Here is a 72,089-nt window from a genome sequence, read left to right on the forward strand (position 1 = left end):
ATCTCCTTGAAGGAAAAGAAAAAGCGAAGCGTATCCCCCCGGGGACGGCTTTGAAGCGATCGAAAGACCATAGGAAACGAAAGATTCTGTAGTGTGGTCACAAAGAACTAATCCATTGACACAAATAGTTCATGGTAGAAAATTGAGTTATCTGGGCCCTGGAGGATTGACAGGGCGAACTGCCAGTTTTCGGATACGAGATATCCATCCTAGTCACTATGGACGCATTTGCCCTATTGACACGTCTGAAGGAATCAATGTTGGACTTATTGGCTCCTTAGCAATTCATGCGAGGTGTGGTCATTGGGGGTCCATTAATAAAAAAAATAATCTTCCATTTTTTTTTTCATTTACCAACTTATCAAAATATTAATATATACCAAATGGAGCAGTTTTTTAAAAATATGATATTTTCACTTTTTTATTGATTGTATTCATAAATATATAGATTTTTATTATTATAATATTATATAATCGATTGGAAGAGTATGAAATTTTTATTTGTTACATATGTATCCAAAAATATATAAAATCCATCATTATAAAATAATAATAACAATAATAATAAATATAACTAAATTATATTATAAGAATTTAATATAGGAAAACTAATTATTTGTAAGAAATCAAATAATACATTTGAATTTAAATTTGAATTTCATTGATGGAAAAATAAATAGGTAAACATTTTTTAAATTGAATTCCATAAATAAGTTATAATAATAATAATAATAATATAAATTATATTTTCAGGATTAAATATAAGAAAATTATTTACTTGTAAGGAATTAAATAATAAATTTGAATTCTGTAGATGAAAAATATTATATAAATATATTTGAATTTGAATAAATTAATAAATACATTTTGAATTTAACTTTCATAGATGAAAAAAATAAATAGATAAATATTTTTTAATTTGAATTCCATAAATAAGTAATAATAATAACAATAATAATTAAGTTATAATAATCATAATAATAATAATAACAACAATAATAATAAATATAATTAAATTATATTATAAGATTTAATATATAGAAATTAGTTATTTGCAAGTAATCAAATAATACATTTGAACTTGTCTTTGAATTATATAGATAAAAAATATTATATAAATATATTTGAATTTAAATTTAAATTTTATAGATAGAAAAAAATAAATAGGTAAACAATCTTAATTTGAATTCCATAACAATAATAATAATAATAATAATAATAATAATACTAATAATAATAAAGTTTTAATAATCATAATAATAATAATAACAATAACAATAATAACAAATATTATTAAATTATATTATAATGATTTAATATAGGGAAATTAATTATTTGAAAAGAATCAAATAATAAATATAAATTTAAATTTGAATTCCATAAATGGAAGATATTATATAAATATATTATAATTTGAATAAGTTATATTAATACATTTAAATTTGAATTTGAATTCCATTGATGAAAAAAAATAGATAAATATATTTTAATTTAAATTCCATAAATAAGTTACAATAATAATAATAATAAAGTTATAATAATAATGATGACAATATTAATATTAATACATACATATATATATATATATTTATATAATTAAATTATATTATAACGATGTAATAAAGGAAAATTACTTATTTTCAAGGAATCAAATAATACATTTGAATTTGAATGTGAATTTCATAAATGAAAAATATTATATAAATACATTTTAATTTGAATTTAAATTCCATGCATGAAAAAAATAAATAGGCAAATATTTTTTTGATTTGAATTCCATAAATAAGTTATAATAATAATAACAATAAACAATAATACTAAATATGATTAAATTATATTATAAGTATCTAATATTGGAAAACTAATTATTTGCCATGGATCAAATAATACATTTGAATTTGAATTTAAATTCCATAGATGGAAAAAACTAAATAGGTAAATATTTTTTAACTTGAATTTCATAAAAAAAATTATCTTATAAGGTAAAAAATTGTTTATATGATAAATAATAATAATATAATAATAAATATAATTAAATTATATGATAAAGATTTAATATAGGAAAATTAATTATTTGCAAGGAATCAAATAATACATTTGAATTTAAATTTGAATTCTGTAAATGAAAAACATTAAACAGAAATGAAAATGGAATGTGTGTAAGAAAAATTAGATAGGTAAACACATTTAAATTTGAATTCCGTAATTGAATAATATTATACACAGAGGTCAAACTTTTAGTTATCGACAAATTTTTCTATATAGATTGAAAAAAATTAAGATCCAAATATACGTACTAATAATAAAAATTTTTAAATAAGCAAATATGATAAGACAAGTTGATTTTATAAATTAGATCAATGCTAACAAGACGCTTTGAATGTTCAAAGTTCGAGTTCTAAGATTTTAAAATGTCTCAAATTTTAATGATAAATTAGATATTAGTAGTGTTGAAATAGTTTTAATGAATGAATAAATTTTTTTTTAGTATATCTAATTTCTATTTATTTTTAATTTACTATTTTAGATTATTTTTTATAATAAATAATATATATAATATAATTTAAAGTTTTGTATCCATGCATGTAATATATAATAACATCAAAACTTAAATATTAATATTTAATTATTAGTTATGATACTATATATATTAGTTACATTATATATAAAAGTAAGATAGTTAGTAAAACATGTCATCATTATATTTTAATATAATTAATTATTATAAATTATTTTTGAAATCATATATTACATATCATGTATCGCACGGAAATTAATGCTAGTATAATAAATAAGTATTAAGTATGCGTTTAATATATAAGTATCATTGTAGAATATCTGTAAGAGACTAATTATGTATGTGATACAAAATTGATTTTCTAGGAAATATGGTGATAGGGATATTAAAATGGAACTCATATGCTAATGCTTGCCATGAGAGTATGTAGATCTTATTTTTAGTATCCACCCTATCATATCTTTTTTTTGATAATAATAATAATCAAAAAAAGGTTTTTTTGGTAGTGTCATATACATGTCAGACTAAAAATCCTGCAATATGTGGTATATATTTAGTAAGAAACCATTTAAGATAATAACAGAACATATCAAGATTTGAACTATAACTTTTAAATTCATAGATGTCATGATTTAATTGGTTTTCATCTGCTGAACTATGATATTAGCGATTCCACCCTATTATATTTTTTAAGATAAGTTAAGAATTTTCTCCCAATTTTATATGTCAGATCTTGAGGCCTATACTAGCATGCATACATGCATTTAAAAAAGAAAAAACAAAAAAAAAAAGGACCTTGAAATTAAGTTGAAACAGATAATAAGGTTTGAAGTTTGACCTTGAAATTAAGTTGAAAAAGATAATAAGGTTTGAAGTATGGCAAAGAAAACTTAAGTTCACATTTATTTTTCTCTAATATATATATATATATGTGAATCTGTGAAATAATGCTTCTTTTTAGACATATCCACAACCTAATACGCGGAGTAATTATAATTAGCACTAATGTTGGCAAACCCTTGTTGTTACTGTAATTTTTATTTAGCCTTTTTAGTGTCCAAAAGATATTGGTCGATATCGGCTGTTCGCCCACGTTAGAAGAAATATAGATTCAATAATTTTGATGGTTTAAAATGGCATTTAAATTTCAGGTAAGTTTTAATTAAGCTAGTGAGGAGGAAGGTTGGAAATTTCAACAACTGAGGAGGGAATAGTATTAATAAGCTATATAATTCTTTGCTAATTAAAGGGTGGTTGCAAGGTCGTAATCTTTACAACTCATTGGAAAAGCAAGACAGATTTTCATGACTGCATGTGTTTAAAGGCTTACTGTTTTGTGGTCATTAAAAAGACTTTGTATATATAGAATCTTACCTTTGTCAAAATATTCTTTAATTTTATATTATTTTTTTTTACAGTACTCCTGCCTCCCTATATATATATATATATATATATATATTTTATTATTTTATTTTATTTTATTTTACAGTGCTCTTGCTAACATATATGTTTGATAAGTTGAAAGAAAAATAGAACAAATGAACCTGTTACATCTGTCAATTATTTCTCTTGATTACTTTCTCCCCCCCCCCCCCCCCCAAGGAGGCTGTATATATTAGGGATAAATATCTAAGAAAGTATCTGCAACTTCCACTCCAATTAATCTCTTTTAAACTCCTGATTAGTCGTCCCCCTGGAGATAAGTGACTTTTATGTTTCTTTTGGTTAAATATGTTCATTCTTCATTTTTTTTTTTTTTTTGGGTGCAAGACTAATCCTTATATATACATATTAAAAAAATTAACTAAACATATACATATATATTAAAAAAAAAAAATTGGAAGTGAAAGTACTAGAAATAATTAGATTGTGTGCCCAGAATAATTATATTTGCCTCTGATGAAAATTTAACACTTGAATAGATTGGATGAAAAGCATTTGATGCACTTCCTTTCCTTTTTTTATTTTTTTATTTTTTTATTTTTTTTTTATTTTTAAGTGCATTTGATGCAATTCCTTAAGACGAATAATACACTTAACATTATTCTTACCATCAAATAATTGAAAGGTTTTTTTTATTATTTTTTATTTTTAAATATTGTGGATATGGGATTTCTGGCTCCATAAATCAAAAGTTAACATGGATTTTTTTTATTTTTTTTTTATATTTAAATGGAAATGAGAAGAACTTCTTTTTTTTTTTTTTTTTTAAACAGAAAAGAAAAATAAAACAGTATAAACAAATATGAAAAAAAAAAAAAACAAACAAACAGAGGATCCTAATGCATCTTTGGCAGCAATAAATCAATAGAAATTATTAACTTTACCGCTATTATACCATCCTTAATTCATAGATATACGTATGTATATGTAATATATATAAATTATGCTTCTAATTCAATTCGTAAAGCAAAGATTCGAAGTTAGTTAATTACAAATATTGATACACGTTTTTCAAACTAAAATTTTTGCACCTAACATCCATGTTTTATTAACAGTAGTGCCATTACTCGAACAATTGGAGATAACGATGGTTTAATAGTTCTGGTGGCTGCCTGACCTCAATCATACACATATACATAAAACAAAATAAAAGATCTCATGGCCCTAACATTTACTTTTATATCAATTTGCTATTACGTTTTTGTCTTTATTTCAATGGAAAAACTTATAACACCAGCTGGTTTGCTCTAGACTATACTCTCATTTTCTCTTTGAAATTATCATTACCCTCTATTTTTATCCAAACTCTTACACATTCTACGTACTGTTATTTATTTATTTTTTCTCGATAAGGTTCTTAACCACAGTACTTCAGCATACTATAAAATGAAGTATAAATCTTCCATTTTTATTTTTTCAAGTTAACATCTTAATTAATTTCTTATTCTAATTTCTAAATTCTAAGCTTACATATATAGTTTAACTTCCAAGAAAAAAAGAATAGATAAATAAATCATCTAGTAATTGATTATATAACCTAAACCATTTGAAAATTTTATACTACAATACTTCTTTTTTGTTATTTTTTTAATATAATTTTCTCTTTATCAAACAATTTGGTAACTATCCATCTAGTAATTTATTATATAACCTAAGCCATTCGAAAATTTTATACAACAATACTTCTTTTTTGTTATTTTTTTTAATATAATTTTCTCTTTATCAAACAATTTGGTAACTATCATGTGTGGATTGAAACAAAGCATTCAATATATAACTCTTAAAGCAAAGCACTGAACTCCGGCATTATGTATAATTATCCCAACTTAATCTTATATATGCTGTTTTTCTATCACAAAAGAAAAAGGAAACTAATATGATTTGATATAAAATTCCACGTGTTCTCAGGAAGAATTTTTGTAAGTAAATAAATTAATAAAAAAAAAAAAATTTGTCAAAGGAACAGAAGATGAAAATGCGTGTCGTTAGAAGGTTGACTCCAGCAGTCCCTGCCGTCGACTCGTGAAAGTTGAAACTCATTTTCAAATGGCCCCACACCCACCTCCCCCCCACCTTTCCATTGCCCAAACCCGACTGGACGACCCAACCCATAAAACCAACGGACACTTATATATATATATGTATATATATACACACACAAATAATAGAAATACAGCATCCATTTCCAAATTTAGCCCGCGAGCCTTCTCTTTTATTGTGTCTCTCTCAGAAATCAAGAAGCAGAGAGGCAAACCATAACTTTTATTTTATTTTTGCTGTTATGAGGTACGGTTATGCTGATCATAAAAATACCAACTCCCAAACAATTTATGTTAGAATCGGGTCGGGTGCTGTAAAATTGGTCCCCCTGATTTGAATTGGGTCCATTTCATTTTGTTTTTTTTGTTTTTTTGGTTCTCCTTTTAAAATCTGAGCTTGTAAGAGAGCTAGGCACTTAGGCAGCCATAGGTTTGTTTTTGTCCCATGCTGATCGCTTTCTTTTATATAATTGCTGCGCCAACGCGTTCATGTCTTTTCTCTTTTAGATTCCAAAACAACCGCGTGATAGAAGAAGAGGACGATTCCATTGCTCTCTTTTAAATTATTTATGCCTTTTAATTCTCACTCACTCACAGAACCCCCTTCTCTCTCTCTCTCTCTCTCTCTCTCTCTCTCTCTCTATCTCTTTCTCTCTCCGTTTCTTTATTATCAAATAATTTCTACCAAAACTTGGTCGTTTTGAAGATTCTTCTCCTTTCTTTTTTTCTAGCTTATTCTATCAATGAGGGATACTCATCATCCCAAGCACGAACGCCGATGGGCTTCCGATTCCGTTCCCGATCGGCCGGCGATGAGTGCCGGAACTTCTCCAGGAAGTAATACGGAGTCCAATTCAGCCGAGGAGTTTGTGGAGGTCACTCTCGATTTGCAAGACGACGATACGATTGTGCTTCGGAGTGTTGAGCCGGCAACGGTGATCAATATCGATGACGGAGCAGGCGTTGCGTCCACCGGAACCGAGACTCCGACGTCGGCATCAAGGTCGCCGACGATCAGGCGGAGTTCGTCGAACAAGTTGCGGCAGTTTTCGCAGGAGCTTAAGGCGGAGGCGGTGGCGAAGGCGAGGCAGTTCTCGCAGGAGCTGAAAGCGGAGTTGAGAAGGTTCTCGTGGAGTCACGGACAAGCTTCTCGCGTGCTCTCAGCTTCGGCTTTGGCGGTTGGTCAAAATGGCAGTAGTGGTGGTGGTGGAGTCGACTCGGCTTTGGCGGCTCGCGCTTTGAGAAGGCAGCGAGCTCAGCTGGATCGGACTCGGTCCGGCGCGCAAAAAGCTCTCCGTGGATTGAGATTCATCAGCAGCAACAAAACCAATGGCGTCGATGCATGGAATGAAGTTCTGACAAATTTCGATAAGCTCGCCAAAGATGGATTTATCTATCGCGCCGATTTTGCTCAATGCATAGGTTTTCAATTTTCTCTCTCTCTCTCTCTTTTTTTTTTTTTTTTTTTTTTTTTTTTTCTGTAATTAGTTGGTTAGGTGAATGTGTTTTACATGTTTTCTTTTCTTAAAAACAGAAAAAAAAAAAAAGCCCACTTCCAACAACACTCACTGACCAGTTCATTCTTTGGCAGCAAAATAATTATTTTCTAAATCATATTATTTATTTTATTTTTGTTGTTGTTGTTAAAAGGCATGAGAGATTCAAAGGAATTTGCTTTAGAATTATTGGATGCTCTTGGTCGTAGACGAAGATTGAAGGTTGACAAAATCAGCAAAGAAGAGTTGTATGAGTTCTGGTCCCAAATTACCGATCAAAGTTTTGATTCGAGGCTCCAGATCTTCTTTGATATGTACGTACTAATTATTATTATTAATTAATTTATAATATTTATATAATATATATAACATAATTAATGTGTTACCTTGTTATAAAAAAATAAAAATACTTAATTAATGTGTACCTCCTCTAAACAACATAGGGACAAAATTGTCTTTTTGTCCAGAAACTCCAAACTTTTGTAATTCCTCAGTTTTTTATATTATTATTAATTTATTGACAAAAGTATCTGTTTAACATCCAAATATGTGTATACAGGGTGGACAAGAATGAAGATGGAAGAATCACTGAAGAAGAAGTGAAAGAGGTAAACAAAGAAATTAAAAAAAAATAAAAAAAGTATTCAAAGTTCAATTCCATTTTTTCAATTTCTTTTTTTTTTCTTTTCTAAATTTTAAATTTTGAGCTACGATAATCAGCCACATTAAATTAGCCAACTCTCTGAATCCAGGTTGCAATTTTTTTTTTTAATATATAAAAAAGTGTTGCACTGGCCCCGCCACTTGCTAATGGTGATCAAAATGACTTTTATCGTTTTGAATAAGCTTCTTGAAATTAAATCTTGAATTATATGGCCTTCCAAACGTGTTTTAGATTTTCGGATATAATAATAAGCGGTAGGCGGGATTTGGTGACCTTAATCCATAAATTTGTAAAACTAACAACTCCAATATTATAAAAGTAATTCAAATGCTTTTGCTTGGTTTCTGTTGTTTCCCATATTCTTAAGCATCTTTCATGATATATATTTTTCGATTTCTTAGAAAAAAATATATATATATATATATATATATTTATATATATAGAATATATATTTATATTTGTGTTAGTGAAGCAGGACTTTGTTCTAACTAGTTGACATCTTTTAATTTTCTAATTTTTACCAAATTCTTGAGGAATAATAATAATGACGTTTTTGAGTGGGGTTGGTGAGGGCATTTTCGTCTTTTCAACATTAATATTAATAAATTTAATATTTTGACTTTCTTTTTTTTTTTTTTTTTTTTCTTCTGCAATAATAATATATAAAATGGATTGAGTTTGTTTAGAATTTATTTATTTATTATTTTTTTAAATGGGTAGATCATCATGCTAAGTGCCTCTGCAAACAAGCTATCAAGATTGAAGGAACAGGCAGAGGAATATGCAGCACTGATCATGGAAGAGTTAGACCCTGAAAGACTTGGCTACATTGAGGTGGGTCCCAAAAGAAAATTTTAATATGTGCTATTCAATTCAAGGGTATCAAACTGTGATATATAAAAATTTTCCTCTACTCAAAATATATTTAGAGAACCCCAAAAAAAAAAAAAAAAAATTATGCATATTGTTCTATTTTCAGTGTGATATCATTTTCCATTTAGTTCCCAAATTTTAGTTAATTAAATTTATATATACGATAAGGGAAACCTTGACTATTGGCTCACACAATTTAAGTTGGACTTTTCTTGCATGTCAATTGTTAGGGGAAAATTAATCAACAAATTTCAAACCCGGGGTTGTAGTTGTTGTTCAACGGTGTGTGAATAGATAGAGACCAAACAACTACGAATAGCATTCTACAGGAGAAGAAAAACTTTAAGTTATACAATGCCTTGGAAAATAAAACTAGCTTTTTCTTCCATCACTTAAGAAGAATAAAAGTGGTAGTTGAACAAATATTTTGCTATTTTAATTCGTTGGTATATATTTATTTTTTATTAGTCCAAATGAGGAAAATTAAGCTAAATCCAAAATAATTTCTGTAGGAATTTAATTTATTATTATTTTTAAATACCATTTTGGACATAACATAGACAATGTCGTAGCTTTCTGGAAGATTTATATAAATTGTGCAAGTTAATCATAAAAGGAAATTTTTTTTTTACAACTAATTTAGGCTCCATGATTGATAGTTGGACAAGTGGCTATGTAATTCTCTGACTACAAAGTTGGTTCCCCATGTGGGATTTTTCTAGATGTACGCTTAAGTTTCACTCATACACGTATAGATAGGCGTGTAAAGCATTTTTGCTCATTTGAGTCTTGATCTAATAATTAGTAGACATTATGATGAAAATCATTGACAATTTCTAATGATTTTTGTTTTTGTGGTATTTACTATTATTATTATTACTATGAAATTTAGCTATGGCAATTGGAGACCCTGTTGCTACAAAAGGATACGTACCTAAACTACAGCCAAGCTCTAAGCTACACAAGCCAAGCTCTAAGCCAAAATCTCCAAGGATTAAGAAAGAAAGGCCCAATTCGTAGACTCAGTTCCAATTTCATCTACTATTTGCAAGAGAATTGGAAGAGAATTTGGGTTATTGCGTTGTGGATCTCCATCATGATTGGTCTTTTCGCTTGGAAATTCTTTCAGTATAGACAGAAAGCTGCATTCAAAATAATGGGTTATTGTCTCCTCACGGCTAAAGGAGCTGCCGAGACCTTGAAGTTCAACATGGCTCTTATACTATTGCCTGTGTGTAGGAATACTATCACTTGGTTGAGGTCCACATGGTTGGGTTACTTTGTACCTTTTGATGACAACATCAACTTCCATAAGGTACGAGTACATATACATATATATATCTCCCACCCTTTTTTTTTTTATGAATTATGTGTTCCCCACCTAGATACCCTTATCTTTGCTTGGTTTATACTTCAATATTTGTTGGGTCGTCCTATCTAAAAGAGACTTTATTATAAAGCTTAGCGTGATGGTTGGTCTCACCCATTATTTATATAGCACTATAGAACATATAGTGAAGTCTTTGAACCAAAAAATAAAAATAAAAATAAAAATGAAAACACTTAGAATAGTGGAGAGTGTCCTATGGCTATACGCGTCTGCCAGGAGGCCGTGCACGCAGCTAAAGTTGACAACTAAACAGATTCACACGAATTCTTTTGGGGTAAATGAAATTTGGACAGTGGGTACTGTGAGACATTGACTAATTAGTTGGAACACTACACAAACAACTTTTTTAGTACATGGAAATGAAAAAAATCCAGAGAATTTTTTTTTTATTTGTTGAATAAATCCAAATAAGTATGTGTGAGAATTACTTTTCTTCTGTAATGTTTTTTTGAATTAACCCTACGAAAAAATTGTGAGTATTATATTTAATTATTAGTAAAACTCTCTAGAAAAAGTGGCCTTTTTAGGTGTACATAACGCGGTTTGCACAATGTATGTTTCCCGATAGAGTTGTTTCTTCAATAATTCTGAAACTTTTCTATAATTCTGAAACTTTTCTTAGGCAAGCTAAATTCAATTAATTGTATTTACCAAAAAAAAAAAACAAAAAAGAAAAGAAAGAAAGAAAGAAAGAAAGAAAGAAAAAAGATTCAGAAAAATTATTTTATAGAAAACTAAATAAGGACAAAATAAACCCCAAAGAAGACATCAAGCTTGCTTTTGAATAGCAGCCAGATCATGTGGTCTGTGCGACCGAACTGTAGATTCTGAGCCCCAAACATATACGACAGTCCTGCTTCAACGTGGACCACGGCGGCTTTACTCGTTATTCAAACTAGGAAATCGTTACCTTATTACACTAACGCTATCAGCTATATTGCTACCTAATTTTGTTTTTGAAAATAGTAACATTGCAAGTCATATTGATTTTAACCTTATTCCATAATAATTAAAGAAATATTAATTTTAGGGAATGTAACAAATTGATGATCATGACCCCGTGGCCGATGGATCAGACTCTGACATAACAATAATTCTCTTAATTGAAACGGAAAATAAAAAAATAAAAAAAATAAAAGGCAATCTAAAGTTATGAACTAAGTAACATATATATTTATAATTATCCAATAACCACCTGAATTTGGGGTTGACTGTGAGCTATCAATTTCTTAGTCGTTGATGATTAGTTAGAGTTGCAGTGTACTTAATTATATTCTTTGTCACAAAATTTTGCTGTAACTTGGATATATCCCTTTTATGTTCAAAGGTTCTTGCTAAGAGTCTAGAAGTACCATGCATGGTACAATCAAAGTGAGACTTTTGTTTTAACTGCAAGAATTCTCAGATTCATTAGAGGTCCTGAATTCAAGCTTTTGTAAAAGAAACCAGCTAGAAAAATGGAAAAAAAAAAAAAAAAAAAACAAAATCCTAGATACAACTCTGTTCTCCTCTTTACTGATTAATATTTCTTTCTGATTTACTGGTTTTTGCAGACTATTGCTGGAGCTATTGTAGTTGGTATAATTCTCCATGCTGGGGACCATCTTGCATGTGATTTTCCAAGGCTTATAAATGTACCTAAAGCTAAATATGAGAAATTTCTAAAAGATGATTTCGGAACTCATAAACCCACTTACATTGATCTGGTTAAAGGCCCTGAGGGTGTTACTGGAATTCTAATGGTTATATGCATGGCTGTGGCTTTCACACTTGCAACAAGATGGTTCAGGAAGAGCCAAATTAAGCTCCCAAAGCCCTTTGACAGGCTAACTGGCTTCAATGCCTTTTGGTATTCACATCATCTATTTGTCATTGTCTACATCTTGCTCGTTGTGCATGGCGTTTTTCTCTATCTTGTCCACAAATGGTACTCCAAGACGGTATAACATTGAGACTCCCATTTGTACAAAGTCTGGCTAACAAGATGGCCAGGCATTTGTATTGTTACATTTCTTATATATATACATATAAGAAGTGCAATATATACAGTTAATATATGGTTTTTTATGCTTGCAGACATGGATGTACCTTGCGGTTCCAGTTTTTCTATATGCTGGAGAGAGGACTTTGAGATTCTTCCGGTCCGGCTCCTCTACCGTCCGTCTTCTAAAGGTGAGAACAATTACACATGAACTATAATTACAGAGCTTGTATAGAGTGCTGTGGTATTCATATAGGTTGCAGCAATCCCTTACACATGGAATACATATTCTAATCCTAAAATTTTGGTACTATCATAGTTCGAATTCTAACATTTTCTTACCCCCTTTGATTCTATAATTTTAGGTTGCTATTTATCCTGGAAATGTTCTCACATTGCAAATGTCTAAGCCACCTCAGTTTAAGTACAAAAGTGGACAGTACATGTTTGTGCAATGCCCTGCTGTCTCTCCCTTTGAGTGGTAAGTCACTATTTTCTTCATTCCCCTATTATGGAGAAATCAAAATAAGTCTTTTTTATGTTGATTGAAAATGACAATCTTGTAGCACCAATGGAAACTATAAAGGGGAAAAAAAAAAAAAAAAAAAAAAAAGAGCCTAGAAGCTATAAGAAATTTTGAATTTTGAATCCTTTTGTTATATTATTTCAAATGTTGATATGCCATTTTTTTTTTTTTTTTTTCAATGCAAACCAGGCATCCATTTTCCATTACATCTGCACCTGGGGATGACTACCTTAGTGTTCACATCCGTCAGCTAGGAGACTGGACTCAAGAGCTTAAGAGGGTTTTCTCAGAAGCCTGTGAGCCTCCTGTAGCGGGAAAGAGTGGGCTTCTCAGGGCTGATGAAACAACCAAGAAAAGGTATAAATCTCTATATTTCCAATTATTCCTCTCTCTATATTACAAAGAAAAAATATGTCACTAAATTCTTTTTCTTTGGATCACAGTTTGCCCAAGCTTTTAATAGATGGGCCTTATGGTGCACCGGCACAAGACTACAAGAACTATGATGTTCTGCTGCTTGTAGGTCTTGGGATTGGAGCAACACCTTTCATCAGCATTTTAAAAGATTTGCTCAACAATATTGTAAAAATGGAGGAACAGGCAGTAAGTAGCTTCTCGTCGATCATACTTTTGTATAATTTGAACATTTTGTCATTGCATTTTACAAACTTTGCAATATGCATTTTTTGTCGTCCAATTTTTAGGATTCAGTATCAGATATCAGCAGAAATTCAGACCTAAGTTCGGGAAGTACAGATTCTCCTTCTCTTAACAAGGTCTCTCCCAAAAGGAAAAAAGCTTTGAAAACCACAAATGCCTACTTTTACTGGGTAACTAGGGAACAAGGCTCATTTGATTGGTTCAAAGGAGTTATGAATGAAGTTGCAGAACTTGATCAAAGGGTATTTGACAATTTTCCATTCAATTTGCATTCCTTAATTAAGATCTGATTGATAGATAAGTTGATGGCTTAACTAGATTAATTATATATGAACTTTTAGGGTGTCATTGAGATGCACAACTACTTGACTAGTGTGTATGAAGAAGGAGATGCTAGATCAGCTCTCATCACAATGGTCCAAGCTCTAAACCATGCCAAGAATGGGGTCGATATCGTGTCAGGCACAAGAGTAAGATCTTAATCATGATATTCTCTCTGAGTTCCCTTCTCTATCCTTTTAATAACTTTATTCTTGCATGCCAATTTTATCCTCCCAATCAATGCCCTCAAAAAGATTAATGCTTCTCCCATACCTTGACAGCAACTTGGTATACTTTATTATTTGTTTTCTACTTGCTAATTCCTTATTCTTATACTCAGGTGAGAACCCATTTTGCAAGGCCTAATTGGAAGAAAGTTTTCTCGAAAATTTGTTCAAAACACTGTAGTGCACGAATAGGTAAGTTAAAGTCTAATTAATCCCCTTTTAGCCTACAGATAGTGAGCAAGATTTAGATGTTTTCTAATACTAATATTGATTTTTGGAGCTCAGGAGTATTCTACTGTGGTGCACCAGTTTTGGCCAAAGAACTCAGCAGGCTTTGCTATGAATTCAATCAGAAAGGTCCAACCAAGTTTGAATTCCACAAGGAGCATTTCTAGAATACCAGCAGTTTTATACTCCAAGTTCACATGCAAAGTATCTTGTCTAACAACTTCTAGTAAATTTTGTAATAAACTTAGAAGAAGAAAATGAAATATTGTACAGTATTGATAGAAAAAAGGAAAAAAAAAAAAAACAGATTGGAGAAAACCAACAAAAAAAAAAAAAAAAAAGTGAAGAAGAAGAAGAAGAGGAGGATACAGGGTTATTATATGTACACAATATTTTGTTTTAAGATATAAGAAGAAAACAAGCAGAAGAAACTATTAATGCGAGGGTAAGTTGGGCTGGAATCTGGATGGTGCAACTGGCTCTGCATTGTAAGATGGAGAAATATGGCAGGGAAAGAGGATTTGTGTGGACCTAAAGTGACATTTGTTGGTTTGGGGGGTCAAACAAATATTGAGGTACAGCTGTAGTGGAGAAAAGTTGACCGGGTTGAGAATGTCATTGTTAGCAAGAAGATGATTCTGATTTTTGAAAGGTAAAAACAGAGAAATTGAGGTAGTGGGGATATATGGTCTATTCTAAAGCAAAATATTTTCCATCTTTCAAGTGGGGGGCTCAGACTCAGAATCCTCCCACTACAACCACATATGCAACGATTATTTATTTTTATAAATTCTTATGTAGAATAAAAATATCCATTGTGTATATTAGGATTACATACTTTATTTTTGTCCCACTTACTTGTGGGCTTACTATGTACACGTGTAAGAGCAAGAGATATATAGCTAGTTGTATAATCAATCTTTTTATCGTTTATGGATACCCTTTGGAAAGTAAAAGGGTCCATTTTTTATAAATTAGAACTCTAATACTCCCTTTAATCTGTTAATTATAACCTTTTTTAAATGATTATCTTATGTCTTGATTGTGAAAATTTTAACATTCATAAATTAATATTTCACCTATACTTATTAAGAGTAAAATTTATTAAATTGATATTTGATATATTCAAGGCTGTATAATCTTTAATTACAAGCGTTTGGTACAAGAGAACATCTTTTAATTCTAATTATATCTTAGAAGCAAATGGTTTTCAAAATAATTTTGCAGCTGCATTAAGTTAGAACTACCAAATTGCCACATACCTCTTTAAAACGGATCAAGCCACTTACAGTTTTCGAAAAAATTTTGTTAGTTTATTTGGAAAAATTATATTAATTTTGAAAACTTAAAAATCTGGAATTTGAATAATTTGTTTGAAAATTTTAACAGCATCTAGGCTGCTTACCTATTATTTGCGGAATCAAGTCGACTGTAGTTTGTAGTTGATTAAAAAGAATTTAGAAATTTTGGATTGATTTATAACCCAATTTCATTTGTATTGGTTATTTGATTTGAAAAATTTGAAGGAACAATTTTATTAAATTTTAGGTTGAAAAACTTATGTATCACAAGAACAAAGTGATATCTCAACTAGGTTGACACCTCTCAAAATTTCAATTATATGCAAATACCCTTTAGTATTTATTTGATCACTTTTGGCTTGGTAAGGATAGTCAAACAATTTTAATATGCAAAAATCTATTCCCTAGCAACTCGTGATTTGGTTGAGTTATATGTCAAGTGATAAATTCATAACTTGATATTTAAATTTAAAACAATTGCATGCCAAGTAATAAATTCATAACATTTTTTTTTGTTTTTTGTTGGTGTGGCTAGGCCAAGGCATTCTTCCTTCCCCCAAGACTCGAATCCGCACTATCAGGCAGGGTTGTAGCGCTTTACTACTTGAGCTGCCTCGGTTTAATAAATGCATAACTTGATATCTAAATTTAAAACAATTGTTCTTTTTCATTTGGATAGGATTTATTTAATGATCATTAATTTGATATGACTATTAATTTTTCAAAGCTTTTTTGATTGTTATTCAATAATCCTTTTAATTTTATTGGATTATTAAAATATTTGAAAATTAATAGTTCTTTAAAATCAATTAGATTTTTTTTTTATTTGGCATTTCATATGTTTATTAGTCAATTTAATTTCAATTGGTAAACTTTTTTATTTTATTTTAATAGGTTGAATGCCAATTAATTTTAAATTAAAAAGTCCATTTGATTTAATAGACAGTGTAATTTAATTAAAACAATCTTTTGCTTAAAATCCAATTTTAATAATCCAAGTTTATTGGATCTTAATTGTTAATTATAATGTAAACCTTTAATGCGTGAAACCTATTCGTGTGTGATTGGATTTTAAGTCCGTTAGTTTTGACTTTTGAAATCTTATAGGACTGTGTTTAAATTGGATCCTTAAACAAAACCTGACAGACTAATAAATGCTAAAATGCTTTTGCTTTGCTGAGAGGTCCAATCCAATTTATTAGAGTCCAATTTAATTATCTGACTCTGAATTTTAGGAATGCAAGAGTAAATTTCACCGTCCAACGACTTTACAACTTTGGACATTTATAATGATTTAGGACTTGATTTTGACTGTAAAATCCCATTATCTAATTGAGTTACATGGATAATAAAAGTTAAAATTGCTTTGTTTCACTTTGGACAGCAGGGGTGCTGACCACAGCCATTTCACCTTCTTCTTCTTCTTGTTCTTCTTGTTCTTCTTTTAAATTTTTTTATTTTTCTTTTTAAATTTTGATTTGAAATAATGGAATAAAAGCAAGCAAAAGAATAGGATTGGATGAAAAAAATAAAAGAAATTCAATATATTTTTCTGCTTCTTTAGCTTTTTCTCCAATTTTATGGCCATTGTTTTCCTTTCGCATTTTCCCCTTTTTCAAGATTTTTTTTTTCTTTTTCCCTTGATTTTTTTCCCTTTCATTTTATCTTATGACTCTTTTTTTTATTTATTTTCTTTTGATTTTTGCCCTGCACGAATTTTCCTTTTCTCTTTCCTTATGTAAAAAGAAACGTGGCTTTTCAATTATCATTTTTTTCTTTTGCAATTATCATTTTTTATCTTTTGTTTTCTGCCTTTTTCCATATTTTCTCTCATTCTTTTTTTTGTTTTTTTTTTCCCCCTTTTTATCCTGAGGTTGATTTTTACACTTTGATTTAGTAACTGTAGAGAAAAAAAAAATCTTATATCGAGGGAATTGAATAAAAGATATATATTTAATATCTTTTTAATTCCTCATTTAAGAAACGGTAGACATATTTGTCATGGTAATTTTAATTTTGGATAAATATATTTTGGCAGATTTTATTCACATTTGATTTTTTTTTTTTTTTGGGAACAAAAGGCCATTTTTAATATTTTTGTCTGGCTTTTTTTTTTTTTTTTGGGTCCATTTTACAGGATACTTATTCAAGGTTTTTTATTTTTTTATATTTTTTTTAATCCCTTTTACGTTAGTACCATAATAAATTTTATAGTAATGCTCATAAATTTAAGAGATATGATCCCACGATATAGAACATTAATAATAAATAAAATAAAATTTATCAGGATTTTTTAAAGCCAAACTTTTAAACATGGATTTTAAACCAGTATCCATGTTGCAATATTTGCAAGATTTCCCAAGGCTAGGATACTGATTCTTATCTACTAGTACTTATGCATGTCAGAAATACCCATGGAATTTCCTAAGGTTGAATATTGATAAATTAAGTTTATTTACACCAATTTTCATGATACCCTCTAGGAATACCTACGGGATTCCTTCAAGCCAAACTATTTGGTAAATAAATCCAAAGACGTTTAGAGGTATACTTTTAGTTCTTCCATCTCTCACATTAATATATAAAATTTGGAATTAATTGCAATTTAATACCCCTAGGAATACCTACAGGATTCCTTCAAGCCAAACTATTTGGTAAATAAATCCAAAGATGTTTAGAGAAAGAAATATATAAAATAAAAGAAGTAATTTATTTATTTTTAGCCTTTTTCCAACGCTCTCCCTGTATGATTTCTCCCTCTATTTATAGAAGAGAGGAATTAAGATAGCTTGTATTTCAATTTGTATTTAAAATTCAATTTTAAACTTAAAATTTATTTTTATTTTAAAATCCATTTTAAGTTTTGATTTTTTTTTTTTTTTGAAAATAGATAAAGAGTTTGATTTGAGATTAACTGCTTTTCACAAATCTTTCTCGTTATCCATTCCGATTTTTCTTTTTTAAAAAAAAATTATCGTTCAATAATTGACCCCTTCAAGCAAGTGTGCAGTAATTTATGTGCATGTGAAATGCTCAAATCCTTACTTTCTTTCTTCATCTTCAGTTTGCTTTCATTGTGAAGACAAGTTGGACAAAGCTTTTTAACATTTTGGCATAAAGAACTTTTAGTCGCATTTGAGATAGAGATTTCCTTCTGTGATATGGAAATCATCAACTTAATTCACTTGAATGACTATTAGACAAGGATGATTTGTGAAGGTCATTCTTAAAAGTTGCAAAGCTTTTAAGACCGATGCTCATCTTTGTGACCTTTTGAAGAATGAACCAAATATTTTTACAAAGAAAAACCTTTTTGCGTAAAGGTTGCACAATTAGGCCTGAAACCTTTTATGACTTGATCGATAGGGGCTTAAGGTCAGAGTTTCACTGGCGCCATTAGTTTTGAGATCATGGGCTTGATGTGTCTACTACTCATCTGTTTAAAATTGATACTTTTGTAATAACTTCCCATGACTTGCTTGGAGATATCGTTCTGATGCAATATTCTAGTAAGTTCAAATTTGTATGTTGAACCATTTTATCTCAAAAGATTTGCTCGCCAATTTGAATTTGATAACAAGCTCCTTTTGTATAAGATAAAGACTGCATATAAATCTTCATTTATGGGAGAATCTTTTTATTTTATGTTCTTATTTTTTATGCTTTTATGCATATTTTTTTTTCCTCTTAGTAATTTTGTCCCTTTTTTGTTATGTGTAACCGTATGATGAATGAATACACATTTTATAGGACCCTTTTTTTTTTTTTTTGATAACTTTGTCCAAAGTTTGATTAGCTCACTTAAATATGCTTTAAGTGGGGAAATGGGTTTGTTTTTATTTTGCGACCTTACCTAGATAATTTCTAGATTGCTTATATACCCTAAGCGTGACCAAGCCATTCATAGTTTAGGCAATCCATTTTTAGTTTCTATATATTTATGGTGAAGCTTTTGCTTTTTTCTTTGATTTGACTTGATTTTTTTAGCTTTTTTTTTTTAATTTTTAATTTTTATATCTTTTTGAAGCTTTTTTTTCGAGCTTCTTCTTCTGTTTTTTTTTTTTTTTTTTTTTTTAAGGCATATATATTTTTGTAATGAACTTTATGTTTACATCAAAATAAATGTATAGCTCTTTTTAAGCTAGAAAGCTCATTTCCTCCTTTAGAAAGATTTCAGTGATGACACAGAGTCCTTCTTCTTTTGTTTGAATTTCATTGCATCCTTCATGTAATGTAGTCTGCAACCTGCACATGCGTAAGATTTTGCTTTATACTACCCACTGGATATGCTTTGGAAGAGTGTTCTTCATTGAAAGTATGACTTGTTTTTCCTTTTTTGAAGTTTGAAGATTTAGTCTTCTTGCTTTATGTTGAGATGACTTTTTGTGATTGTTTCATCAGTGTCATCGACCAAATGATTCTTACAGAATTCCTTTGATAGGAATTCAATAAGTGTAATTTGAGTTCTTATTAATTGCTGATATTTATGTTTCTCAGCAATTGGAACTTTCTTCCTAGATTTCTTCTTTGTCTCTGTCTCGCTCCGACTCTTCCTTGTAATATGCTTTGAAGATTTTGTATAAGAACAAGAAGAACATGCAACTTTTGTTGTCTTCTTGCTGATATAAGTTTGCCACCAATCCCCAGTTTCGTCCTCTGCTACTGATGAGTCATCCCACATATCCAAATTTGGTTCAATCATAAGTTTATATAAAGTTGGAACATTAGGATTTCTCAATTTAGGCATGGTGGGGGTGAGCATGGACAGCAGTGACTTTATTTTCCAATTTAAAAACAACCGGAATTGCCCCCTCAATTAAAGAGACATTGTTGGATGAAACAATGTCTTCTGAAGAAGTAGATTTACTCATTACAATCTACTTCCTTTTCATCATTTCTTCAATAATGTTTGGAAGACATAATATTCATTCATTGGATGATTGATGATCCTGTGATACCGACTATATTTTGGATAATCAATCATATTTACATTTGTGGGGCCTTTTCGGCTCAGGAAGTGTTAATGCATTTGATGCAACCAACGAATTACAAATGTTTTTGACATCATTACCGGTGAAAGAGTATTTGAATTCTTTTCTTTCTTTGAGTGTGAGTTGCTTCGGTGCTTCATTTGCTTTTTACTTTTCCTTTTTTGACTGAGCTGATCATTGTTTCTTCTTTACAAGAATAATTTTTGCTATTTTCGACGTGAACCTTTTAGGAAGTGAATATTTGGTGGTTCATCTACATCTCAACACTGCTTGCTTTGCAAACAAGTGCATCAAAGAAGTGCAGCGCTACAATGCTTACAAATGTCACAATTTCAGGGAGTAGATTATTTAAGCACATTTGAACTGCAGTGTGCTCATCTAATAATAAATGAAATAGAATTTAAGGAAATTTATTAGGATTTTTTAAAACCAGACTTTTAAACCAATACCCATGATGCTTGTCAGCAATACTTGCAAGATATCCTAAGGCTAGGATATTGATCCTTATCTACTAGTACTCATGCATGTTAGGAATAGCCATAGTAGTCCCTAAAGCTGAATACTAATAAATTAAATTTATTTACCAATATTCATGATGCTCTTTAGGAATATCCAAAGATATTTGGAAGAAGAAATAGATAAAATAAATGTAGTTTTGTGTTCACCTTTTCCTTGCTCTTCTAAAAACTCTCTTCTTCTTTTTTTTATTTTTATTTTTCTGTATTTTTAGTCTTTTTCCTACCCTCTTTCTATCTGGTTTCTCTTTCTATTTATAGAGGAACGGAATTCAAATAGAAGAAATTTCAATTTCAATTTGTATTTGAGATTTAATTTTAAACTTTAAAATTTAATTTTATTTTGAAAATCAATTTTGATTTTTGATTTTTTAAAAATAGATAAAGAGTTTGATTTGGGATTAATTGATTTCCACAAATCTTTCTCATTCTCCATTCCAATTTTTTTATAAAAAATTTACCGTTCAACATGTCTATGTTTTTTTCTCTTTTATTAGGCAAATAAAAGATGTCTTTTTTATTCCTGTTGTTTTATTTAATCTAATTATACATTTTCAATTGATGATTTTTTTATTTTTTTATTTTTTAGAAATAATCCATAGATGAATTGGTGACTCTAAATCATACGCATTATATAAAAAGAAATAATAACATGGGTGCTGGACTGAACTGACAAATAAAAATAATTAAAGGGAAAATATGAACTTTGTTGCTGTAGGGATTTTTTTTGGGGTAAATTTGTTGTTATAGGGCATGTATAATAAATAATTTAGAGAGGTACAATGATACTAACCCCTAAAATTATATACGTAATTGTAGTTTTTTAGTGGGCCTAAATAATGAGATCAATCGAGCAGGCCTACTTTGTGGTTGTCACTTTTGGGCCCAACGACCTGAAAAGCCCATTAGTGAATTGATTGCCAATATTGCAAAATTGGTTCTATTAGCCATGACGGGCTTACTAGCAAATCAAACTAGGGAAAACGACATATAAAGTGGCGTTTTGAAGCTAATTAATCATTGTTGGGTGTAAAAGGCAATCCAGCTATTTCCTAACCATGATCAGATATAGCAAGATTTCATGGCGTACAGCTATTTACGAATAAGATAATCATTTGAATAAGAGTGGAAATAAAATTAAAATTTATACTTGAAAGGATAATAGATTTGTGAAAATCTTGTAAAATGATTTCTCTCCATCTGTTTCAAATTATTATTTTTTCTCTTTCCATTTTTAAAAATTAAAATTAGTAAAATTATTTTTGTTTCTAGTTACAACCAGAGGTCAACTCTTGATATTTTATACTATATCGTAAATATTGGTAGAAAACAAATAGTGTTAATTAAAAAAAGAAAAAAAAGAAAAAAAAAAAAGAAGCTAGTAAAAACTTCATATTCGTCTATAAATAACAACATATTCAATGCAAATTAAATAAATAGATCAAATTTAAAATGATATATATTTCTTTTTCTTTCTTTTTTTTGTATTATTAATCTTATTTGATTTGATTAGTAGGAAATTAAGACGCGAAATCAAAAGCTCGTGCACGTCGTGCCAAAATTATGGGGAAAAAATAAAAAAGAAAAAAATAAAAAGTGCCCGCTCATATGTGATCCTCGATAAGCAATGAATATGAAGAATTGATATCATTGTTTGGATCTCCATTTTAATGAAGTTCAAAGCAATTGTAATGCTATATATTAAATTTCTTGAAATATACTATAGACATATAAATTATGATTTCACTAATTAAATTATTTATGAATTAAGCCTAATTAGGAATTAGGTGTATATAGATATACATACATTACAACTTTCACGTCCTATAGTAGGTATTCATAGGTTAAGCAAGTAGTAAACCCATTAGAAATAAATTTTCAAATTCAATGTTTAAATTTTGATTTGAATAAACTATCATATTTTATAATAGATATTTATTGGTTAAACCAAATAGGGAATATACTTTCAAATTGAAGGTTCGAATTTTGACCTGAATAAAATTTCCCTTTATAAATATTAACCATGAAAAAATGAGCTAAATCTAATCTTTGGTTCTCTGCAACTGAAAAAAAGATTTTAATCCATGCTGGCATAGTAGTAGTAGTTGTCATTTTCATAGTCATTATTATGGTGATATATATAATCTGAAAGTTTTGTTGTTATACATGAAAGATGAACATTAATAATCACTTCATAACCAAATTAACCACAAAACATTTATTATTATTATTTTTTTTGGTTGCATTATCTATTTAGTATTTGATAATAGATTTAGATTTTTTTTCTAAAAGAAAAAAACAAATTCCTTCTCAACACAAGTAGCGTTTGCAAAAATTGATTAGTGGAATAAATCCAGTGGTTGCATGCAACATCTCAATAAATGAAAGTAGAAAAATATTTGACATTTCAACTAATTTGGGAGATATTTTTCTGCGAGATTTTTCAACTAATTTGAGAAGGTTGGATTAATATATTTAAGGAGATGTTTGAACTTTAATATCAAAATTTCTAAGCCAATATACATCGTAGATCCATCCAATAATACTAATTAGTACTTTTAGCAAGTCTTTCTATCCCCAAAAAACTATCCCATTATCTATACCACCAATCATAATATTTATGAAAAATCAAAGCTAACATCCCAATCTCCATCAAAAACTCAAAGCTAACATCCCAATCTCCATCAAAAACTCAAAGCTATCATCCCAATCTCCATCGAAATTACTGCCTTAGCCATGTCCTATCATCTGTATGATGGGTTTTGTCATTTTTTGAGGACCGATTCTATGGAGAGATTGCTTCTGCTCCAATCTCTTTGTACCGGCTACTCACCCTTGCTTTCCTTTTCAATGTTCTTCTCTATGGGTAGCCTTCCATGGTTGACTTCTTCAATTTTTTTTTGTTTTTAATTTTTTAGTTTTATTGTTTTTTCTTAGGTTCATATTAAGGAAAACTACTACAATCAAGTGGTCCATGGTTTTCAACGTCGGCCTAACCGAACTTCTTGAAATATATTTTCAAAAATCGCCAATTTACATTAGCTACTTTATAAATTCTTAACATTTTAATTACATGAAAGAGGAAAAGGATTATAACAGAGATTACAACAGAGCTTTTGATCCACTCTAATATAAAAATAAAATCCAGCAATACCTTTAGAGTTGATGAAGATGAGAGATTTCAAGGCAAGACTATAAAGAAATAATAAAGGAAAAAGCATCTAAAGCCGTAGGATATTTTTTGAGAACGAAGTAAACGACCTAAAAAAAAGGAAACGCAGGCTGAAGTCTTTTATTAGTTTTACTTTTACTTTACATAAGTGATATGGCACTATTTGATTGGTGGGACAGGTAACGGAACAGGCTTTCGAGGAGAGAGGATCTACATCCGCGATTAGCTGTCTTTTGATTTTCAACGAGTTTGAAAAACCTTTACATTCATGGCGAGCCTTTAATTTCTTATCCTCCTCAAAATTTAGAAATAAAAATTTAATAAAAATAAAAATCGTTATGGATTTTCATTTGTGTATGCTAAATGGGAGTCCTGTACTAATGCTTTACCTATAATTTACGTACTTATATTGTTTTGATGAGGGGAGATTTCATATATGGTTATTATATGTACTACTAAACTGATATAGATGAAATATATATATATATATATATACATACAAAAATGTTATTGTGGAAAAATCATCCATCATTTAATATTCAACTTCACCTATAGTAATAGCTCAATGTATATAGATATATATAAATTAAACTAATAATTAATTAATGGAAGAAGCTTCTTTTTTATATAAATAAATGAAATATATATTTGATGTCATAATATTTGGAAGTAGTTAAAAAATCCTGATCAAATGAAAGTCATGAAGACCATCTAGAAAGGAACGGATATTTTCTAACATAAGCCGCGTTGTATTGGTATATGACTTTAAAAACATTTCAAGTACTTTTTCCAGGAAGCTCTCTTCTCTTAAATATTTTTCCAAATGGGCCAAACTCCAAGTATATATATATATACGCACTTGCTCAGCTTTTACTCATCAGCTCCAAACAAAAACTTCCGCTATAACAAAGTTAGTTGCCATTACATATCTTGAGCTTTTAATTTCGTAGAAATTACCCAAAAAAAAAAAAAAATGGCTGACAAAGAAGCCGGTACATTCGTGAATGAGAAAGAGCTCAAACGCAAGAAGAGAATCAAACTAGCGATATATATAGCTATCTTTGTTGTATTTCAGGTCATTGTTATCACAGCTTTCAGTCTCACCGTGTTGAAAGCTAAGACTCCCAAGTTCAGGCTGAGCGACATCGAAATCAAGACGCTAACCCGGAACACCAGTTCATCACCTTCCTTTGAAGTGGATATCACGACCAAAGTGAAGGTGAAGAACACGAATTTCGGTGCTTATAAATATGACAACTCCACGGTTGCCTTCAGTTACCAAGGTTCCTCCGTGGGTCAAGTCGCAATTCAGAAAGGTAAGGCCGGTTGGTTGACCACAAAAAACATTGATGGCGTGGCAGTGAAATTGAATTATCAGGCATTAACGAACATGACCGCAGCGAGTTATCTCGACAACGAGTTGAGCACCGGGGTTTTGACACTCAACGGCAATGGGAAGATGACTGGAAAAGTGGAGTTGATATGGATAATGAAGAAGAAAAAGTCGGCTGAGATGAATTGCACTATCGCCATTAATGTGCAATCCCAGACGATCAAGTCTTTGGAATGCAAATAAAAGACTTATAGTGTGGTTTTTGTTTTAGCTAATTATTTTATTGGTTTCTAAGCTTTTGCTTATTAGCTTGTGAATTTTAAATTTGTGTGGACTTTTTGTATACATAGAAGAAGCCGTCTCTTCAATTCTGCTTATTTTCTTTGTTCATTTTATCTTTAATTATATTTTTTTCTAATTATAAATTTGCAACATACTAATTAATTAAATTTACAAGAATCGTAATGATAGATGACGCAATTAATGCGTTAAATAAAGATGCGAATATAAAACGTAGCCTAACATCATGTAGCTAAAATCATAAGACAAAAGGCGACTCATACAAAAACAAATTCCTAAATATCAAGAGATATGCAACGCTAAAAATTTGACGTTTAACCTTTAGCGATGCAAAAAATAAGCGTCACTAAAATTAAATAAAAATGTCACTAAAAACTGCAGCATTTTAACAATTAAAGGAGAAGCTTGACAAATGCGTCGCTAAAGGTCACAAATGGCGACCGTTTTATACAATGTGTCGCTAAAAGTATATTTTAGGCGACGCATTTCTTCTTCTAATGTGTCACCTTTTTTTTTTTTTTAAATTTGCTTGTTATAATTTTTTTAAAATTGATTAAAATATTATAAATACAAAAAAATTAAAATAATTAAAATACAAAAAAATTAAAACTAGCTTCATCCAAAATAATTAGAATACAAAAATTTAAAATAAGCATTTTTCATAACAAAATAATTATCAAATAAATTAAATATTATCTCATGAAATATTTTTACAATTTGGTAAACTATTGTATATGCAAAAGAAAAAGCAATATTAATTAAACTTCCATGAATGCATAGTCATTGAGATGGAAGTTGACATCCTCTTGTTAACGATATTATACCCTCATACTGCATATGAAAAATTAAAAAAAAATTATTAACACTTATACAAAATAAATAAATTAATATTAATTATTAAAAAGTAATTTAGTAAATAAAAATTTAAAGAATATTACCATTGTTCTTAAGATTTGGCGAGACATATTACAAACATAGCCACTCTCACATTCATCCTCATTATCATTTTCATCGATACTTGGCAACTGCATGACAAATGGATTGTGAGCCATTGTAGTATCGTCAAGAACATCTTCTTCAACCAATTCTTCTTCAACAAAAGTACGATGTTGTGGTGGAGTTGAAACAACAAACCATCTCGAAAGATCTTCAATATAAAATACTTGTTGAACTTAACAAAACAATGTCAACCAATATCACAAACAAAATATCTACAAAAGCAAGATTAAGAAAACCTAACGAACCTAACCTGCAGTTAAAATGAATAAAAAAAAAAAAAAAAACCCAACCCACCACATGTCACCACTAACCACAAAGAAAAAAGAAACTTACCTAAACGATGGAGACGAAGAAACAAGAAACCCAGCTAACCAAGAGGGCGAAACAGATAAACCCAGCTTCTGGATGGCAACGTAGGCAAATGAAAAATGAAACCTGAAATATCCCACTCTTCAAGTCTCTCTTAGATGTAGTTTAGAAAAGAAAAGGGATTCAAAGGCGTGCATAAAAATTTTAAGACACAAAAAATTTTCAGAACAGGCGCGTAAAATTTTAAAACCCTTTTTAAGATTCTTTTTTTCTTTTAAAATTAAGAGAAAAGGCGACGCATTTACATCTTAAAACGTCGCTTGTTCCATCAATGTTATTATTATTTTTTGTTTTTTAATTAGTTTTTTATTCTTCATCTAAAAATAAATACTGAAAATAATTCTTATATATGTCAAACAAAATTACCAAAGTACTAGTTTAATTATTTTGTTTTCCAAGAATAGTTTATTTACTTTAAAATCCTGTTCTAAGTTTTATATTTTGTTCTTTAATTTGATGGAACAGTCAATGCATAAAAAGCAAAAAGTCGCCAAATACTTTTTATTTTTTTTATTTTTTAATAGTTATTAATTTGCTTTTGAAGTATAATTTATTTGCTTTTAAAAGTTGCAAGTGCATTTACAATTAAAAGCGACGCCTTTTCTCTCAATTTCATTTTTTTTTTTTGGTTTTTTTTATTTTTTATTTACAAATAAACATTGAAAATAGTTAAAGAATAAAAGTATAAAAAAAAATAGTTAAAGAATAAAAGTAAAAAAAAACAAAATGGAATAGGCAACGCATTCGTAAAACATTGCGTTGCTTGTTCTCTTTTTTAAATAACAAAAATACTATTTAAAATACTTGAAAATTTAATAAAAAATAATCTGTACTTGAAAAACAAAAATAATTAATATATTTAATTAATATTTTATTATATTTGATTCATATTTTTATTAACTCTCTATTAAAAATTTCAAAATAATTAAATTTATCATAATATTTTTATTTCCTATCTATTAAATATGTATTAACTATTTATTAAATTATTAATTTTAAAATAATAAAATTATTATATGAGTTAATATTTCATTTATTTGAAATATTAGATTCTTATGCCAATATTTATTTGAATTTTATTGTCTATCAATTATTTTGTATGAATTTATCTATCAAATAATCCTAATTTGACAAAACTAAAAAGTAACTTTCAAATTGGAAAAAAAAAAAACGTCGCTAAAGACTGGAATAGATGATTCTTTTCTGAGGTTATAATTTTCAGATTCATCGCTAAATGTAGAAATAGATGATGCATTTTTAAAAAAGAGTCGCTAAATACGATAAAAGGCGAAGAATTGTTAAAAAAAGAGTCTCTTATTAGTTTTTAAACATAAAAAAGTTTTTTAAATAATTTTTCATTACCTTTTTAACATAAAAAAACTTTTTAAATAAATTTTCAAGTCTTTAATGACACAATTATTGAGAAGAAATCTCTTAAAAATAATTTTTATTTATAAAATTATTTTTACAAGCATAAATAATTAATATATTATTAATTTATACATTATGTCATAGAAGTATAACAAGTAACTTATCATAGAAACACAAATAAATTAAAGGAATTTCTTAATAATTTTTCCTCATATTTCTATCTAGTAAAATTTTCAAAATAATTAAATTTATCATATTTTTATTTCCTATCTATTAAATATGTATTAACTATTTATTAAATTATTAATTTTAAAATAATAAAATTATTGTATGAGGAAACAGGAGATGCAATTAAGGGGAATTGCCTTGCATCGCCTGTTCTAATTTTTTTTTTTTTAATTTGTTCTCCTTTTTTTACCAAAAAAAAATACAATTTAAAAAATTATAAATTTAAATAGAAAATAAACTGCACTTGAGAAATAAAATAATTAGAGAATAACAATAAAAATAATCATATCAGGCAATAGGCGACGCAATCAGGGGAAATTGCGTCGCCTATTCCAATTTTTTTTTAATTTATTCCCCTTTTTTTAAAAAAAAATTTTAAAAACTTGCAAATTTAAACAGAAAATAAACTGTACTTGAAAAACAAAATAATTAGAGAATAACAATAAAAATAATCATAAAAGGTAATAGGCGACGCAATCAATGGGAATTACATCGCCTGTTTAATTTTTTTTTTAATTTGTGTCTTTTTTTTTAAAAAAACTAAAATATAATTTAAAGAGTTGCAAATTTATACAGAAAATAAACTGTACTTGAGAAATAAAAAAAATTAGTGAGCAACAATAAAAATAATTATAAAAGGCAACAGGCGATGCAATCAGGGGGAATTGTGTCGCTTGTTCCATTTTTTTTTTAATTTGTTCCCCTTTTTTTTAAAAACAAAAATACAATTTAAAGACTTGCAAATTTAAATAGAAAATAAACTGTACTTGAGAAACAAAATAATTAAACGACAACAATAAAAATAATCATAAAAGTCAACAGGCGACTCAATTAGAGGGAATTGTGTCGCCTGTTCCCTTTTTTTTTTTTCTAATTTGTTCCCTGTTTTGAAAAAGCAAAAATACAATTTAAAGACTTGCAAATTATTTAAGAAAAAATAATATTCCTTTACATATTAAGAAATATTTTCAGTATTTATTTGTAGATAAATTAAATATATTATATTAATTAAAGGACAAAAGGAAAAGAAGTAACAGACGACACTGTTTTGATTAAATGCGTTGCCGTTAACAAAAAATGTTTATGAGATTGGCAATGTAAAGTAAGGATATGGCGACTCTTTTTCAGTAAATGCGTCACTTGAAATATCTGGTGACTTTTTATGCTATTGATGCTTCGCATATTCCTTCAAAATAAAGGGAAAAAAGTAATTTATTAGGATTGCAACTTGTAATATCAAATAAACTATCATTGAAACACAATCAAATAACTAATAAAATAAAAAAATAATGAATAAAACAACTAAAGCCGAAGCTGTTCAGTCATATTCAGCGACGCCAAAAATCAGCATCGCTTTTTTAATTTTTAGCGATCTTCAATTTATTTTGTTTCGTAGCGTTGCTAATTTTATGTCTCCAGATCTCAATTTTCTTGTATTTAGCGACACTGTGGAAAGTGCATCGCATATTGTGTTATTAAGAGACATTTTATCGCACATTTTTTTATTACGATACAAGTTTGGTGTCGCCAAATCACTATTTTTGCATAGTGAATTTGTTATGTATTAAATTTTTTTTTTTTTTTGTTTTAAAAAATGTTTCTTTGTAGAATTTGAGAGGAGCATTACTAACACACACACACACACATATGGATACATGCATACACAACGTTCAAATTACTATTATGGGGACACAAAAAAAATTGAAATTGCTATTGTAGAGAAGTTTGCCCACTAAATTGAAAATGTTCAGTGGATAATAACCATTTATAGTGATAGATAACTAATGAGTATAGATGATTGTCATCTATTATATAGTGTCCAATTTCGTCCAAAGTAATAGCCTCACACAAAATAGGAATAATTTAACATTACTAAAATTTTAAATATTAAAAAAAAAAAGGTAATTCAATTGTAAATAAATCCAACAAACTCGGTATGTAAAGCTACTATATATGATATTATTTTTATCATGAACGAGATAGTAGAATCTGAAAAAGCTTTAAAGAAAAATTAAAATTAAAAATATGACAAGTTGAATCATTTTGAAAGTCTTAGATCCAAACTAGTGAACTCAATCGTACACATATAAATATATAGCCTGTCTGAATTGACCCGCATGGCCAATTAAGTCGTTAATTAAGTATAGAAAATAGAACAATATAATATGTATCTAAGAAATAATTTTAAGATAACAAGTGCAAGTGGTCCATCGGATTGTCGTTTTGTAGAAGAGACAATTTTCTCTGAAGTGATATTGCCGCCATTAGGTCCATGGTTGCCCAAAAACTTTGCTTATGTGGCTGTAGCTACAGGCTATCCTATTCATCCATCAGGAAGGGTATAACAGTCCATTTAGCACATAATAGAAAGTTCTGATATTTGTGATCACAAGACACATACAGGAAAATTAATAATAAAAAAAATTAAAATTTTTCTAAAAATAACATTATTAAAATTAATTTTGATTCCTATGTCATTTTCAAGTGAACCTTTTTGAACATGCATGGTCCACGTCCAACATACCATGGAAATTTATTAATGAGTTTCCTAACTTGAACAATGTCATATTTTCATACCCATTTCATGAAGGGCTTATGTTAGGGTAACAAAATCTTATATTTTTGTAATAAAAATTTTAATCAGCATAGATAGGTAATATAATAGCCTTTACAGGCAATAATTTTAAGTTTGAATCATTTATTTTTAATATAAAGAGAAAAAAACAAAAACAATATTATTTTTCATTACAGCTAAATGATCATAAAGAATTTAAACAATTACTACTAAAAGTTTTACTTTTAAATTTTAGTATAAAAAATAATATAATTAAATATTTCAATTAAAGTTTACCAAATAAGCTGTCTTATGATTTTTAACGAGTTTGAAAAACCTTTACATTCATGGCGGGCCTTTAATTTCTGATCCTCCTCAAAGTTTAGAACTAAAAAAATAATAATAATAAAAAAAACCAGTAAGGATTTCATGTGTGTATGCTAAACTGGAGACCTGTACAAATGCTTTACCTAAAATTTATTTACTTATATTGTTTTGATGAGGGGAGATTTCATATCTTATTATCATATCTATTAAACTGATCATAGACCAATATATATATATATAAATATATATACATATATATATACAAAAGTAAGTATTATCGTAGGAAAGTAGTCCATCATTTGGTACCCAACTTACCTACAGTAACCATTCAATATATATATATATATATATATATGAATTAAACTAATAATTATTGTAAGAAACTTCTATTTTATATAAACAACTGAAATATATTTGATGTCATAAAATTTGGGAGCAGTCTAAAAGGTCCTGATCAAATGAAAGTCATGAAGAGCATCTAGAAAGGAACGAATATTTCTGACATAAGCCGCGTTTTGTTGGTACATGACTTTAAAAATATTTCAAATACTTTTTTCCAGGAAGCTCTCTTTTCTAAAAGTATTTTCCCAAATGGTCCAAACTCCAATATATATATATATATATATATATATATATATATATATACATGCACTTGCTCAGCTTTAACTCATCACCTTCAAACAAACACTTCCGCTATAACAAAGTTAGATATCTTGAGCTTTTAATTTCTTAGAAATTAAAAAAAAAAAAAAAATGGCTGACAAAGAAGCCGGTACATTCATGAATGAGAAAGAGCTCAAACGCAAGAAGAGAATCAAACTAGCAATATATATAGCTATCTTTGTTGTATTTCAGGTCATTGTTATCACAGCTTTCAGTCTCACCGTGTTGAAAGCTAAGACTCCCAAGTTCAGGCTGAGCGACGTCGAAATCAAGACGCTAACCCGGAACGCCAGTTCATCACCTTCCTTTGAAGTGGATATCACGACCAAAGTGAAGGTGAAGAACACGAATTTCGGTGCTTATAAATATGACAACTCCACGGTTGCCTTCAGTTACCAAGGTTCCTCCGTGGGTCAAGTCGCAATTCAGAAAGGTAAGGCCGGTTGGTTGACCACAAAAAACATTGATGGCGTGGCAGTGAAATTGAATTATCAGGCATTAACGAACATGACCGCAGCCAGTCATCTCGACAGCGAGTTCAGCACCGGGGTTTTAACACTCAACGGCAATGGGAAGATGACTGGAAAAGTGGAGTTGATATGGATAATGAAGAAGAAAAAGTCGGCTGAGATGAGTTGCACAATCGCCATTAATGTGCAATCCCAGACGATCAAGTCTTTGGAATGCAAATAAAAGACTTATAGTGTGGTTTTTGTTTTAGCTAATTATTTTTATTGGTTTCTACGCTTTTGCTTATTAGCTTGTGAATTTTAAATTTGTGTGGACTTTTTGTATACATAGAAGAAGCCGTCTCTTCAATTCTGCTTAATTTCTTTATTCATTTTATCTTTAATTATATTTTTTTCTGATTATAAATTTGCGACATGCTAATTAACGTATCCATTCTTGTTTTGTTATGTATTAAAACATTTTTTTTTTTTTTTGGTTTTAAAAAATGTTTCTTTGTAGAATTTGAGAGGAGCATTACTAACAAACACACACACACACATATGCATACATGCATACAAACGTTAAAATTGCTATTGTGGGGACACAAAGTTGAAATTGCTATTGTAGGGAAGTTCCCACTAAATTAAAAATGTTTAGTGGTTAAATCTAATTCGTATAGATGATTGTCATCCACTATAGTATCTAATTTTGCCCAAAATAACAGCCCTTACATAAAATAGGAATAATTTAACGCTATCAAAATTTTTAATTTTTAGAAAAAAATGGTAATTCAACTGTAAATAAATCCGACAAACTCGGCATGTGAACCTACTATATGTGACATTATTTTATCATGAATGGGAATAGTAGGATCCGAAAAAGCTTTTAAAAAAAAAAAATTACAAATTAAAAATATGACAAGCTGAAGCATTTTGAAAGTCTTAGATCCAAACCAGTAAACTCAATCGTACGTATGTAAATATATAGCCTGTCTGAATTGACCCTCAGGGCCAATAAGATCGTTATGTAAGTATAGAAAATAGAACAATATAATATGTATCTAAGAAACGATTTTAAGATAACAAGTGCAAGTGGTCCATCGGATTGTCGTTTTGTAGAGGAGACAATTTTCTCTGAAGTGATATTGCCGCCATTAGGTCCATGGTTGCCCAAAAACTATGCATATATGTGGCTGAAGCTACAAGCTATCTTATTCATCCATCAGAAAGGGTGTAACGGTCCATTAACACATAATAGAAAGTTCTGATATTTGTGATCACAAGATACATACAGGAAAAACTTTTAATTAAAAATATTTTTCTAAAAATAACATTATTAAAATTAATTTTGATTCCTATGTCATTTTCAAGTGTACCTTTTTGAACATGCATGGTCCACGTCCGACATACCATGGAAATTTAGAAATTAGCCAATATTAATGAGTTTCCTAACTTGAACAAATATCATATTTTAATGCCCATTTCTTGAAGGACTTATGTTACGGGTATCAAAATCTTATATTTTTGTAATAAAAATTTTTAATCAGCATAGATAGGTAATAGCATAGTCTTTACAGATATAATAATTCTAAGTTTGAATTCTATATTCTTAGTATGAAAAGAAAAAATAAAAAAATATTATTTGTTATTATTGGTGAATGATAAAAAACATAACATGCATTCTAAATCACAATATAAATGATTATTACTAAAGAGTTCACTTTTAGGTTTTATTATAAAAAATAATAAAATTAAATATTTCAATTAAAAATTACTAAATAAGTTGGTAATAATGGCTAATAATGACAAATAACAAGACTAAAAAAAATAATATATTGCTTCGGTCACATCCAAAATTAGATTTAAACATATAATAAGATATAAGGAATATGAATTCAATGAACTATCGTTATTTCAAAGGAAAGAAATTAATAGAACATTCTGCCTAGCTATATATAGTACTATTGAATTCAGATAGGAAAATGCTTTAACTTATAAATATAAATAAAGTCAGGGACTTGATCAAATTATCCTTCCCTTGAATTGGTTTTCTCCACATTAATTTCCTTGATGGAGAATGTATTATATTTCTATTTGGAAATCAACTTACTGTTAAAATGTTAAAACAAATACTTTTCTTTAATGTATGTTTGGGATTGCTTTTAAACCCCCATTTTTGAATTAGGCAAGAATTTTTCATTAAAGAACCATAAAAGGGTAGCACAAGAAGACTAATAAGAAAATGCTTTAATGTATCAATATTGTTAGCCATATATGTCATGATGTTAAGAGCTGATTATGCTTAAAATCAAAGGACTTAATTTTGTAATTGACTTGATAGTCCTCTAGTTTTTCTAATAGGTTTAAGATTTATTTGTATATAAGCCCTATTATATAAAATATAATTCAACAATATATACTATTATTTGTTTCATTTTATCTTGATATCAGCGATAAACTTTTTTTTCCCCCTAGAAGTCTTTAGTTTATTTTTCATTTTTTTTTTCATTTTTATGGTTATTTTACTGTTTTTGGGTTTTTTGGGTAGTTTGAAATTCATGTCTAAGTAAAAAGCTTCATCACCATCAACCATCTTTCTCCGGCATCCAACTCCAACCCATGTTGTCACACACCGCCACCATCATAAGATTCAGCGGCCAACGATCTCTCTTGTCGTTCTTAACTTCGCTGTCCATTCACCACTGTCATCTCCCTCATGCGCTAATTGTAATTCGCCCACATTTTGTTTCGATCATCATCATCATCATTCAATCCACCAAGTCACATTTTTCTACAGTATTGGTACTAATTTACTTAGAAGCCATCGATTTCCACCATCGTTCACTGCTACTGCTACCACTAGTAAAGAGTTTTCTTTTGCAATTCCTTTGTATTTGTTACTAAATTAAGGCTATTGTTAACCAAGCTTTGTCTTGTAGCTCCCTACATTCTGCTTCCACCACTTATGAAACCCTGGGTAATTCTTTTTGGCTCATTGATTTGGTATGCTCAAATCATATGATATTTGATCCCTCTACTGTTTTTAATAAATCTCCTATCAGTAATCTTCTTAAAATTAATACGGCTAATGGATCCACTATTTGCTTAAGTTATATTGGTTCCATTTCTAAACATCATTTTACCACATCTAATTGTCTCATTTGTCCTTAAATCAGTTGTCTGTTGGTCAATTATGAAATTTAAGATATAATGTTATTTTTTTCCTTTGGTTTCAATTTTTTATGATTCACAAACTCATCAAGTCCTTAGGGAGCTGGATGCCTTTTTACCTTATCTCATCTTCACCTTCCATCCTAAGTTGTTGTAGCCATTGATCATGATGTCACCACCATTTTTATAGGTTATGGCATTTTCGCTTAAGACATGCTTCTTTATCTCACGTTCAACCTTTCGTTTCAAATGGTTTGTTAAGATCTATTTCTTTGTCAAATTTGATTGTATGTCATGTCAATTAAGCGAACAAACTACTCTTCATTTCAATAATAACACTTCTTTCTTCTGAGCCCTTTGAACTTGTGTATGCGGTCCTGCACATATTGCTACTATGGGAGGCTCTTGCTATTTTGTTATCTTCATGAACATGACACTACATCCTAGTATTATTGTCTAGGAGCCTCTCTGTAACATGGTCATGCCAAGTGAAAGTATCGGCATATTCTCATCCTTGTTCGAGCTATGTTAATTGCTATTAATGTTCTTGAGCAATTTTGAGGAGAAGCTTACATCATTGCAGGTACTCCTTCATCTACTTTAAAAGATCATTTTTAATATGAATGTTTTTATGGTTTCCTCCTGATTACAGTCTTTTTTTTGGTTTTTTGTACTACATGTTTTGTTCTTCTTTGGCTCCATGAACATCAAAAACTTCTACTTTAATCTTGTTTATGTTTTTTTTAGGCTATGTTATTGAACACAAGGGCTAAAATATTATAATCTTTTCTTCAAACATCTTCATATCTCCCAATATGTGAAGTTTTAGGAACATAAAATGTTTATTATTGTTTTATCTTTACATTTACCAGTCGATTTTATTCCTTCATTCTTCACAAATTCTTCTTTTGAGTTATTTCCTTTAGATAATAATAATGATGTTCCAACTATACCATCTTTTAATGCGACTGATATTCCAATTGTACCCTCTTCTAATACCATTGATATGCTTACTATGTTAGTAGTTGATTATGCTCATGATGTTAGTAGCCAATTATGCTCAAAATCATAAGGATTAATTGTGTACTTGATTTGACCTTTGTATGGTATCATAATAGGGTTAAGATTCATCTGTATAAAACTCATATTGTATAATTCTTAGAACATAATTCTATAAAACAACTATTTGTTTCATTTTATCTTTTGAAAATAGTTGTACTGATTGTACTTTAATATAGTATCAGAGCAACATGTAACAACCAGTACCAAAATACACATGTTTTAATAAGTTTGATTGAGTTTAACTAAGCTTGACCAAGTTTAACTAAGTTTGACCAAATGAATAATATGTGGGTTCAAGTTGACTTTTTCAAAGGTCAACATTTTTTATTTGAATAAGGTATCATTGTCTAGATCTCGTCGATACGAGTTCATAGACTGGCGGCACGCCAAATTCTAAATGGAGGATAAAAAGTTATGGTTCTGAGAAGTTTTAAGTATCAGTTTTATATTAGTGTCCAAACCAGTCCTCAGTTTTTATTTGTTAGTGACCCAAGGCTCTATATAAGCCTCAATAAGCATGTAAAACAAGAAACCAATGTCTAAAATATCCATTTCATCCCCAAAACCCGAGAAATCCTTCCCAGACCTGTGGGTCCAAACTAGGTCGTTTCAACCAGTTTAACATCAAACCAGGTCATCCTTTTTTTTGCCCATTCTAGCCAATCACCACTTACATGCGCTAGACAGGGAGGAAGCTCATGTGGAGGTGAGATCGGCCGTGAAATTTCATGGCGAATGGCTGCTGGACGAGCCTGGATCGGGCCGACGAAGGTGGCAAGGGCAGCGAGGTGGGTCGTCAGATTTTTGCATTTTTTGGCCATTTCAGGCCAACCCATACACCTATCCTACTATTTTTGGACCCTCTAAGCTCATTTATGTGGTTATTTTGCCTAGATTCCTCACCTTTGAGAGATACGACAACGGAAATTTTGGTCGAAGCTTTAAGCAAGTTTTTCGATCACCGAGGAACTTTGGGAATGAGGTGAACATACCACTGTGTTCCTTATCTATTGGATTTTCGTGGATATAAATTTTGTAAATTTTGGAGGTTGTTTGATAATTTTTCCATTTTTGGATTAATTAGTTAATTATCGGATAAATTCAGACCGTGTTTGGATAGAATTGGTCAAATTGAACAAAATTAAAGTTAGATTAGTGAAATTGGATATTATTAGGACCCATTAGAAGGTTTAATTTTGAAAGATTAGTCTTTGGGTGAAAATTTCCAATTTTGGGTACCGAGTTCTAAGGGTACGCTGTATAATTAGACCGGTCGGTGTCCAATTTATGTAATTTGGTAGTTATCTAAATAATTTTAAGACATTTGGTATACACCAATGTCTTTGGTTTAGTTATTGGAGCTTGAGAATTATGTTATTATATTACAAACACTCATGTCGAATCTAGAGGCAGTCCTGCGAGGGAGCAAGAGTGACCATCTGCAGTAGTGTGAGTGGTTGTATCATTTTAAAATGGTTTGGGTATATAGTATAATATATATATGGTTTAAATATTTTACGTATATACCATTTGATTGAAATGTTTGTTTTATACATATATAAATATCCGCTTTCACATATCTGTGCTATCATTTTATGTGATTTTTGACAATATTTTAAGTAATTTTCAATTTTAATGAGTTCATAAATGAACTTATGGTATCTTGGAAATCAAATTGAGGTTTTAAATCATTTTGGAAATTATTTGGTTGAGAAAGCAGATTGAAAATCACATGATTTTAAGCATGTTCAAATATTTTATGATTTTATTTGCTTAAAATTGGTTTATGGTGAATATATTTCACTATGATATTTCTAGTTTTAACATGAACTGATGTTTTGAAAATTTTGCACTATTTAAATAAGCAGTGAAATTTAAATATTAAATTATAGTTTATGATACAGTATCGTTTGGAAAAGTATATATGATCTTATAAGATTATTTTAAGGATACTGATTGGTTATTTTTAATTGATGTACCATATAGTATTAGAGTTTTGATTCAGTATTATATTCCAGTGCGTTGGGTTTGCCATGGTTTTGTGAGGTTGGGTTCATTCTACAGGTTATTTATTGCCACGGACCGTGAGGTTGGGTTTGTTCCACAAGTTTATTTATTGCCACGATGTTGTGAGGTTGGGTTCATCCCACAGATTATTTATTGCACGAACCCTGAGGTTGGATTTATCCCATAAGTTTACTTACTGCTACAGTACCGTAAGATTGGGTTCATCCCACAGGTTATTTATTATCACGGACCATGAGGTGGGGTTTATCCCATAGGTTTATTATTGTCACGGTACCGTGAAGTTAGGTTCATCCCATAGGTTATTTATTGTCACGAACCGTGAGATTGGGTTTATCCCATAGGTTTATTATTGCCACAGTACCGTGAGGTTGGGTTCATCCCACATGTTATTTATTGCCATGTACCATGAGATTGGATATGTCCCGACAATTTACTATTTCCATGATGCCTTTTGATATATTAAGAATCGTGAGGTGGGTGTATCTCATAGTTTATAGTTTGATACATCAAATGGTATATTGTATACGTTTTGAGTACATTGTTGGTTTTCAAATATTATGGTTATTACTACACTTTCATATCTATTTGTGTGAAATTGTATTTATAAGATTTTATGCGCAACATTTATATCTTGATTAAGATATTCTGTAATATTATATTGATCGTTTATTTGATATTTTTTAGCATCGATTTCATGAGATTATATTGGGAAACAAGTTTGAGTTTTACGAAATGATTTTTAAACGAGAAACTTTTCAAACCAGTGAAACGAGAGGTTTTGAGAGAAAGTTTTACAGAAATAAATTGTTATTTTATATTATACTATGCTACTCACTGAGATTTTTTTATCTCACGTTTTATTTATTTTAAATTTGTTCCCTTAAGTCCAGACAGTTAGTAGCAGTCTACCTTGCACTCAACTTGTCATTTCGTTCTTCCACGACAGCAGCAATATTTATCTTTTCTTTACCTTACATTTATCTTCCTAACTCGTTATTACCTATTTGTACTTCTGAACTTTGTTAACACTCTTAGAATGCTCTGATCTATGGTTTGGATTCATTAGAAACCTTATTACTTATGTGTGTAGTTATGGCCTATGGTACAATAGATTGGTTATAGACTTTGTGCTGTTGTGAATTTATTTATATTTATATGTTGAGGTATTATTGATAATGTTTGTGTTTGGTTGTTCACGTTTTAACGTAAGGTTCCATTGAGATTGTCCAGTAGGACTTCACTAGGTAAAACCACCCGGGGCAAACCTAGTAGGGTTTCCGGGGCAGGTCCTGTCAAGCATGTCCCATGTTCATTACCTATTACCGTTAGTTTTCAAAAATGAAGTCCTCTTTCACATGTTGGCCATTCTTTATGGATTTTTCCCATTCAAAAGGTATCATTCCTCTAATTATTTGTGGGTTTCATCTTTCACCCTATGTTTTGGCCCTCAAGTGAACGGGAGATGTTGCAGTATATAACACAATATAGCAATGTCAATAGGGCAGGGCAGGGCCGGTTTTTTAAATCCCGTCCCCGTTTCCGCAGGGAATTTCTATCCCATCTCCGCAATTTTTCCAGTTTCTTTAGAAACGGGGCAGGGACAGGGATTTCCTAATCGGGGACGAGACAACCCATTCCCCACACCGCCACCTCAGTTTATATATATATATATATATATATATATATATATATATATATATATATATATATATATATATATATATATATATATATATAATTGATATAATTTTTGTATTTTTCTTGAGAAATTTATATAAAAAAAAATATTTTATGAATAAAATATAAATAAAGTCACTAAAATATAATAAAATACATTAAGGCCTAAATACACAATTATAATAAAATACATCATTAAAAAATTCAATGCAATATAGTCCAAAGTCCCAATACATAAATATAAAGTTTAAAAAGATACATATACATGTATAATAAAGTTTTAGTTGTCATTTCGTTAAGTCTCCATGAAAGAATGTTTCGTAAGAGTTGATTGCTACAAAAATAAACAAAAGTATTAAATAATATTAATAATTTTTTTAACAATTTAATATACACATTTTTTGTAATAAATAAATTCAATTTACCTCCTCACCAATTTCTATGTCATTCATAGTAGAAGAACAAGCTCCAACGTATGGTGAAAAAGACGAATCTAGCAAAAATAAGATTAATTAGTTAACAATAAATACGAAAAAAGTTAAGAAAAAAATATAAAATTTTATATTTCATACCATTAACTTCAACCCATAACTAATCTTGTGCACACATCAAAGTTTCTAAAGTTTTAGGATGGAGTCTATTTCGATGTGAACTCATAAATCTTCCATTGGTACTGAATGCAGACTCAGATGCAACAGTAGATACTGGAATAGCTAAAATATCTCTTGCAATATCATGCAAAATAGGATACTTCATTGCATTTACTTTCCACTATGCCAATATATCAAAGTCATTAGATCTAGATAAAACAGGCTCCTCCAAGCAATGATCAAGTTCAAATTTAACATATCAACATTAGTAGTACTAGAAACAAATAAATCAAATTTTGCCAAATGATCTTTTTTCCCAAATGGAAGCACATTGTGTTGGGAAGATGAAACATTTGGAACATTTGCACTTAAATTGCTCTTTGATTGATACTCTTTCACCAAATCATAGCAAATTTGACGTACACTAACTATCTTATGCACACCTTCATTACCATAAATGAAAGGAACATAATACTCTATCACTTTTATTTTATTCCTTAGATCTAAAAGAGTTTCTACAACCAATATTCCCTGTGTTTTACTCCAATATTTTTCAAATTTAGATATCATACCCGAGGCCATCAGTCTAATTTTCTAACAAGAAGATGTTAGCCAATCATAAATTGAAATTCTAATCTCACAAATGTGTTGAAAAAAAAGATTAATTGTAGGATATTTTGTTCTTGAAAATATTTTAGTCACTTCATAAAACAACTTAGCCTTTCACAAATCTCTTTGGTTAAATCCCAATCTTGATCACTAGGCAAACATTTATATAGTGACTCTTGTTTTTTCAAATGAGGAAAAACAATCTTATATTTAAAAAGCAGTAGCAAGCATTAAATATGTAGAGTTCCACCTAGTTTTACAATCAAGTACCAACTTCTTATTACAAGAAATTTTCAATTGACGAACACATTCTAGAAAATTTTTCTCTTTTTTTTGTGTTGATGTAACACCCCGTCCCGAACCATGTCGGAAATTTTTGCACGTTAACCGAGGTTGACCGTTGACCGTTGACCCAAGGGGTCAAAAGTTAACTTTTTGACCCAATTGGAATTCTAGGTTGACTGAGGTACCATTACGAAGTACACGTTGGCATGAGTTCGTAGACTAGTAGCACGTTGAAATCGGAGCTACGGTTTGAAAGTTATGAGCAAAACAAGTTGAGGTCCAAACTGTCCAAGGGGTGTCGGAGTTGACTTTTTATTCATGCAAGGTTGAGCTTTGACTCATGCATGGTTGTGAAGTGCTCATCGATACGAGTCCGTAGACTAGCGGCACGTCCGATTTGGACATGTGGTTTGAAAGTTATGGACCTGTAGAGTTTTTCAAATACTGTATTATTTTAATATTATTTTTAAACGCGTAACGAGGTGCCACGTGTGACTTAATGAAGGTGACCATGTGTCACCATGTTGAGAAGCCACATGTCAACCATGTGTAAAAAATCAAATTATTTTATTATTATTTTAAATAATAATATTATTTAATTAATTTTAAATCATTTCTTTTTATTTTCCTTTTTCTTTTTCTTTTCTTTTTTTCTTTTTCTTTTCTTTTTTTCTTTTTCTTTTCTTTTCCCCCCACGTGGGAAAACACTTTCTTTTTTTCTTTTGTTCTTTTTTTTTCTTTTCCTTTCCTTCCCTTCTTCTTCTTCCCCGAGCCATCAAAACGCAGAAATTTTTTATTTTTTTTTTCTCTCCCTCCCGTCGTCTCTCTCTCTCTCGTGTTTAACTTTTCCGGCCACCCATACGATACACGCGCCGGCCACCATCCAAGCTCACACGCCGGCGAGTTCACCAGCCAAATTTGGCTACCGGCCGGCCGGCGACGCGTCCAGATCAGGCCGGCGAAGTCACAGCGGCCGGTTAACTTTTTCCGACGATTTCGCCGTATTCCGGCCAGCCCAGTCCAAATTAAACCTCCTCTCCCCCTATTTTGGGTCCTCTGAGTCCAAATATGGCCTCCAATCTCAAAAATCCGAAGCGGTTTGCGAGATACGAGGAATTGAAAACTGGCCGAAGCTTTCCGGCCAAATTTCGGTCACCTCCGGCGGAATTGGGGTCGATGGAGACCGGATTTGTAATCCTCGTCGCTCAAGCTTCGATTCGGTATATTATTCGCCTATTTTAGTTAACGTTTGTGTTTGACCCCCCGAGTACCGGGTATTATTTATCCGATTAAAATATTAATTTATTTGTCTGTGTGTGAATTGTATTCTAGGAGCACCGGTGAGTCGTGGAATTGATCCCATGGTGGATCATAGTTTAATTGCGTGCTCCAGGTGAGTGACCCACCTTTGAAAATGTTTTTGGGGTAATTAATTGTATTTATGTGGTGTTAAATTGATATCTATAATTTGTGCTCATGTGGCGTATTTTAAATATAATCGGGAAAAAATATTATTTTATATATATTTACCTAATGGTGCTAAATGAAATTTTGGGGTCATTAAGAAATTCCCGATTATTATTTTATTGTGGTTTAATTTATTTATTATGCATGAGCAAAGTGTATTTCGGTAGTATTTGTACGTGGTTTTAAGTATTATTTTTCGGGCATAATTGGGTTAAATATTTTACAAAAATATTTGTTTAAATTTTATAAATTATGCCCGCGGTATTTTTATGGTTGCATCTCGTATTTCGAGAAAATTGTGGTTTGTTGTTATCAATGTTTCGTACCGGTTTATTAAATAAAAATATGTGGGATGGTAAGTGTGAGAATTTAATGTATTTCCCACGGTAATTTTGGAAAACGGTACGGTTGGTTAATAGTGTTTATTTTTAGACGCACTCATACAGTATTGGTGTTCTGGTGTATGGACATGTAGTAGCGCGCAGGTATTATGTGGTTTAGCGCGCGGTTATTATTTCTCCCGTTGTTGCCATTGGACCGTGGGCAGGCAAGTTTGTTATTGGCCATAGCCGCCCCCCTCCTTGGCCGGGAAATGGTTTCAGCAGCGGTACTGTCGGGACGCCGAAGTGCCGTTGCAGGTTTCTCTCTTTAACCGCCCCACTAGTCGGCGCTCGGGACGCTGGATATCGGAGGGCATCATCGGTATATGGTGTGGTGCGTCAGGTGTAATTTGCAAATAATGTTTTAAACCCCAAAGGTGTTCTGAAATTATTTATTATAATTTATTGCAATTTATTTATATTTGGGGTATTTATTTATTTATTTATTTATTTGTTGTTTATTAAATTATTTGGTCCCTTGGTTTTCGGGGAGTACGTACATCGGGTTTTGTGAAAATGTTTTAAAAGGGGAACATTTCCAACGGAGTGAATAGTGAGGGTTTTGAGAGAAATTATTACTTCAAATATTTATTTATTTATTTATTTAATTGTTCGGTATTGATTAATTAAATTCCTTTATTTTTATATTATTTATATTAAAGGTGTACAGTAGATAGGGTCACTCACTGAAATGATTAGCATCTCACACTCTTAAATTCCGTTCCCCTAGGTCCAGGTTGGAGACGTTGATTGTCCGGGGAGAGCCCAACGTCTCAGTTCGTTGTCGAAGGTTCAAGAAGTTTTTCTTCCGTTTTTCCTCTTGAACTTGTATTGTTTCTTTATCTGTCATTTTATAAATTCCACATTTGTTGTATAATGCTCTGTATACTGTATTGGACGTGTAGTTGTTCTTTATGCACTGGGTTGCTGCTGTTGTTTTATTTTGAAGTGCTGCAATTTGTGGAACCAATTTATAGTATTGTGGGAGGAATAAGGGGATGTTTTTTTGAAGTGTGTTTTCAGTGCAGGTAATTTTTGGTTAGTCCTACCCTTAGGGGAGGTGCTGCCGGATTTTCCGTTGAAAGGTTCGGTGGTATTTCCCTGGGATCAGGGCTTGTCTAGGGTTCCGGGGAAGGAATTCTGGACGGGCCCTTACATTGATGTCCAAAAATAAACACTTTCATGAAATTTTTCAATACTTTCACAAATTATTTCCAAACCAACTTTCACAATCAAATTCAATATATGTGCACCACATCGCACATGAAAAAATTGACCATTTAACAAAAGTGAAGAATTAGGAAGCTTATCCAAAAGAAGATTGATCGAAGCATCATTTATGCTACAATTGTCTAAGGTTAAAGTAGAAAGCTTACCATCTATATTCCAATCCAATAAGCAATCCATAAGAACATCACAAAGAATCTCAGTAGTATGTGGACAAAGCACATATACAAACCTACAAAAATTAATAATAAATAGTTATAATAAACTAAACTAATTTGACTTAAATATTTAAAATAATCTAATAAATATTAAATTTAATATATAAACTTATAAAGTACTTTATAATTCGATTTTGAAGTCTCCAATTATCATCATGTGAGGGCCATGAAGGTGATGGTCGGCGAGGTTGAGTTGAGGGAGGTGAAGCTTGGAGGCGAAAGTAGTTGTTTATAAAGGCTGTGTTGTGAAGGTGAATCGGCATGGTTAGGGGTTTTAAATAGTCCAATTTTGTCATAGTTTACAAAACATAGTAAGCCAAAATTGCACTATTGTTGGCTTTTCCCTTGTACATTTAAAAAAAAAATTGTGATCATTTAGCAAGCCAAAAAAAAAGGGCAAAAGCCGATTCTTTTTGGCTTAAATGAGTCGTCTTTTCCCTTGTACATTAAAAAAAAAAAGGGGGGTGGGGGGGGGGGGGGCAAAGCCAATGCTTTTTGGCTTAAAACTGTTGGCTTTTCCCTTGTACATTTAAAAAAAAAAAAAAAAAAAAGGGGGGGGGGGGGAGCCGACACATTTTGCCCTAAAAGCGTCTGTAACACCCCGTCCCGAATCGCACCGGAATCCGTGCACGTTGACCGAGGTTGACCGTTGACCGAAGGGGGTCAAAAGTTGACTTTTTGAATCGGTGAGAATTTTGAGTTGACTAGGGTACCGTGGCGAAGTGCACGATGCCACGAGTTCGTAGACTGGTAGCACGTCGAAAACGGAGCTACGGTTTGAAAGTTATGGGCAAAACAAGTTGAAGTGTAAACTGTCTAAAAGGTGCCGGGAGTTGACTTTTTCTTGTGATGTAATTGTGAGTTGACTCTTGTATGGTTGTAAAGTACTCGTCGATACGAGTTCATAGACTAGCGGCACGCTTAAATCGGACATGTGGTTAAAAAGTTATGGACGTTTGAAGTTTACCGGATACCGTATTATTTTAATGTTTTTGGGTCGTGAACAGTGAAATGCCACGTGTCAGCTTCTGAGTGGTCCACGTGGCATGAACAGTGTCACACAGGGTTTTAATTTTGAAAAAACTCTCGGGGAAGAGAGAGAAGAGAGAGAAAGAGAGAGAGGAGAGAGAAAGAGAGAGAGAGGACCCGCCGGCTGCCGGTCATTTTCACGTTTTTCCGGCCTAGTTACTGTACACGCGCAGGCCAGCCAGATTGCCCACCTCATTTCCGGCAAAACCTCCAAATTTCACGGCGAACGGCCGCCGGACGCGCCCGGATCGGACGTCCGAAGTTTGGCGGCGATTTTTCCCCCTCCAACGCCGGCCACCGCGAATCGGCACTATTCCGGCCGATATACAGTACACGCGCCATACACCCATCATCTTCTCCTCAAGTCCGGCCTACCCACCAAAAATCACGACCATCGGACCACCGACGCGCCGGGATCGGAGCGTTTTCCGGCGAGGGGTCGGAAATCTTCAAACGGTGATTTCTCCGCCGTCCGACCTCCGTTTTGCTCACCGTCGGTCCCGTTGGATTGCTCTCCTCACGATCTACAAATCTGCAAAATTTCACAGCAAACGGCCACCGTCGGAAAATACTGTTCCGGCGACGGTTGCCGGTGACGTGGCGGCCCGCCGGAAATTACTGTTCCGGCGAGTACCCCGAAAATTCCGGCCAGCTCCAGTCCGCAGTGTTCAACCTCCTGAACCCAAATCCGACTTCCGTTTCCACCAATTCGCGACGGTTTGGGAGAATTGCGGAGCCGAAACCCGAAAAGCTTCCCGATAAAATTCCAACCCCGTCGGGTACGATCATCGGAAATTAAGACCGGATCTGTGATTAGCATCACTCGAGCTTCGATTCGGTATATAACTCGTAAATTCTAGATATCGTTTGTGTTTTGACCCCCCGGGTACCGGGTATTATTTACCCGAATAAAATATTAATTTATTTGACTGTCTGTGAATTTTGTTCTAGGAGCACCGGTGAGTCGTAGAATTGATCTCGTAGTGGATCATGGGTTAATTGCGTGCTCCAGGTGAGTGACCCACCTTCAAATTAATTTTGGGGAATTTAATTGATGAATATATTATGTGTGAATTAAATATTTGGAATTTAATTTCTATGTGCCAAATATTTAGTGGATTTATTGTAGAATTATTTATGAATTTATTGGATTTAAGAAAATACGAATTCTACAATTTATGCCATGTGGAATTATTTTATGGTTTTGAGGATTTTGAAATTGGTGTGGTTTTAATGGTAAATTGGGCACGATTCGATTTTCAAATATTTCAAGGAAAATATTTGGTTATGTTGGTGATTTCAATTTTTATGAAATATGCCCATAAAATATTATGGGATTTGATTATGATATTTCGAGAAATTATTTATGCTTGGAAAAAATGTGGATATTTGAATTGATGGATTTGGGAGTTGGTGGATTTGAAAATCATGGGATTTATGGTATAGATTATAAGGAAATTGTGGAGAATTTCCCGGTTCAAGCGGATGGATTATGCCCGCTATGCTTATGAAAAATGTGAAATTTGTTTTATGATTTAAATTTATGGATTTTATAATTTTTAGATGCACCGTGCACGTACTGGTGTTCTGATTATGTGATATGGTATATGTGATATGGTTAGTGTGCACACGGTTGTGATTAGCGCGCAGGTGGGTGTGATTAGCGCGCGGTTGATATTATGAGGGTGTCCTGTGGATGCCATCGGAGAGGGCGGCCACCCCCCTTTGGCCGGGACACCAGGTTAGCAGCGGCGCTGTGGGACGCCACGCGACCGTATGCCGGTTTCTCTCTATAACCTCCTGTCTGGCGGTACCTTGGGACGCTGGGTACTGTTGGCGCCACTGGTATATAGTGGGTGCATCAAATGATTTTCAGAACTGTGTTTTAAAAATAAAATGTTAATGAAAAATATAATTGTTACCGCTTCTGGTATTTAATTGATGTCTTGGTTTTCGGGGAATATGGATAAAGGGTTTTGTGAAATTGTTTTAAAAGGGGAACCTTTCCAACTGAGAGAATTGTAAGGGTTTTTAGAGAAAATATTATTTCCAAATAATTATTATTTATACTTATTACTGTGATATTATATGGTATAGTAGTAGGGTCGCTCACTGAGATGATTAGCATCTCACACTCTTAAATTCCGTTCCTCTAGGTACCAGGTTGTCGGTGTTCACTCGGAGCGGACTTGATCTTCCTCGCTGTTTTTCGGCAGTACCCGTTTATTCTTTTATTGCAGTTGTAATATTTCTTTCACTCTTGTTGTATTTATTATGCACTGGATTACTGTATTTATTTTGGAGTGCTGTAATTTGTGGAATCAATCTGTAGTAATGTGGGAGGAATAAGGGGATGTTTTTAGAAGTGTGTTTTCAGTGCAGGTAAATTGTGGTAAGTAAATCCCTTAGGGGAGGCTCTGTCGGATTTTCCGTTGGAGGCTTCGGTAGGGTTTCCCTGGGATCAGGGCTGTCTAGGGTTCCGGGAAAGGAATTCTGGACGGGTCCTGACACGTCAGCTTTTCCCTCGTACATTTTTTTTAAAAAAAAAAACATTGTGAGCTTTTAGTAAGCCAAAAAAAAAAAAATAGGGCAAAGCAGACGCTTTTTGCCTCAAAAGCGTTGGCTTTTCCCTTGTACATTTAAAAAAAAAAAAAAAAAACACTGTGATCTCTTAGTGAGCAAAAAATAAATAAAAAAATAGGGCGAAGCCAATGCTTTTTGGCTTAAAAGCGTTAGCTTTTCCCTTGTACATTTGAAAAAAAATAAAAAACATTGTGATCTTTTAGTAAGCAAAAAAAAAAAACAAAAACAAGGAAAGTTGAAGCCAACGCTTTTTGGCTCAAAAGCATTGGCTTTTCCCTATACATTGAAAAAGAAAAAAATTAAAATTGTGATCTTATAGTAAGCCCAAAAAAAAAAAAAAAAGGCCTAAGCCAATGCTTTTTGGCTTAAAAGTGTTGGATTTTCCCTTGTACATTTTAAAAAACAAAAAAATATTGTGATCTTTTAGTAAGCAAAAAAAAAAAAGAAAAGGCCAAAGGCAACGCTTTTTGGCTTAAAAGTGTTGGCTTTTCCCTTGTGCATTTAAAAAAAAAAAAAAAAAGGCAAGGACGACATTTTTTGGGTGAAAAGCGTTGGCTTTTCCCCTGTACATTTAAAAAAAACATTGTGATCTTTTAGTAAGCCAAAAAAAAAAAAAAAAAGGGCAAATCTAACTCTTTTTGGCTTAAAAGTTTTGGCTTTTCCCTTAAACTTTTAAAAAAACAAAAACATTGTGATTTTTAGTAAGTGAAAAAAAAAAAAAAAAAAAAAAAAAAAGAAGAAGAAGAAGAAGGAATAGGGCAAAGCCAATGCTTTTTTGGCTTAAAAGTGTTGGCTTTTCCCTTGTACATTTATAAAAAAAATTATAAAAAATATAAAAAAAATTGTGATCTTTTAGTAAGTAGAAAGAAAAAAAAAAAAAAAAAAGGCAAAGCCAAGCTTGTTAGCTTAAAAGTGTTGGCTTTTCCCTTGTACATTTGAAAAAAAAAAAAAATTGTGATATTTTAGTAAGCAAAAAAAAAAAAAAGGGGGGGGGGGGGGGGGCGAAGCCAATGCTTTTTGGCTTAAAATGTTGGCTTTTCCCTTCTACATTTGAAAAAAAAAATTGTGATCTTTTAGTAAGCAAAAAGAAAAAAAAAATAAGGCAAAGCCAACACTTTTTGGCTTAAAGCCGTTGGTTTTTCCCTTGTACATTCTAAAAGAAAAAATTGTGAACTTTTAATGAGAAAAAGAAAAAAATAATAAGGCAAAGCCAATGGTTTTTGGCTAAAAAAAGTGTTGGCTTTCCCTTGTAAATTTTAAAAACAAAAAAAAAAAAAACAAAACAAAAAAACAAAGAAAAAAAAACAATTGTGATCTTTTACTTTGAGTTACTAATTAGTATATTTGAATGAGCACCAACATGTTCAAGCACTATTTTTTTGGCTTTTATAATGTAACAGTACATCAATATACCTTGCAACATTAAATATATATTGAATTAATATCTAATATATCCTCTAAACAATTAATTTTGACAAAAATTAAATATCATACGAATAAAAAAATAAAAATAAAAACTAAAAGTATCAAAGCCATGCTTTTAGGTGTAAAAGCATTGGCTTTACCTATATTTAAATATTTTTTTCTTTGTTTTTCTCAAAAACTATCTTTTAATCCTTTTGCTTGTAGTTAGTTTTTAAACAGTTCAAAAAATTATATAATTTATCCCAAAAAAAATAATTAAACTATATAATATATCAATAATTTAATATTCCTTCACTTAAATAAAACTATAAAAAAAATAAATAAGTAAATATATATCGGGTTGCATTCGGTCTGGGATTTTTATTCTCTAGTCCCAACCCAAGCCCAATTCGGATCTGAAGAATTTATTCCAAGCTCATCCTGCAACCTTGAATTTTCAAAGAAAAATTGCCCCTTTGGGGATGGTGCATCCGTGGCTTTCGGGGTTATATAGGACAAATTGCTATTCTTGTCAACTTTTGAGAACAATGGTATCGAGTTATGGTTTAGTACTCCTCGATATAGAAATTTTAAAAAAAAAAAAAAAAAAGTTCATTAAGAATTTCATATATAGCTGAATGGGAGACCTGTACGGATGTTGTACGGAAAATTTATTTATTTATATTATTTAGGGGAGATTTCATTGCATGGTTATTATACAAATGAAACTGATTATAGACCTAAAGATTATAGACCTAAAAAATAATACACGTATATAAACAATATTCAATATTGGAAGCTTCTATATTACAAATGAAAGAAAATTTGGGATTAGCGTAAAAGGTACTTAATCAAAGTCATGTAGACCATCTAGAAAAGGATCCAATATTTCTACATTACACGCGTTTTTATTGTAGATGAATTCCAAAAAGTCTCCAACACTTTTTTCCACGAAGCTCAAGCCGTCTTTTCTTACATATTTACTAACTTGTCGAGTCTTCAAATACTATATATATATACATATAAACCTTCTCAGCTTTAGTCATCACGTTCAGAAAAACTCTTCCACTGTTAAAGTTTCCACTACATACCTTGAGCTTCTTCTTAGAATTAATTACAAAAATGGGTGACTATGAATCCAGCACCATGAGTGAGAAAGAGCTCAAACGCAGGAAGAGAATCAGACTAGCAATATATATATCTATTTTTGTTGTTTTTCAGATCATTGTTATCGCAATTTTCAGTGTCACCGTGTTGAAAGCTAAGACTCCCAAGTTCAGGCTGAGCGAAATCGAAATCCAATCCCTAAATACAAACACCAGTTCATTGGCTTTCACGACCAAAGTGAAGGTGAAGAACTCGAATTTCGGTGCTTATAAGTATGACAACTCCACCATCGCCTTCACTTACCAAGGTTCCTTCGTCGGTCAAGTCGTCATTGAGAAAGGTAAGGCCGGTTGGTTGACGACGAAAAACATTGAGGGCGTGCAGGTGAATTTGAATTCTCAGGCGTTACCGACTGCCGGGGATTTCACACTCAACAGCAATGGAAAAATGACTGGGAAAGTGGACTTGATAGGGATGATCAAGAAAAAGAAGTCAACTGAGATGGATTGCACTATCGGTATTAATGTGGAAGCAAGGATGGTCCGTTCTTTGGAATGTAAATGAAATTCGACTTATAGTTCGGTTTTTGTCATAGCTTAATTACTTTTATGGTTTCTGTTATTTTGCTTTGGATTGTGATATTTAAATTTTGTGTGGACTTTGTGTATATTGAAGAAGCCAGCTGTTCAATTCTGTTTAATTTCTCTATTCATTTTATGTTCTGTATACTTTGTTTAATTTCACTATTCATTTTATGTTCAGTGTACTTTGTTTTCTTATCAAATAAATGTTGCAACATTTTGTAACGTATTTCGATTTTAATTGTTCTGTCATGTATCAAATTTTTTCTTCTTCTTTTTTTCTTTTTTTTTTTATTTTTGTTCACAAAAACTGAAAAAACACAATATGTTATTCTCAACTTGTGGAATTCTCTGCACTATGATCCATTATTTTATTAGGAATGATAGTTCAATCCTAAGGCTTAATTTAAAAAAACAAAAAGAAGAAAAGTAACAAATTAAAAACTATTATAAGTTGTAATCATTTGAAGGTCATAGACCTAAACTAGTAAACTCTATCCTAGGTACACCTGCGAGTTTAGAAGATGAAATTTAAGTTTTGACAAGTTTCGTTATTATTTTGGATGATTCCATATTTAAATATCATGTAGTACAGAACTACAGTCTGATACCTATGATATTACCAGAAGATATCTTTTTTCATAGAAAAAAAAGTTTCAAGATGAATAAGTGTAAGTGGCCCATTGATAGCTCTTTTTATAGAAGTGGCGACTTTTCTCTCTAAAGTGATATCGCGAACCATTTAGGTCCAAGGTTGACGAAAACGACACACATTTAAGCTGTGGCCACTAGCTTTTCTATTCATCTCCGCGTCACAAAGGGCATAACGGTCCATTTAGCACATCTAGTTGGTTAAGATATTTGTGAACAGAAGAAAAACACGAAGGAAATTAATAAAAATAAATAAATAATTAAATCTTTTTAATTAAACCAATTTTGATTCCTAAGTCAGTAACTGGACCTTCTTTAACTAGTCACCAAAAATAACAAGAACATTTTTGAACATGCATGGTCCAAGTCCAACATAACATAGAGAATGAAAAATTAGCCAATATTAATGTGTTTCCTTGAACAATTAGGCAAGTGGATCAGTTGGAATTTTAATGCCCATTTCATGCAAGGCTTATCTCATGGGTAAAAAAAATGTTATATCTTTGTAACAAAAATTTTAAACAGCATAGATAAGCAATATATTGGTGCTTGCAGAGATTTAGCATGGAAAAAACCCTTATTTCCTCGGTCAATAATTTCACAATTGAATAAATTTGTTGTCAATAAAGGGGGAAAAAATGAAAATGGTACAATTAATACTTTAATCAATTCCAAAATGAAGACCAAGTCCGCCACATATACGAGGAAGAAAAATTAATATTGTCGTTATTTTAGGTTGAAGAAATTATTTCATCTTACATACCAAATCACTCTAACTTATCAAATAAATAAAGTCAGGGGACTTGAATCAAATTATCCTTTTAATGAATTGGTTTTCCCTGCATTAATTTCTTGGATGGTATAAGAAATAGTCTTTCCATGTGGAAAGCAACTTTCACGTCGAAAGGTTTTAACGTGTATTCAGTCCAACCTTCTAGTCCCATGGTCAGGTGGGTGAGTTGTGACCCCTATATCACGAGAAAATCTTCAGTACCACTGGTACCACGTCGTATTATGCAATGTCAATATATTTATTGCCATCTGTTTAACACTTGCCACATGTATTGCCACATGTTATCTTTTTACTTTCAAAAATTAAAATTTTAAAAAAGTTTTTTTCCACATTCTAGAAGAACCACGTTTTATTTTTCAAATTAAAATTTCTCCTCCATGGAATAAAGTTTAGCTCATGAAATGCGTGCTTAAAAAAATAACAAACTGTATAAGTTTTCTTCTCCCAAAATGTTTAGGCAATATAATAACTAATCCTAAATAGGGAGGAAATGCCGCTGAAACGAGAAATGGGGCAAAGGCCAAACCCATTACCTGAAAAAGAGTATCTGTTCCCATTTCATTTGGTTTATTTGGTTTTACAATTATATAATAGGAGAGTGATTTTTATTTTTATTTTTTAAAGTTTCTACTCCATGAATTCATTTACCCATTGTTAGCAATGTTTTAGCGTAAAAGTGTCCAGGTCTTCTTTTAAAATCACCTTACAAGCCATTTAACCGTAAAAGTGTCCAGGTCTTCTTTTAAAATCACCTTACAAGCCATTTAATCCAGAAAGAGCAATAACATTTTTGGTTTGGCAAATAAGATTTTTCTGCAGCATGGTTGGCTTCTCTAAGAGAAGTTATTCTTCAGCTTGACTTGGGTACTCTGCATTCTTCATTTCTCCTTGGGTTTCTTCCAAAGCTATCTCAACCTCAATTATACAAATGGATTTCTTCTAGACCTTTTTAAAATTTTAATTTTTGAAAATAAAAAGATAATAAATGTATTGAAGTTGCATAGTATGACGTGGTATCACGGTGGTACTAAAAATTTTCTCCTATGTCACAGGTTTAATTTGAGAAGAGGCAGCCATAAAACAACAACAACAACAACAACCAAAAAAAAAAAAAAAAAAAAAAAAACAAGAAAACGTGTTTACATACTTTTTCTCTCCATCCAGACTCGTGAGAGGGTAGCGGATGAAGATTGACATCTTGACCAATTATACAGCAAGTCATAAAGTCAAAAAGCTGGTGCTCTCACCCAGACCGGTGTTCCTTATGTGGCTATAATTAGTTGATTTTGTGATTTTTGTAGGAAAATGTAAACTTAACCAATTGAACTGCCAAAGTCACTAGTAATGTGAAATAGCATTTTACCTTTATACTTGGGACGTCCTAGATTTGAGACTAATGTCCATTTGGTAGGAAGGATAGAGGATAGAAATGATAGAAAAGTTAACATCCATACCTCTTTTTATTAGATTTGACATTGACATGAAAAATAATTTTCTATCTTTATGTTTGTTATATAAAGGGAAAATGGAAGGAAAAAAAATTTAATCATTATTATATTTTTTTAAACAAGTTTTTTTTTAACTAATACATATATTTATATTTCGACCAAAAATAATAATAATACATGTTTATATAAATCAGATATTCTTAATTTTAAGGAAAACTTTACATTCCAAAATCCTTTCGATTTAATTTAATAGGAATTGATTTGTCCAACTTTTCATCTTTCCTCGTCTCCCTCCAAACCAAACAACCTTATCGTTTACTCTTCCTTCATTTTTTTCATCCCTTTCTTTCCATCATTCCATTTTTCCACTCTATATACCAAACAGAAATATGCATATCTACCCAAAGCAAATTGATAAACTAAGTAGGCTTTTGTTAATTTTATACTTCTATTATATGCAGACCCTGGCCTGGAACCTATGCCTATTTATGGTACGGAAAATGGGGGATAAAAGTAAAAGGATCGTGAGCCATATATATATATATATATATTATATGTGAGTGGTTCTTGATCAAAATTCATTTTATTTTGGAACTGTTTCTCTTTTTCTGGCGGATAAGTTAAAGAAATGTGGAGATCTAAAACCAAAAATATATTATTTAATAAATAAGCAGTGATTATAAAATGGTAAAGAGTGTTATATAGGATCTTTTATATTAGGAGGCAACAAAATTTTAAAATAGTATATGTTTGACCATGAAACTAAAAGTCAACAAAATTTCGCATTTTTCCAGTTGCGGAAAAGGACGAAAACGAAAATGAAAACAAATGTTTCACCTTCAAAGTAGGGCGAAAATTCTTGGGACAATGAGGCCTAACACAGCACTCCTTGGCCCATGCCCAAACTTAAGGTGAGGTGATGTAAAAGAAGACGTAAGTTGGGCTTCATACAAAATAGACTTCACCCTCCAAATTCTGGGCTTTTTATTATGAGTTCGTGTACTTGCCTCCTTCTAACTTCATATTATTTAGCTGAAAAAAAAAAAAAAAAACAACCAACAAAATCTAGAACCACGTAATTGTAAGCAAATTTACATTCTTCTACACTCCAATTAAAAAACTTGGGAGACGAAGCTTCACATGCCCACCCACCCAAAAAATAAAAATAAAAATAATATTTCATATAGATAATTAGTATTTAATTGAAAAAGGAGAGAGACAAAAATAAATGAATTGAGTGAATAAATAAAAAGAAGAAGAGAAGAGAGAGAAAAATAAGAATGGTGTGATAAGATAACATAGTTAGCTTTTCCTCTTATTCTGCATGTATATCTGATATATGTATATCTGGTGGTTATAAGCCACACTTATCTAGTTGGTTTGAATATTACTTACGTGTATATAAGTTACCTTTCAGTATCAATAATATTACAGTTAATTTACTGCACTTCACTTGCTCTCTGTATACCTCTGTTTCTCTACATGGTATCAGAGAACTTTTAAAACTCAAACGAGATTTTTTTTTCGTATTTCTTCAACAATGGCCTTCTCATCTACTCCATCCTCCTCATCGTCTGTACTTCAAATAACCAATGAAGCAATCTTTGCTAACCGAACTCTGGTGGTTATCAATGTTGCCACACAAGCTCCCCTAAAATTGACAGAAACAACCTATTTCCCATGGAAAAAACAATGTGACGCACTACTCATTGGCTATGATCTATATGGATTTATTGATGGAACTTTACCATGTCCTTCACCAATGCTATCTGACAAAGACAACTCTCCTAATCCAGATTTTGCTTTCTGGTTCGACAGGACTCTCTTCTTCTGAGTGCTATCCTTGCCTCCTTATCTAAAGATGTATACCGATTTGTTTCCTCAGCTGAAACTTCATAGGAAGCTTGGCAAAAATTGGCACTCACTTTTGCCAAACCATCCAGGCCACGCCTGATGCGTCTTCGAGAACGACTCATTCGTCCCCACGGTTCTCGATCAATCCATGAATACTTTGACTGATGTCAAAACCGCTGCAGATGAGCTAGCTCTTATTGATCACCTAGCCAACGTCTACCCTTCACTGATACTTCATCCCCTCGCCGATTCTCATCTTCTTCTTCCTCTGGTTCCACACCTCCAGGACCTTCTCGATTTATGGGACACAACAGTAACTACAAAGGGCGTTGCCAACTGTGTTCTATCCAAGGACATTCTGCAAGGTTCTGTCCATTATTGCATCACCAATGGATATTCACACCTCAACAGCAATATTCTTTTCCAAAGAATCCACAACCTCAAGCATATCAAACTACGTCCATTCTTGGTCCTGCCCCGTCAGTACAATCCAACAACTCTTCCTGGCTTGTTGATTCGGGAGCTTCACATCATGTAACATCTGATCTACGCAATCTCTCACTTCACACTGACTATGATGGCCCAGACGAGATTGATGTTGGAAATGGTAATAAACTCCCAATTACACATACTGGTACTGCTACTTTAATCACACCCTCTTGTTTTTTCAATTTAAATGATGTTTTATGTGTTCCTACCATGAAACGGAATCTTCTTTCTGTTTCAAAATTCTGTCAAACTAATAATGCATCCATTGAGTTTTTACCCACTTGCTTTCTTGTTAAGGATCTACAGACGGGTACGGTGCTTTTCATGGGACCCCTTAATGGTGGGACGTATGAATGGCCGGTTCCTTTATCAAAGTCTTTCTACTGTTTATTCAAGTGTCAAGACAAGTCTTCAAGATTGGCATCACAGACTTGGTCATCCTTCAAATAAAGTTCTAAATCAATTAGTCTCACGTTTTTCCCTTCCTATTTCTTCTAAATCAACTTTCAATTGTAATCCATGTCATTGTAATAAAGCTCACCGATTACCTTTCGGTGCTTCATCATTATCTGCATCTCAACCTCTACAACTTATCTATTCTGATGTTTGGGGTCCTAGCTCAATACAATCTCTTGATGGCTATAATTATTATGTTTTTTTTATTGACCACTACTCTAAATTGATCTGGTTCTATCCTTTTAAATACAAGTCTAATGTTCTTCCCACTTTTATTAAATTTAAAACACTTGTGGAAAAATATTTTCAACTTCCGATTATTTCTTTCTATTCTGACAATGGTGGTGAATTTCAAGCTTTAAAACCGTTTTTCCAAAAGCATGGCATTAATCATCTTTTCTCCACACCTTATACTCCTCAACAAAATGGCTTCACTGAGCAGCGTCACAGGCACATATGTGAGACAGGTCTTTCCTTACTGTCTCATGCTAGCCTCCCAGCTCAATTCTGGACTTATGCCTTCTTCACTGCAACATATCTCATTAATCGGCTCATAACCCCAACTCTGGATAATAAATCACCTTATGAAATTCTCTTCAAAAATATTCCCAATTATAAATCTCTCAAAAATTTTGGTTGTTTATGCTATCCATGGCTAAAACCATATACTACTCATAAACTAGAGTCATAATCAAAACCATGCATTAATCTTGGTCCCTTATGGTTTCAAAGTGGCTTCCTTTGTTTTGAACCTCTCTCCTCAATCTTTCTATTCCTCACGGCATGTCACCTTTAAAGAACATATTTTTCCATATGGAAAATTAATTTCTTCACACTCCACGTCACCTACAGAATCCCATCCTCCACCATCTCATATGGTCCCCACTCATACTTATCTTCCAACCAACGTCTCAGTCACAACTACCTCTCATTCCTTATTATCTCCTTCCCTTAAATCTCTATCTCGACTACTTTCTCGTCAAACCAATTCTCTCTCCTCTACCTCCTTATCATCTACACCATCACTATCATTATCCAATCCTTCATCGGCCAACCTATGTCCAGATCATGCACGGGCTCCGCGAGAACACTACACCCAGGTATGTGATTCTATACCTGTGATTCTTTTATCTCCTCTTCTAATCCTCAATCTCTTTCACCCGTTCCTTCACAACCTCGCCGAACACACACAACGAGAACTCGTGCCTTGAATAATATTTTCAAACCAAAATTACTAACTGATTTCTACTCAGCTGAGGTCTCCTCTCAACCCAATGAACCCCACACTATACAACAAGCTCTACGTGCTCCAGAGTGGCATTCTGCCATGCAAAAAGAATACAATGCCCTTATTGCAAATCATACATGGGATCTTGTTCCTCCGTCTAAGAACCAGAATATTGTTGGGTGCAAATGGATCTTTCGCATTAAACGACGGTCAGATGGCAATATTGAACGATATAAAGCCCGTCTCGTTGTGAAGGGATTTCATCAACGGTCGGGCATTGACTATTCGGATACGTTCAGCCCTGTTGTCAAAACAGCAACAATTCGGACAGTTCTTTGCATTGCCTTAATGAAGAACTGGCCGCTTCGTCACATGGATGTGAACAATCCCTTTCTCCATGGCACTCTCACTGAATAGGTTTTTATGTCTCAGCCTCCTGGTTTTGTAAGTGCAACTACACCTTCTTATGTGTGCCGACTGAACAAAGCCATCTATGGACTTAACCAAGCCCCACGGGATTGGTTCAATGAGTTGCGACAGTTTCTCCTCCAATTTGGCTTCACCAATTCCACTTCTAACTCTTCATTATTCATCTTTGCCAAGGGACAGACTCTACTTTACCTGCTTATGTACGTAGATGATCTGGTTCTTACCAGGAATGACGACTTTCTTCTTACCAGGTTTGTCACTTCTCTGTCCAACTGATTCTCCATGAAGGGCTTAGGTCCTTTACATTATTTTTTAGGCATCGAGGTTCTTCCCACCACCACAGTTTTGTTTCTTAATCAAAGGAAATAACTTTCAGAATTGTTAGTCAGAACCAAAATGGATAATTCTCATGAAGTTTCAACACCAATGTCTCTCCCTTCGTCTCTCTCTGCCACTAGCAACAAACCTTGCTCCTCTGCCACATTATATAGACAAGTGGTTGGAAGTCTCCAGTACCTTACTTTTACATGGCATGATATTGCCTTCATGGTGAACAGGTTGTCTCAGTACATGCACTATCCAACTGAACTACACTGGGTGGCGGTCAAACGGTTTCTTTGATACTTAAAAGGTACTCTCTCTTATGGTTTATCTCTCCACCGAAATTCACCACTCACTTTACATGCATTCTGCGATGCCGATTGGGCTGGCAACTAAAGATTGTACTTCCACCACTGGTTACATAGTCTTCCTAGGATGTAATCCTATCTTTTGGTCATCCCGCAAGCAAAAGTCCGTTTCCAGGTCCTTTACCGAAGTTGAGTACAGAGCTGCTGCTCATACAACCTCTGAAGTCTGCTGGTTACAAAATCTTCTTCAGGATTTGCATATCTCGCTCGTTGCTTCTCCAATCATCTACTATGACAATCTTGGCACCACCTATGTTTGTGCCAATCCGAAGCTACACTCCAAGATGAAACATGTTCGGATTGATTTTCACTTTGTCTGGGAAAAGGTGGCAGCTGGTTCCATTAGAGTGTCTCATGTGTCTACTCGTGATCAACTTGCTTATGTTTTGACTAAACCACTCGGTCGGCAACAATTCCAAGCTCTTCGATCCAAGATTTGTGTCCTCCATCGGCCCCAACTATTGCGGGGGCATGATAAGATAACGTAGTTAGCTTTTCCTCTTATTCTGCATGTATATCTGATGTATGTATATCTAGTGGTTATAAGCCATACTTATCTAGTTAGTTTGACTATTATTTACGTGTGTATAAGTTACCTTTCAGTATCAATGATATTACAGTTAATTTACTGCACTTCACTTGGTCTCTGTTTACCTCTGCTTCTCTACATGGTGAAAGTTAATATGCATATATGTTAGAGTTAGTGACCCGAATTCTTGTTGACCCGACCCGAAAAGTTTGTGGTGCGACCCATTTGGTGAAACTAATTTTGGAGAAAAATTTGGGGCTCTGTGGTGGAAGCGGAGGTCTTGGGCCGATAGGGTTTCTTCCGTACTATATATATATATATATATTTTTGTTCGGCTGTAATTGGGGTTTTTAGGGTATCTCGTTTTTGGCTCACCTTTGTACCAATCTTTCGATATTGGATTTGCTTCTCCCTGCCCGTGGTTTTTCCCGTCAAGGGTTTCCACGTAAATTGTGTGTTTGTTCTTCGTTTTTTTTGTTTCTGTTGCTATTTGTTTTTCTCCCAATTCCGTAACAAGTGGTATCAGAGCCGCTTCGATCTATTTGGAAATTTTTTTTTTCTTTCGATCATGGCAACAAAGTTCGACATTGAGAAATTTGAGCGCAACATGAGTTTCTCCATGTGGCAAGTCAAGATGAAGGCGATTTTGACACAGAACGGTTTACACAAGGCGTTGGTTGGCAAGGAGCAGATGCCGTCTTCGTGGGATGCCGAAAAGAAAGCCGAGGTTGATGAGCGTGCCCTATCCACCATTCAGCTATGCTTGTCCAATGAAGTTTTGAGGGAGGTCCTTGATCAGAAGACAACAAAGGACTTATGGGACAAGTTGGAATCTTTGTACATCACAAAGAATCTCACAACGAAACTGATTGCGAAGCACCGTCTATACACCCTTTCTATGGTTGAAGGTACATCTATTAAAACACACATAGATGACTTTTCTACTATTTTGTTGGATCTGGCGAACATGGACATTAAATATGATGATGAAGACCAGGCCCTAATGCTACTGCGTTCCTTACCTCCATCGTATAAAAATTTTAGGGAGACTTTGATTTACAGTAATAAAACCCTAAAATTGGAGGACATGAAAGCTTCTTTATATTCTAAGGAGTTGTTTGATAAGGAGTTGACCAGCAGTTCGAATAACAATAATTTTGGGAGTTCCGGAGGAGAGGGTTTGATTGTTAGAGGTAGAACATCATCTAGAGATCAAAATAACAATGGTGGTAGTCGGCCAAGATCGAAGTCAAGGTTCAGAAACCTTATTTGTCACTACTGTAAGAAAAAGGGGCACATCAAAACTAAATGTCGTAAGCTTCAGAATAAAAATAATGAAAAGAGTAAGGAACATGCCGAAGCCAGTGTCGCACATGAGGAAATTGAAGATGGAGATGTTTATTCAGTGACTGAGGATAGTTCGGGCAAGCAGGGATGGATTTTGGATTCAGCCTGTTCGTTTCACATCTGTCTCCATAGGGATTGGTTCTCTTCTTATGTTCCGGTGGATAAAGGTGTTGTGCTGATGGGAGATGATCATCCTTGCTGTGTCATCGGCATTGGAACTGTAAGGGTGAAGATGCATGATGGAATTATCAGAACACTATCTGAGGTACGTCACGTTCCAGATATGTCTAAAAATTTAATTTCTTTATCTGCTTTGGACAAGTCTGATTGTTCTTTTTCTGGTGGAGGTGGAGTTTTGAGGGTTCTGAAGGGTGCTTTGGTGGTGATGAAAGCTAGCTTGGTTGATACATTATACAGGCTACAGGGTTCTGTGGTAATGGGGTCTGCTGCTGTTTCAGTGTCCATGTCAGATTCGGATGTTACTCGTTTGTGGCATATGAGATTAGGCCATATGAGTGAGAAAGGTTTGGCGATGTTGAGCAAACGGAGTTTGCTTGGTGATCGGAGTATCTCGAAGTTGGAGTTTTGTGAACATTGTGTGTTTGGGAAGCAGAAGAGAGTTAGCTTCAGTACTGGAATTCACAAAACCAAAGGTACTCTAGACTACATTCATTCAGATCTTTGGGGACTCGCACGTACTGCTTCTAAGGGTGGTGGCAGATATATGTTGACCTTCATTGATGATTTCTCCAGGAAGGTCTGGGTATATTTTTTGAAGCACAAGAATGACGTATTTGCTATCTTCAAGCAATGGAAAGCTTTGGTAGAGAAGCAGACGGAAAGAAGGGTGAAGCGCCTTCGTACAGATAATGGATTGGAGTTCTGTGATGGTGTTTTCAATGAGTTTTGTAGAAACGAAGGGATTGTTAGACATCTCACAGTTAGAGGAAGTCCGCAGCAAAATGGTGTGGCTGAGCGGATGAACAGAACTCTTATGGAGAAAGTCCGATGCATGCTGTCGAATTCTGGGTTAGCACAGGAATTTTGGGCAGAAGCAGCTGCTACAGCTTGCTACTTGGTGAATCGTTCTCCATCGGCAGCAATCGATTGCAAGACTCCTGAAGAGGTATGGTCTGGAAAACCTGCTAATTATTTAGATTTGAAGGTGTTTGGATGCCCTGCCTATGTTCATGTTAATGATGGTAAGCTTGAGCCTAGATCGAAGAAGGGCATATTTCTTGGTTACCCGCAGGGTGTAAAAGGATACAGAGTTTGGCTTCCTGATCCAAAGTCATCTAAGGTTGTGATTAGCATTGATGTTGTGTTTGATGAGAGGGCAATGCTGCATCCGAAAAAGGAGCTCGTTGTTTCAGACAGTATGCCAAAGCAGGTGGAGTTTAGGGTGGAGGAAGTAAGTACTTCACAGAATGGTTCAGTTTCAGGCCCATTTAAGACACCCACTCATGTGGAAGAAGAGAGAATTGAGGAGGTGCAGGAGCATTCGATTGCCAAGGATAGACCTCGCAGGGAGATCAAGAAGCCCTCTAGTTTAGCTGACTATGTCACTTTTGCTTGTGTTGCAGCACAGGAGATCGAGAGTCCCAGTGATCCTTGCAACTATTATGAAGCCATTTCATGTGAGGATTCTGCAAAGTGGTTAATTGCTATGCAGGAAGAGGTGGAGTCGCTTCATAAGAACCACACTTGGGAGTTGGCATTACCTCCAGAGGGTAAGAAGATTGTGGGATGCAAGTGGGTCTACAAAAAGAAAGAAGGCATTCCTGGTGTTGAAGATGCGAGGTACAAAGCACGTTTAGTAGCGAAGGGGTATTCACAGGTACAGGGAGTTGATTTTAATGATATATTTTCCCCTGTCATTAAACATACTTCTATTCGTGCTTTGTTAGCGCTAGTTGCTATGCATGATTTAGAGTTGGAGCAACTAGATGTGAAGACCGCTTTCTTGCATGGTGAGCTTGAGGAGAAAATTTATATGCAGCAACCCGAAGGTTTCGAGGTTGAAGGAAAAGAGGATCATGTGTGTTTGTTGAAAAGGTCCTTGTATGGTTTGAAGCAATCCCCTCGTCAGTGGTACAAGCGGTTTGATGGGTTTATGGTTAGCCATGGCTATTCTAGAAGCCAATATGATAGCTGTGTGTATTTTAGGAAGTTGGAAGATGGCTCATTTATCTATTTGTTGCTTTATGTTGATGATATGCTGATAGTGGCCAAGAAGAAATCCGATATCAACAGATTGAAAGCAGAATTGAGTGGTGAATTTGAGATGAAAGATTTGGGAGCGGCAAAGAAGATTCTTGGTGGAGATTGAGAGAGATAGATCTGCAGGTAAACTTTTCTTGACTCAAAGATTTTTTGTTGAGAAAGTTCTGGAGCGTTTTGGAATGAAGAACGCTAAACCTGTAAGTACTCCATTAGCTACTCATTTTAGATTGTCTGCTGATATGTCACCACAGTCGGATAGAGATATTGAGTATATGTCACATGTTCCTTATTCTAGTGCTGTTGGTAGTTTGATGTATGCTATGGTGTGTACCCGTCCTGACATTGTACATGCTGTTAGTGTTGTGAGCCGGTATATGGCTAATCCTGGCAAACAACACTGGCAAGCTGTCAAGTGGATTCTAAGGTACTTGAGAGGCACTACTAACACTTGTTTAGAGTTTGGTGGAAGTAAGGAGGGTGTAAGTGGATATGTTGATGCAGATTTTGCTGGGGACCTTGATAGAAGGAGGTCCACTACTGGTTATGTATTTACTCTTGGAGATACTTCTATCAGTTGGAAGTCTGTTTTGCAAGCAACAGTTGCACTATCAACTACAGAAGCTGAATATATGGCTATAGCTGAAGCGGTGAAAGAAGCTATTTGGTTAAGGGCGTTGATAGGTGAGTTGAGCTCTGAACAGGGGAGTACGGTCATCAATTGTGATAGTCAGAGTGCTATCTATCTCACTAAGGATCAGATGTTTCACGAGAGGACAAAACATATAGATGTTCGGTATCATTTTGTACGTGATGTTTTTGCTCGTGGAGATATTGTTGTCAGCAAGGTGAGTACTCATGATAATCCTGTTGACATGATGACCAAGGCACTTCCAGTAGCCAAGTTTGAGCATTGCTTGGACTTGATTGGTGTTTGTTGTTGAGCTTTGCCTTTAGGGGCTTTTGTGGAAGAGGATGGCAACTTTTATCGAAGATTGGAGTTTTGTATGTTTTTTCATTCCTTATATGGAATTCGTGTCAAGGTAGAGATTGTTAGAGTTAGTGACCCAAATTCTTGTTGACCCGACCCGAAAAGCTCGTGGTGCGACCCATTTGGTGAAACTAATTTTGGAGAAAAATTTGGGGCTCTGTGGTGGAAGCGGAGGTCTTGGGCCGATAGGCCCGAGACTGTACTATATATATATATATATATTTTTGTTCGGCTGTAATTGGGGTTTTTAGGGTATCTCGTTTTTGGCTCACCTTTATACCAATCTTTCAATATTGGATTTGCTTCTCCCTGCCCGTGGTTTTTCCCGTCAAGGGTTTCCACGTAAATTATGTGTTTGTTCTTCGTTTTCTTTGTTTCTGTTGCTATTTGTTTTTCTCCCAATTCCGTAACAATATATAAATTAAATACTTTGCATCTAGCATTTTTTTTCCTTTTTTCTTTTAAAAAAAAAAATGGTAAGGCTTCTTTCAAAGAAAAATGGATATAAAACTATAGGGAATTGTGGCATGAAACTTTTATTCATTTTTATAATTAAAATGGGTTTCTTTTAGTTTTTTTTTTTAACTTAACATGTTTATTATGATAATTATATGCATATTGAGATGTAAAACTCACAACGCCCCTTTTACTTAATCGCACTTTTTTTATTTTTCAATTAATATATCTTTTATATTGTCAAAGTAGATTTGAATCCTGGCTACATCTTGGGACTTTGTATAAACTTTTGTTTCTCAAACACAACACACTTAAAGGCCTAATTTATAAAATTCATGAGAAAAAGACATTAGAAAGCTTTGGGATTATGCTAACTACTTTTCGAATTGTAAAGTAAAAGTACATACTCGCACATGAGAGTTCTGCGAACTCACGTTTGCAGCAATGGACCAGCGATGACTGTCGAGGACCAACCCTTTATGTACAAGGAATTTTTTGGATTCCAGAACTAGTTGGATTGTTCTTGGTACAATGAATGCTACTTTGTCTCCAAGAAAACTTCCCTCTTGTTTATGGATACGGTTCCTATCACCATCCACAATGTAATTAAGGTTTGGAACCTCTTTCCCTTAATTTGGAAGATAGTTGCCACCACATTAAAACGCTATATATGCATATATGTATATTGTTTTCATAGAAACTATCTTTTATTATTCAAAAAAAAAAATATATATATATATATATAATTTTTTTTTCTAGAAAAAAAAATATTTTCTAACTTACAATTAACTAACATAATAACCTGACAAATCTTATAATTAACATTTCAATTAATAATTTAAAATTAAAAACTTAATTTGGAATATAAACAATATTCTTATCACATCATTATATTTTCTATTATAAATTGAAAAATCATATATATTTTTTGGATTGAATGTATACCATATATAATGCGGTAAAAATTGTATATATGTGTATACCATATTGTTATTTTTTTGTTTTATAATTAAAGGCTTTGCCAATTTGTCATAAGCTCGAACTTCGACAGAAGAAGATAAAAAAATATAATCTTTGCCCACTCAACTAATTGCATTCTTCCATATTATTATATTATTACTTTAATGACTGTTAAGTACCAGAATGTGGTACTGTTTTTATAGTAAGCTCTCAACATAAATCGGAAACAAACAAACAAACCAAAAAAAAAAAAAAAAAAAGAATGTCTGTTCATATATAAATGTGCCATCATACATATATATATATATATATAATGCACAGAAATTATGACCCTTTTGTCTAAATCATGTGGTGCCTCGACCTGCCTCTCCAACTGATTTATTTTCTTCCTCAAGAAATATAAATTATTGCAACCCTTCTCGTAGCTTAAAAAAGCAGCATTTCAATAGCCGACACGCCCACATGCCCGGACCGACCCACTAATATATCTTCGTTTTGCACAGTCACATTGAAAAAAACAAAGAAATAAAAGACCATCCCACTACTATTTTTTAAAATTTCAACGCGGTTGTTACAAAACTTAGTACTATATATAAAACCTACTCCATAAAAAACTCTTTTACACCACCAAAACCCATTATTCATTTCGCAAAAGCAAAAGAAAAAAAAAAACACTACCACAGGTTTATCAAACTTTCCATTCCACTTTCTCAGTCCCCAAACAAAAAATGGCTGAAGAAATCCAATCTTGGCCATTGAATCCTTCCAGATTAAACCACAGAAGCGACGAAGAGAATCCCGTATTCAACAACATCCGAAAAGAAAGGAGCAACAAATGTTTCGTCTATGTTTTCACTGCTATTGTTCTTCAAAGCATCTTCATACTAGTTTTTGCATTGGTCGTGCTTCGTCCCAAATCTCCCAGCGTCAAACTCAGGTCAGTCACTGTCAAATCTCTAAGATACACAACTTCTCCACTCCCTTCACTCAATGCAACTTTGGTGGCCGAGATTTCGATAAAGAATCCGAATTTCGGAAGCTTTAAGTTCGAGAATTCCGCCGTGAGTTTTCTATACGAAGGTAAGCAAATTAATGGAAAGAAAACGGTGAAAGGGAATGTCAGTGCTAGAGAAACGAAGAGGTTTAATGTGAGTGTTGAAGTGAGATCGAGCAGGTTGTCGGAGAAACAGAATCTAGTAAATGACTTGAATTCTGGGATTGTGAAACTCAGCAGCCTTGCCAGGATTGTTGGTAAAGTTCATTTGATTAAGATTTTAAAGACCAAAAAGACTAAGGAAATGAATTGCACCATGTCAATCAATTTGAAAAACCGCACCATAAAGGATTTACTTTGCAACTAATAGTTTGTTTGTTTGTTTTTTCTTTTTCTTTTTTTTTTTTTCAAATATATAAATTTCTTTCAATTTTGATTATGTGCAGGATTTAGATTTTTGATCAGTTTTGTATTCTTTAATTTGTTTTGATCGTACATTCTCTATAAGAACCATGTGATGATATACGTGCTTTAATGTCCATCTATATATGTTTGCCGACCTTTTTATTTTTTTTTAATTTTTTGTGGGTTTATGTTATTAGATAACAGCTAATGTCCATGAGGAATGAATAATGCAGTTTAACGCAGTGCTTTGCAGCTTCATGTGGTTGATGATGGATTATAGTTAATTAATAAATTAATTAGCAAATTCAATTAATTAGAAGCTCATAGAGTTCAAAAGATGTTAAAGTTGAAGGAACAATTAATGGGTATTATTAATTATTTGTAACGGAAGTAAAAAAGAAATATCCTGAGAGATTGACGCATCAATTAAAGCTGAGAGATGTTTAACTTTCTAGCATTATACCTCAAATGTATATCATTAAAAGCGAGTAGAGTAACAGTATAATTAACGGTCTCACCGAATAACATGGAATTTAATTAGATAAATAAATAATAAACTTTCAATGAATATGACAGCAACGACTTTATTTTTGAAAAGTGAAGGTGGGGTCAGCCAAAGACCGTGTATATTCCACTTGAAGCCTGTTTTGCCATCTCTCTCTCTCTCTCTCTCTCTCTCTCTCTCTCTTTTGGTATTAGATTTCTTTCTAAGATGAAAGTATCAGCCTCTGTCACGATGAAAAGATAATAACACATAAAACACGGTATCTGATCATCCATCCCTTTCCTACTCGTGGGTGATATAATTTCATCTAATCTAAGAACATTAACAAAATGAAAAATAAAATAAAATTATTTAAACTAAATTAAAAAAACAACTATCCATCACTAAATGGGAAAGAAAATGGGAACGAAAAAAACCGCGTCCAAAGGCATCGTTATTTAAAATAAATAAATTTGGGAACGGGTTCGTTTTACTTTTTTTTTTTTTTTTTTATAATTATGTGTGATATATTTAGGGAGAGTTACAGTTTGTTAAACATGTTATACAATTATAAATTTGGAGGAAAAAACAATATAAAAACGTTCACACAATTTAAAATTAAGTTCAATTTAATTTTTATAATTTTTTTCTCTTCCCCATAATTTTATAGTTAAATTGAATATCTAACAAACACTAACATTTTAAATAACAAATTACAGAGAAAAATAAAAAACCAACGCAGTATCCCATATGGAAATGAGCTTGCATGACTCCAATCATTGATCCAGCCTGAAGGGTCCATGGATCCAAGTTTTTGGCCCATTTTAATCTCTATGGAAGCCTGGTACAAGTGAGCTGGACCCAACTGGAATTATAGAGGTTCTTTTTTTTTTTTTAATAATATATTAAGATATATATTTTTGCATGGGGGATTGCAACTCAAAACCTTTTTTTTTTTTTTTTTTCTGCTAAATGAAACTCAAACTTGTTAGACTTTACTAATCAACTATTCCCAGCTTATCAAACTGCTAATTAATATACTCCTTGGAAGAAATTGAGGATTCATATACTAAAACTTTGATTCTTCAAAAAATTGTAATAAAGATGAAATGAAATAGAATTTGTCGGACTCACTAAAATTACACCTTAGATTTTATAGAACTGAATAATATGACAAGGTTCGGGTAATAAGAATGGAACATACTGAAAATTTGTGCGGGAGAGATTTTGTTGGTACGAACTACAAAAAAAATGATTTTTTTTCCTCTTTTTACATATTAAAATGGAAGGATATATTACATTACATACTTTCAAAAAAACTTTTAATTACAATTAGATATTTTCATAAAATTATAAAAATATAAATACAAAAATATCCAATTGTAAAAAAAAAAAATTTAAAAATATACAGTATAATATATCCTAAAATAGAATGAAGAATTCTTTTTTTTTTTTTTTTATAATAACTTATTGCCAATCAAACTCTCACATAGTGTTTGTTTGCTAGTTGTTTATTTTTTTCTCCAGAATATTAATAACAAACAATTTATGGTTAACAATTCCATCAGAATATTAATAATACTACTAATTCAAACTCTAGAAAAAAACGAAAAATTAATGGCCGGGTTTGGACCAGGTCAACCGGCGTATTCAAAGGAGGGCAGTGTATGGATGATCTGTTTGTAGTGAGACTAGCTTTGAAAAGTACGTAATTTGATCCAGTCCACGTACAAGCCCAGTCCCATCCTCTGATGTTCTTTGAAACTATGTTGAAAAGCTACCCAAATGCGTTTATTCCATTCATTTCATCATTTAACTTTTTTCATATACAAAAAGAAAAAGAAAAAAAAAATTATAAGATATCTAGTGGGGGTCGGAGATAAAGAAATCTCTGTCTTTCATTTATTTTGTGAAAATTTGTTTATTATTTTTTAAAATTGTTTACTCCCTGTACTCATGTCACAAAAAACAATAACCAAGTTATTATTATTTTTTTGTAAATCAGAATATACGAAAACTTGAATTGTAAAGAAAAAGAAAAATTACCAATTTGATCATACTCAAAGGACAACCACTAAAATTCATTATTAGGTATTTTCCACAAAGATGGCTGTGAACATATAAGAACATTTTTTGTAAACATTTTGTTATAATGTACCTATTTCTTTATCCAAATTAGACATTTTAAGGACTTTTTCGATCATTACATTGAGAATTATTGAAATTCATGATATTAATTATGCCTGTCTAAAAAAAAGAGAGTATTTTCAAAGTGTCATCAAAAGGAAATAGATGAATATTTACTGAATTGCCACTAACTCTGTTAATCGGTGCAAATTTCAAAGTGGGTGGATATTTTTACTGCATGACCACTGACTCCATTAATCATCGCAAATGAAAGAAAATTTTTCATTTCCAACTCCAAATTTCCAAAGTGGGACCCTGCCGGCTTGTCTAGTCTCCAAAAATGTTGAACATCTAGAAGCAATAAAAAAGCAATTTCCTCATCCTTTATCAGATTCACATCTGACCGTACAAATATGATACCAAATGTTCTTAACACGAAGGAAAAAAGCCAACCCCACTTCACTCTCTATTTTTATGTCGTCCAATCATAAATTTTTCAATTTTATACTACAAAAAAAGTTAATTATAGTTTTCTTACATTCAGATATTATCCCACACCCTTTTGCCTGCTAGAATCCATTCTTTAATTATTCACCAAAAAAAAGAATCAATTATTTAATTGATCTCTACGTTGAAAATGGAACCAATTGTATAGTCTTGACTCTTAACTCAAAGAAGCTTCTCTTGATTATAGCGGAAAACGCATCTATATCAGTGGAATTCTTAGATGGAAAATTTCTCCATACTAAAATTAATAAACTCTTCAATTGATTACATATATATATATATATATATATATATCTATGTATCTTGCTTTTAAGCTAAAAATTTCTAAAATACAGCCACAGATGACTACAAAAAGTCAATATTCAAGCCGTGTTTTCCATGCAAACGCGTTTAAAAATTGAAACAAAAGCATACACACTAAAATACCTAATAGAAAAAATACCAAAATTTGGTTTTGAACCACTAACAACAAGTTCACGCAAGCCAATTAAAAATTCTTCTCTTAGAATTTACTCGAACACTTCACTATCAAGCGCAAACACGAATAAACAAATTTTCAACCACAAAATAATAATAATAATAATAATCTTTCCAATTATATATATATGCAAAACCCACCTAACATTCTATTTTTTCTAACAAGTAAAAATCAAATCTTATTATTATTGTTATTCTC

General features: G+C 32.1%; 6 protein-coding genes across 8 annotated transcripts in view; all 6 read left to right on the top strand.

The window, feature by feature from the left end:
- Positions 1 to 6,117: 6,117 nt before the first annotated feature.
- On the top strand, positions 6,118 to 15,284 carry LOC107404860 (respiratory burst oxidase homolog protein A). Of its 3 annotated transcripts, none has more exons than XM_025068839.3 (15): positions 6,118 to 6,247; positions 6,732 to 7,422; positions 7,651 to 7,810; positions 8,056 to 8,104; positions 8,881 to 8,994; positions 9,926 to 10,348; positions 11,977 to 12,363; positions 12,500 to 12,595; positions 12,770 to 12,885; positions 13,120 to 13,287; positions 13,374 to 13,533; positions 13,635 to 13,832; positions 13,932 to 14,060; positions 14,252 to 14,330; positions 14,424 to 15,284. In XM_025068839.3, the coding sequence occupies exons 2-15, from the start codon at positions 6,744 to 6,746 to the stop codon at positions 14,531 to 14,533; spliced, it is 2,868 nt and encodes a 955-aa protein (XP_024924607.3). In that variant the 5' UTR covers positions 6,118 to 6,247; positions 6,732 to 6,743; the 3' UTR covers positions 14,534 to 15,284. The 3 variants fall into 3 exon arrangements, with proteins under 3 accessions (XP_024924607.3, XP_048320015.2, XP_048320013.2); XM_048464058.2 differs by lacking the exon at positions 6,118 to 6,247 and adding an exon at positions 6,264 to 6,430; XM_048464056.2 differs by lacking the exon at positions 6,118 to 6,247 and having other exon boundaries at positions 6,437 to 7,422.
- Positions 15,285 to 25,184: 9,900 nt separating this feature from the next.
- LOC107404855 (late embryogenesis abundant protein At1g64065) lies at positions 25,185 to 26,055 on the top strand. Its single transcript, XM_016011851.4, has one exon. It carries the CDS (start codon positions 25,319 to 25,321, stop codon positions 25,919 to 25,921), a length of 603 nt encoding a protein of 200 aa, XP_015867337.3. The 5' UTR covers positions 25,185 to 25,318; the 3' UTR covers positions 25,922 to 26,055.
- A 6,432-nt stretch (positions 26,056 to 32,487) lies between these two features.
- On the top strand, positions 32,488 to 33,365 carry LOC107404856 (late embryogenesis abundant protein At1g64065). The gene has a single exon (XM_048464296.2). It carries the CDS (start codon positions 32,580 to 32,582, stop codon positions 33,180 to 33,182), a length of 603 nt encoding a protein of 200 aa, XP_048320253.1. The 5' UTR covers positions 32,488 to 32,579; the 3' UTR covers positions 33,183 to 33,365.
- An 18,331-nt stretch (positions 33,366 to 51,696) lies between these two features.
- LOC107404857 (late embryogenesis abundant protein At1g64065) lies at positions 51,697 to 52,597 on the top strand. Its single transcript, XM_060818394.1, has one exon. It carries the CDS (start codon positions 51,791 to 51,793, stop codon positions 52,337 to 52,339), a length of 549 nt encoding a protein of 182 aa, XP_060674377.1. The 5' UTR covers positions 51,697 to 51,790; the 3' UTR covers positions 52,340 to 52,597.
- A 14,903-nt stretch (positions 52,598 to 67,500) lies between these two features.
- On the top strand, positions 67,501 to 68,435 carry LOC107430227 (late embryogenesis abundant protein At1g64065). Its single transcript, XM_016041043.4, has one exon. The coding sequence runs from the start codon at positions 67,625 to 67,627 to the stop codon at positions 68,255 to 68,257; it is 633 nt and encodes a 210-aa protein (XP_015896529.3). The 5' UTR covers positions 67,501 to 67,624; the 3' UTR covers positions 68,258 to 68,435.
- Positions 68,436 to 71,988: 3,553 nt separating this feature from the next.
- Positions 71,989 to 72,089, top strand: part of LOC107430225 (uncharacterized) — an 886-nt gene continuing 785 nt past the window's right edge. The window contains exon 1 of the mRNA XM_016041041.4: positions 71,989 to 72,089. This exon is cut by the window's right edge and continues 785 nt beyond it. The gene's annotated coding sequence lies outside the window, so the exon portion shown is untranslated.

This window comes from Ziziphus jujuba, chromosome 6 (assembly GCF_031755915.1).
Source record: "Ziziphus jujuba cultivar Dongzao chromosome 6, ASM3175591v1".
Classification (NCBI taxonomy): domain Eukaryota; kingdom Viridiplantae; phylum Streptophyta; class Magnoliopsida; order Rosales; family Rhamnaceae; genus Ziziphus; species Ziziphus jujuba.

Bases quoted from the DNA above. Each gene is read 5' to 3' on its own strand.
- LOC107404856 (XM_048464296.2), top strand. From the start codon at position 32,580: ATGGCTGACAAAGAAGCCGGTACATTCATGAATGAGAAAGAGCTCAAA.
- LOC107430227 (XM_016041043.4), top strand. From the start codon at position 67,625: ATGGCTGAAGAAATCCAATCTTGGCCATTGAATCCTTCCAGATTAAAC.
- LOC107404855 (XM_016011851.4), top strand. From the start codon at position 25,319: ATGGCTGACAAAGAAGCCGGTACATTCGTGAATGAGAAAGAGCTCAAA.
- LOC107404857 (XM_060818394.1), top strand. From the start codon at position 51,791: ATGGGTGACTATGAATCCAGCACCATGAGTGAGAAAGAGCTCAAACGC.
- LOC107404860 (XM_025068839.3), top strand. From the start codon at position 6,744: ATGAGGGATACTCATCATCCCAAGCACGAACGCCGATGGGCTTCCGAT. The intron at 7,423-7,650 runs GTTTTCAATTTT...TGTTGTTAAAAG, and splicing joins CGATTTTGCTCAATGCATAG to GCATGAGAGATTCAAAGGAA. The intron at 8,995-9,925 runs GTGGGTCCCAAA...TATGAAATTTAG, and splicing joins AAAGACTTGGCTACATTGAG to CTATGGCAATTGGAGACCCT.